The 72,089-nt window shown below is 36.1% G+C and overlaps 3 protein-coding genes across 3 annotated transcripts; all 3 read right to left on the bottom strand.

The window, feature by feature from the left end:
* Positions 1–12,173: 12,173 nt before the first annotated feature.
* LOC131149823 (F-box protein At2g27310-like) lies at positions 12,174–13,524 on the bottom strand. The gene has a single exon (XM_058100589.1). It carries the CDS (start codon positions 13,383–13,385, stop codon positions 12,363–12,365), a length of 1,023 nt encoding a protein of 340 aa, XP_057956572.1. The 5' UTR covers positions 13,386–13,524; the 3' UTR covers positions 12,174–12,362.
* Positions 13,525–28,718: 15,194 nt separating this feature from the next.
* LOC131149822 (uncharacterized) lies at positions 28,719–37,615 on the bottom strand. Its single transcript, XM_058100588.1, has 10 exons — positions 37,347–37,615; positions 37,195–37,266; positions 36,843–36,935; positions 33,095–33,176; positions 31,875–31,931; positions 30,509–30,573; positions 30,327–30,422; positions 30,085–30,171; positions 29,900–29,980; positions 28,719–29,810 (listed from the first exon to the last, which is right to left on the bottom strand). Exons 1-10 carry the CDS (start codon positions 37,443–37,445, stop codon positions 29,109–29,111), a joined length of 1,434 nt encoding a protein of 477 aa, XP_057956571.1. The 5' UTR covers positions 37,446–37,615; the 3' UTR covers positions 28,719–29,108.
* A 1,707-nt stretch (positions 37,616–39,322) lies between these two features.
* On the bottom strand, positions 39,323–68,451 carry LOC131149821 (ruvB-like protein 1). Its single transcript, XM_058100587.1, has 12 exons — positions 68,153–68,451; positions 56,359–56,547; positions 56,049–56,180; positions 55,759–55,908; positions 55,441–55,596; positions 49,861–49,995; positions 49,438–49,503; positions 49,080–49,186; positions 40,122–40,221; positions 39,916–40,007; positions 39,755–39,824; positions 39,323–39,640 (listed from the first exon to the last, which is right to left on the bottom strand). Exons 1-12 carry the CDS (start codon positions 68,231–68,233, stop codon positions 39,551–39,553), a joined length of 1,368 nt encoding a protein of 455 aa, XP_057956570.1. The 5' UTR covers positions 68,234–68,451; the 3' UTR covers positions 39,323–39,550.
* Positions 68,452–72,089: the final 3,638 nt, after the last annotated feature.

The raw sequence follows: 72,089 nt of genomic DNA, 5'->3' as shown, positions 1-72,089 counted from the left end.
ATCAAGCGTCACGTGGAGGCTAGTAGAGGAATATGGCTCCAACTAGGGTTTTTACTCTGACGCTGGGTGATGCTGAGACAGCCGGTGACATAGTGACAGGTACGATTAATATGTTTTCATTTAAATTTATTGCACTATTTGACTTAGGGGTCATACACTCATTCGCATCTGTGGAATGTGTTAAATTATATGAGGCAGAAACACAATTATTAGATATTGAATTATTAGTGATTACACCGACCGGGTCAGTGGTGAGGTGTAGTAGGATGCTCCGAGATTGTCCAGTTGATATTCAGGGGAGGATTTAATTGCTGATTTGGTAGTGCTGGACATGCATAGGTTTGATGTCATTTTTGGAATGGATTAGCTTGGAGCTAACTTTGCCAGCATAGATTGTCGTGCGAGGGAATTGATATTCAGACCTCCAGGGAGACCAGAATTCAGATTTACAAGGTCATGAGTGTAATATCTACCTCAAATGATCTCGGCTACCCAAGCGAGGAGACTCCTCCTAAGTGGTTGTCAAGGATTTGTAGCCTTCGTAAAGGAAACAACAGGGAATGAAGTAAAGCTCACCAGTACGCCAGTAGTAAAGGAGTTTACCGATGTGTTCCCAGATGAATTACTAAGTTTGCCACCTGATCGTGAGATAGATTTTCCTATTGATCTACTTTCAAGTATAGCGCCGATCTCTAAAGCCCCATATCGAATGGCACTGGCATAGTTGGCAGAATTGAAAGATCAGTTGCAAGATTTACTTGATAAAGGTTTTATACGACCTAGTGTATCTCCATGGGGAGCTCCAATACTATTTGTGAAGAATAAGGACGAGTCTATGAGGATGTGTATAGATTACAAGGAGATTAATAAAGTGACAATCAAGAACAAGTATCCCCTACCCCATATAGATGATTAGTTTGACCAGCTCTAGGGTACACGGGTGTATTCTAAGATCCTCAGGTCAGGCTACCATCAAGTAAAAGTAAGGGCAGAAGATGTATCGAAGATAGCCTTCAGGACCAGATATGGGCATTACGAGTTCCTTTTTATGCCGTTTGGTCTGACGAATGCTCCTACAATATTTATGGAATTGATGAATAGGATTGTTCACCCATATTTATATTAGTTTGTTGTTGTTTTTATTGATGATGTACTGGTCTATTCGAGGAGCTATAAGGAGCATGAAATACATTTGAGGCAAGTTTTGCACATGCTCAGGGAGAAGAAGTTGTATGCTAAGTTCAGTAAATGTGACTTCTAGCTCGAGAAAGTTGTGTTTTTGGGGCATGTTATTTCAGGAGACCGAATTTCTGTGAATCCCAGTAAGATTGATGCAGTAGTGAATTGTGCTAAATCGAGGAACATCCAGGAGATTCGGAGTTTCTTGGGGTTAGCTAGTTATTATAGTCGTTTTGTCAAGGGGTTCTCAGCTTTATCAAGGCCTCTGACATGACTGACTAAGAAGAATTCCAGATTTGAATGGGACGACAACTGTGAGTAGAGTTTTCAGGAATTGAAACAGAGACTAGTCACAGCACCAGTACTGATCATCCCGTCAGGGGGTGAGGGTTATGTCATTTACAGTGATACGTCCTTGAAGGGACTTGGCTATGTACCGATGCAGCATGGCAGGGTGGTGGCATATGCGTCCAGACAGTTGAAAGAATATGAGAAGAACTACCCTACCCATGATCTTGAATTGGCTGTAGTGGTACGCACATTGAAGATTTGGAGGCATTACCTATATGGCGAGCAATGTGAGATTTTCTCCGACCACAAGAGTTTAAAGTACTTCTTCACCCAGAAGGAATTGAATATGAGGCAGAGAAGGTGGTTAAAGTTAATTAAATATTTCGATTATACCATCAGTTATCACCCAGGGAAAGCAAATGTGGTAGCTGATGTACTGAGCAGGAAATATGGGGAATTAGTGTTGGCAGCTTTGGAGATTCAGTATCCAATTGTGATGGATCTGGAGAGACTCGGCATCGAATTGATCAAGAATGATCCTCCAATATGTATTGCCAGTTTATTAGTGCAACCTACTCTGCAGGAGAGGGTTAGAGCGGCTCAAAAGGAAGACCCAGAATTAGCAGAGGTATTAGTCAGAGTGCAGGATGGTTAGGGGGAGGAATTCTGTATTTCAGATGACGGACCTTTGCTGTTCCGTTCCAGGTTATGTGTTCCTGCCGATGCTGATATCAGGAAGACTATTTTGGAGGAGGCTCACATATCTTTGTATTTAGTTCATCTTGGCAGTACGAAAATATACAGGGATCTGCGAGAGTTTTACTGGTGGAGTGGTATGAAGAAGGAAATTATCGAGTATGTAGCACAGTGTCTGACGTGCCAGCAGGTAAAATCTGAGCGCCAGACGCTGGGAGGTTAGTTGCAGCCGTTGTTTATCCCATAGTGGAAGTGAGACCATATATCTATGGATTTTGTTTCAGGGCTGCCCTTGGCATCGCATGACCAGAATGCGATTTGGGTGATAGTTGATCGGTTGACTAAGACCGCCCATTTCCTCCCTATCAAGATCATCTATTCCCTTAACCGTTTAGCGGAGATCTATGTTCAGGAGATAGTTTGTTCTCATGGGGTGCCAGTATCTATTGTGTCAAATCGAGACCCGCGTTTCACATCATATTTGTGGAAAAGCTTGCAGGATGTTTTAGGGTCTTAGCAATCATTTAGCACGGCATTACATCCTCAGTTAGATGGGCAGACTGAGAGGACAATACAGATACTAGAAGATATGCTCTGAGCATACGTATTAGATTTTTAAGTTGTAAGGTTATGTAGACTCTAGGGCAGATTAATACCAGAGTATAGGTTTGAGTTAGGATGAGGATAGGAATGGGTAGATTAAGATATTAATAGGAATTCGACTTTTGTTTCGTAGTGTGGAGGCAAAAATTCCTTGACGGACTTCTGTGATTTTCTAAATCAATCAATGGTTTCAGAAAATCACGGTAAATCCATCAACGGTGATGTTTCCAAGTAGGGAGACTAAAACTTGGAGTTAGAACTCAAAGGGTAGGATGGTTGATTTATGGAGAAAAGCCTCTAAAAGAGAATTTTCGTAGAAACTCAAAGAATTATAGTAATTAAATAATAAAAGAAAGGAGAGAAACAAGAAAATTTGAAAAAGGGGACTTACAAGGTCTCGTCGACGAACGCAGGGCACTCGTCGACGAGCATCCTTCTTGGGTTCGTCGACAGGGACATTCGTCTCGTCGATGAGAAGTTACCGAGAGGGCCATTTTCAAGGCCTGAATCTCATCTACTAGGAGTAAGCGTTCGTCTACGAGACTACCTCTTGGATTCGTCGACGAGGAGACGTGGCTTGTTGACAAGGCCACGTGGACAGCACTCTATATATAGCCCTAAAACGGATTTTTAACAGAAAAAATTCATTTTTACAGTTTCTCTCTCTCTCTCTAACTCAATTCCTTTGACTTCTCTCTACAAATTTGGCTCCATCTCTCCCCGGTTAGATGATTAGAAGCTACCATGGTGCTCCTGGGGAGATTCTCTACAACATAGCCAGAGCGAAATGTTGATTTGAGAAGTTTGGGAATCATCCCAAAACCAGGGTAAGTGAATTATTTGAGTCTTTCTAGTATTACCAAGTTCATTTGAGCCTAGATTTTGTATTATATGAGAATATACTGGGGTTTTGTAAAGTAAAATCAGAATATTATATTTTCAGGAATAGGGTGTTTTAGGGACTCTGCTGGAGTGGGTTGAGGACCCCATTGGATATCTTTTCAAAAATCCAGGTAAATAATGAATAGTTTATAATTCCGAAGATGGAAAAATGAAGAATATTCTGGGTATTTGATTGATTAACATGATATATATGTATAATATTTTTAGGGTTATGGAATTATAAATGCTAGAAGTGTAATTTAGAACGTTAGTAGGGGAACCTAAATTATCAGGTAAGGGAAATATGCTATGCTAGGAATTTTAGTATGGTTATTAGCAAAAATTACATATTTTACTAGATTATTATTTTTCAGACCATAAAATATTTGTATAGTAGAAAACACAGATTTCAGAGCATGTGAATCTAATTATTTAAATTGTGTAGCATGAGCTCATAACAGTTTAGCACAATATTTATGCAGTTACAAATACCATGTTTTACAATATATTAGTAGAAAATATCATGAGATATATATGTTTTATAGAATGATGAATTTTCAGTATATATACAGATAGAAATTATACAATATATTCAGAAACATGATTTATAGTATATGTACAGAAACATATATTTTCAGTAATTTCAGAATATCATGATTTCAGAACCATAACACCCAAATACTCAGATATTCAATTATACAGATATTAAATATTTAGTCAGTTATTCATATTTTTAGATTTATTCAAATCAATTTTACAGTGTTATGATTATTTCAAAATTATGGTAAAAAAGTAATATAGAAATATCAGTTTTATATATATAGTATCAGACCCTGATGGACCAGATTCAGTCAACAGAGTACGGTGTCATAGCTATTTTCAATTCAGAGTGCAACCACATAACTCAGATAGTATGTGGATATTCAGCAGTCAATCGTGCATATGTTGTGGACAGGCTCCCCGTTAGTTAGGGTTGAGGAGGCCAATCTAACTTTCGGAGTTCAATTGACTTATCCTAGTCGGCCAACCAGTGATAGGTCCCGCCTGCGGGCTGTATAACCCTGTCATAAGGAGTTAAATCATGACTTTCAGTTATCCATCCAGGAAATTTTCTCAGTTATTATATATATCCAGATTTACAGAAACCGTAGACATACCTATGAATATTAGAAGTATTATGAATAGAAAATTCAGATAAACAATTTATGATAAGTAACATAGGTATAAGCTATATTGTACATTATCTATGCGTGTTTTCTCAGATTCAGTTATTTATGGTATTTCTAAATCAAATTTTACAAATATGTAAACTCACCTGCCACACACTAGCAATAGCATATTTCATCTTACTGAGCGTTGTCTTATCCCAATGATTTAACATTTTTCAGGTCATCCAGTTAGGCGAGCAGATCAGACTCGCAGATAGAATGGACTACAGTACTGCCCTGTCTGTAGGGTGAGTATTTTGGGCAGTCATTTTTTAGTAGTCCCTAGGTTCATATGAGGGTATTTTGAAAATGGTTATATATGTATATTTTGGGAAGAATTCTGACACTCTGGTATTGTATATATTGATATGGTTGTATGTATTATGCTTTCCGCTGCTTAGATAGTTTATTGGGTTCTAGATTCCACGGTCCCTATCTAGTCCGTGATGATGGTTTGGTTTTATTAAAAGGTATCAGAGTAGAGAATATTAACTATATATAAATCGCATGTAAAATCAGGTCATTACAATTTTGATAATTTAAGTGTTGTGATTTAATGATTGAGGTCAATTGGGTGTTTGATGTTTAAATTAAGAATTTAAATGTTAAACTAGTTTGTTGCTTTATAACTGTACCAGTTGTATTAAGATGTGGAAATTCTAAACTCGCCTCTGTCCTATCTTCATAATGGAGCCCAAAGGTAAAGACGTGGATGCTGGAGAGGATAATGATTTAAGCGCTTCTAGTGGGGATGAGATTGAATTCTCTAGACTGCTGCGAGGTTTAGCTCGGCAAGTCAGGGAAGAGATTAGATGGGACCTGAGGGATCGAGCTGCCCACCTATGAACTAGGGTTGTTCAATTGATCAATTCACTCGTCTGAAACCCTCTGCTTTTGTGGGTGGCACCGACCCAATCATAGCTGAAAGTTAGGTGCAGGAGATGGAGAAGATATTGACGGTGCTGGGTTGTACTAAGGAACAAAAGGTTCTTTTTGCCACTTTCAAGCTAACAGGAGAGGCCAAGCGATGGTGGCTAACAGTGAAGCTGTTGGAATAGCAGCGAGCGGTACCTACTGTTATGACATGGTGGCATTTCAAGTAGGTCTTCAATGACCGGCACTTCCCTGCCACCACCAGGGATGCGAAGGTGGAAAAATTTTTCAACCTGACTTAGGGACACCTCACCGTTCAGCAGTACACTACTAGGTTCGTGGAGTTTTCTTGTTTCGCTCGCTTCATGGTCTCAAATGAATACCAAAAGGCGAGGAGGTTTGAAAGAGGCCTGAAGCAGAGGATTCACGAGCATGTGGCAGTTTTGCAGATACAAGACTTCTTAGAACTGGTGGATAAAGTCACTGTTGCAGAGTCGAGCCTGCAGCGAGGTGCAGGGATGTCAGAGCAGAAGAAGAGACCCATGTCTCCCAGCTCCCATGCAAATGTCAGACAGGGTTTATGGAGGGGAGACAGATATATTGGGGGTCAAAGGTTAGATAGGGATGATCAAGACTATTGGGAGAATTCATCACGACCCCACTGTCCTAGAGAAGGCATTGGGGAGAATGTCGGGGGGAATATTGTGTGTTATCGGTGCGGCAAATATGACTATATCGCCCAGGGTTATCGGGGATCGCCGAACAATGCACCCGCTCCTGATCAGAATCGGAGGAACAATCAGGTGCCTTGCAGTGGACCGGTGCGTGTCTATACACTTGCCCCAGCTGAGACAAACACTGTTAAAGGCGCAAGTAACGTGTATATGTTTGAGATAAATAATAAGTTTCAATTGATTCTGGATGATCCAATTGTTCACATGCTAGAATAGATTAAAATGTGTGAAATGCGATTAGTTAACTTCTAAATTCATGAAAAATGATGGGTTAGCAAATTTCGAGGACAAAATTTTATAAGGATGGGAGAATGTAGTAACCCAAATCTAGAAAATAAAATAAAAATAAATAAAAGAAAAGAGAAATAAATAAAGGAAAGGAAAAATAAGAAAATGGTGAAGGGCAGGACAAAACCGTCGATGGTTTGGGGAACCCCAAACAAAATCGTCAATGATTTCCTCTAGAAACGCTCTCGGGATTCTCTAACTCAAGTTTTCCATTGATGATTTTAGGGTAGCCAGAAAAACCATCGACGGTTTTCTGCGGGGACGGCTCACTTATAAATAGATTTTAGGTCTTTTTTTTTTCAAAACCTCGTCCTCTCTCTCTCTCAGTGCTCCAAATCTCCCTCATCTCTCTCCCTCCTTTAAGCCTCTTAGTAGCTCCCGTGTGCTCCACGATTCCTTCTCCCTCTTCCCGGTGCGTAGGTCGTCAATCCTCAGCAGATTTGAGTGGCTAGGGTTTTGGTTTTTCCATTCATTTCGGGTCATTTTTGGAAAAACAAGTAAGGGGAATAAGTTATACCAGTTTTGCTAATTTTGAACCTGTTAAATTCGAGTATGTAAATCTATATATATGTATGTATGATTTTCTAAATGGTTTAGACAAATGAAAAATGGTGGTTTTTGAATATAAATCATATTTGGAAAAAAAAAAACTAATGTGGCATGAGATTAACTCTTCATAATTAACTGGTTGTGGATACTGTTTGAATGTGAATGCCGACTGGTTGTGAACACTATTGTAAATGCATTGATGTTTTTGGATGATTTGTTTTGTGTGGCTATTCGCGTATTTCACAATACAACATTAACAGGTCTGAGGAGTTCGTTATATTGCCCTGAGTATAAATAACGATATAATGTTGGCAGGCCTAAGGAGTTCGTTATATTATCATTTATATAAGCAGGGGTAAAACGTTGGCAGGTCTGAGGAGTTCGTTTTACTGATTTACTGTGGATAGGTCATAGTGAATGTGTAACCGTGGATGGTGGTTGGCAATGACTTGAGTAGTATCCTATGAGGATATGAATCATGTGTGGATGTGAATCCTGTGTGGATGTAAATCTTGTGTGGATGTGAATGGAATGTACTATATCCTGTGTGAATGTGTTGTGATGTATGTGTATACGAGGATCTCTGTGATATGATTAATGTTGGATATGTGTGGAACATGTGTGTGAATTAAATTGCATGTATATTTATGACAAAATAAAACTCTCTATCTAAGGGCTTACTGAGTAAGGTGAGTACCCTGATAAGTATTAGTTGTAGCAGCACCCAAATTAAAAGGATAAGGTTACAAACGGTATTAGGGTAAAGGGGCGTTATATGTATGGGTGTGTAATCTCCTCAATCCTTGGGAACTCTATAAATGTTGGTTATGTATGTGTGAGTATAGTCTGTATGCATCTTACTTGTTTCTATTGATTAATAAACGAATATATTTTGTATACACTAAAACTCATTTGTTACACAATGTTATAATTTATTCCATCCTTACTGAGAAGTGCCTCACTCCAGCAAATTATTAATTTTTCAAGTCTTTCAGGTGATTGAGCTTAGCAAGCTCCAGGCCAGGGATTAGTTTTTGGGTAATTATAAGTGGTTGTAAGATATGACGTATTTAAAAGTTATGTTTAAATTCCTTACTTAATTCCTGGTTATGTAATATAAAGTGAATGGATACGCGTTTTGGGATGTTTAGATAATACTTTGGTATTTTATTGGAGGTAGTTATTTATTATTTTTCACTGCGTTATTGGTGTTATGGTATTAGAGACGTATGCATGGAACACATAACACCCCAGGCCCCACCTAGCGGGTTTGGGGAGTTACATGGCCACTATTCAACTAGCGTTATTTAGTGCCCAAAAATTAGCTGGATTCTTAGTGGGAACAATAAAGCTTGATTAACTTAATTTTGATATGATGATAATGAAAATGCATTTTGAATTTACGGTATGCATTATTTAGAAAGATTTTTAGTGATTAGGTTGAATTTGGAAGAGATAAAAGCTTGAAGATACTTTATTTCCTATATACTTTGTTTTTATTTTATTTGTTTGTATTGGTGCCAAATTCCATACATGTTTATCATTTTATGGGATAAGAAATTAAAAAAAAAAAAAAAAAGCAAAGCTAACCATTTTAAGCCTTCTCAATAAGAAATCATCAAGTTCCTCGATCTCAAGAACCAGTCAACCAACTTTGGTAAAGTTCTAGGTGGTCAACCGATTCTTGTAAACTTACACTCAACTACATGAAGTTTACAAGTCATACAAAATAGGATGTATCTCCTGTAACAAGAACCTACCAAAGAATAATCTAATGCATCTATCTATACCTCAAGGGTTTCTTGATGTTCGGAAAAGTAAGTACTAGATCCCACATCAAAGGCTTCCTGGCACTTCTCTATCAACTTCGAGTTATTATCTTTCTTTTGTAGTTTTGTTAATGAGTTAATCCTCCTCAAGTATCCCTCCTCGAGCTTGCGATAGTTATTAATGAGTCTAAGAACAAAACATAACTCCTTGACTATTTTTGGAATCTTCCAACCTTGAATTGTTTTCACCTTCTTTATATCCATTCGAGTATGACCTTGTTCAACCATATGACCAAGGAATTTGATACTACTATAAATGAAAGGGAATTTCTCTCTCTTAGTATAAAGATTGTTCTCCTTCAACCTATCGAACACCTTCAACAAATGCTATTCATGATCCTCCAAATTGGAATAAAAACAACAACGTCATCTAGGGACACCACAACAAACTGGTCGAGGGAGTCATGAAACACCTGATTAATCATTGTGCATGCAAAAAGTCATTGGGGGTACTCATCAACTTAAAAGGCATCACCAAGAATTCATATACTCCAAATCATGTGCAAGTAGTCTTCGATTCATCACCATCTACTACTCGTACCTAGTAGTAGCGCGATCACAAGTCAAGTTTGGTGAGGTACTTGGCATATATTATAGCTAATTAAACAAGACAACAATTAGTGGCATCAGCGTGTGGTAGTCCACACATATCCACATGCTCCCATCATGTTTCCTTTGAAACAACATCAGTGCTTCGAAAGGTACTTTGGAAGGAAGTATATATCCCCTACTTCCAATAATTCATGAAGTTGTTTACTTACCTATGCTAACAGTAGAGTGACATCTGATATAACCCTTCAATAGGACACTTCACGCTTGATAACAAATTGATCTCATGTTCCACACCTTATCTAACAACACAAGTTGTACTCCAATCCTCTAGCACATACATTTTGATTGGTAGTATTAGAGGCATACAAAATTTACCGAAAAACTGAGAACCGAACCGAAACCGATCGTTTCAATCTTCGGTTTTTCAGTTTTGGTTTTGAATTTATAAAAAACAGATTTTCGGTTTCGGTTTTGGTTTCACTCAAAAACCGAACCGTAAAAACTGAAAACCGATTATAATTTTAAAATAATTATACCCTGTGGGAACTTTGATTACAAGTACATGTGGGAAAAATAATTATACCCTATGGTATATATTATTTTTTTTAATTTGAATTATTGTCTTGTACTTTCTCAGAGAGTGGGGAAGGATTTTATAAAGGAGGCATGAGAACCGAAGCTTCCCATTTTGGCCATGTGGGATGAGTGCTTTTGGGAAGAACCGAACCAATAGCATCCTGCTACTACCACAGCATGCATCATCTTCTCCATCTTTAGTATCAATCCTCTTGGCTCCTGGTCCTGGTCTTGGAATCCTTGTAACCTACCGAGTGCCGACTGCCATGCCCTCCGACGCTCACGCCCACACCAACGTCGAGTCGCCCAATCCTTCTTTCCTCGACTCCTCATAGCACCTCCCGCTTCCTCCCAACTAGTAGATGAGAGAGTGTGGTAGGGAGAGAAAAAATTGCAGACAACAGAGGCCAGGAAGAGGAGACCTATTGAGAGTAACAGGGAAGAGAGAGTTCCATTAGAAAGAGTAGACATAGGAGAGACCAAAACAGAGATTAGAATAGGAGAGAGAATTTTGAAGAGAGAGAAATATTTCAAAGAGAGAAAGAGAAGAAGGCGGTTGAAAAATAAAGAAGGAGACAAACTGAAGCTCCTATGAATCCCAAGTCCCACCCTATGTTGATACAACGACGTTCACGCCTATGCTAGTCGCCAACACCCACATCTCCATGCCGACGCAGTCACACACAGTAACGCAGCTCACGCCCACATTATCTCTAGTGCTCTGGCCGTCCCACATCGGTTGGAAATGGGAAGAAAAAAGTTTCCCCACCCTATTTATTGAAGTTGGATCTGCTCATCCTTGGTAAAATTGAATTAACCAAACTAAACCATAAAATAAACGGTTTGGTTTGGTTTTAAACTAACGGTATACGGTTCGGTTGCAGTTCAGTAGTTTTAAAAATCGAGAGGTTTGATTCGGTTCGGTTGACGGTTTTGACAATAACCGAACCGTGTACACCCCTAAGTAGTATGAACCACTTTTGTTGTACCTTTCTATCACCATAAACGAGGCAAGATATGTCTATTCAGCCGTCTTAATCCCTCCGTGAGTTGCATATTGCTTCTCATCATCCCTATTCTTAGCAACTACTTGCACTATACAAGGATGATCTCCCTACCAGACGAAAAGTAAAACTAGAAATAATAATAAAAATTTAAAATGAAAATCAACAATATGTTTGTTAATATTCTTCAAACTAAAACAAATCAAAACTTTGATAGGAAAAATGCTAGATTTTTGTCCTTGGATCAATTAATAATTTAAAAATATAATTAAAATAATATAAGTACAAAAAAATACCAAATATTAACATTATAATAAAAAGAAAGCATTATGATTATTTTACTTAATTATTATATTTTAAATGCTAGATTTTGTCCTTGGATCAATTAACAATTAAGAAATAAGATTAAAATAAGGAAAATACAAAAAAAATACCAAATATAAATATTATAATAAAAAGAAAACATTATGATTCTTTTACTTAATTATTATATTTTAAATGCTAGATTTTTTTGTCCTTGGATCAAGCAACAATCAAAAAATATGATTAAAATAATAAAAATACAAAAAATACCAAATATAAATACTCTTAATTATTATATTTTAAAACTCACTTTTTGATGCTAAAAAAAAAATACTATTATACATGACATGAAAAATAATGAAATATTTTTTAAATGAATTTGATTATTTTTAAAAATAAAAAATATTTTTTTTTGGATATTTTATTTTAATTCTATTTTGAATATGTATAATTGTTTTATTCTAATCGTAATTAAAAAATATACATATAATGAATGATTCAATTCATGAAAATTAACTTTAATATTAAATTATTCTTAAAATAAATTGTAAAAATAAATAAAAATTTTTATTTTTCTTTTAATAACTCAAGATCAGCAAATGAAAATTGACAGCACGAACAAATACATTATTAATCGTAACTCGCTTGTTCACTTACAGAAGTCAAAACTAAAATAAATACAAAAATGATAATAAACAAATCAAACATATTCTCCTCTCTATACCTATTTATCTTCATTTTAAATTAATATAGTACACACAAATTAACTATAATAACGGTAAATCCAACGTATTTTCATCCGAAACTGAACACCACGAACCACCAAAGAACAACAAAAAAGAAAAACCCAAAACCCATGCACGCCATATCCCACATCCTCTCTATCCTCTCCCCTCCCTCTCTTCTCTCTCTCCTCTTCTCCACGAACTCCTCATACCTCTCCCTTATCTCCCCCCTCAGCTTCCTCTTCCCCATCTCCATGGCCTCCCTCAAAATTACCATACTGTCCTTCCCCTTCAATACCCTCCCCTCCATGTCCTCCACCTGCACCCTCACCTCCCTCATGTGCGCCCCCCCTCCCTCCTTCCCCCCGCACGTGACCACCACCCCCAACTCCACCCACTCCGCCGGCGACCCCTTCCGACCGCCGCCCACAGCCGTCGCGTACCGCACCTCCACCTCCCCCGACCACAACAGCCGCTGCACAGAAACGGGCCTCCGGCTCGAGAGGTTCGCCGCCCGGTTGCGGGTCGGGTCCACCACGATCCAGCTCACGATCAAGTTCTCCTCCAGCTGCGACCGACACGTGTCGCCACCAGTCCCGAATTTTACCGGAATCGGAACGCGTTCCTCTTGTTTCAAGAGGTCGATTCTGAAGGGGAGGCACCGGAACCAGCCGGTACCGGTATCGGTCTCGACAACTCTGGAGAGGACGAGTTTGTCCTGGTAGTGAATATCGACGGCTGATATTAGTTGGGATGGGTGAGACGATGAATGGCGGGGATCTGTCGGCGGGGCTCCGTCGAGGTTGTGGTGGTGGAGGAGGGGGAAGGAGTCGTAAAAGAAGGAGCGGTGGCCGGAGGGGAAGGAGGAGATGAGGCGGCGCAGACGTGGGGAATCAACGGAGGGCCATGTGGCGCGACAGATGTGACGCCAGAGTTCGTCGTCGGCGGAGAGTGCGCGGAAAAGAGAGGAAGCGCAGGCCGTGGAGGCGAGAGTGGGGCCGTCGAGGCGGGTGAGGACGTGCGTCCGGAGGACTTCTGGATGGAGGGCGGCGATCGGGGCGCCGCCGCTTTGGTCGACGGTGGAGGATGTCATATTGGGGTGTAGACAAAGAAAGGGGCGGAGGATTTTGTCACAAAGAAAAGGGAGGAAGTGGCCGATGGCTTTATAGAGATCCGTGAAGTGGACGAGTCAACACTGGCATATGGAATAATGAAAAGACAAACTGAAATTTCCTCCCAAGCTGCATGCTTTTTTAGGAACTTAAATTTGAATTTTATAAATTTAAAAAGGATATAAAAATAATTTTATATTATTTTCCATTTAAATTTAAATATCAAAAATTATGTTTTCAAATACGTTTTTATTTTCATAATTTTATATTTAAATCATATTTACTCATGAAAGATTAATATTTTTTTATTTATAAATGTAAATTACAAGTTCAAGGGTCAAGTTGAATGATATAGCACCCAAATTGATTAATACAATTATATATGTATGTTTGGTTTTAAAGTCACCTTAAAGCTTCAAGGTATTGTTTTATTGGTGAATTTCACACAAGTGGTTATAAATCATTCTAATTAGGGTTCGCAAAATGGATCAAAACTTGACGGATGACCCGTGATCCGTCCGTTTAAATTAGGTTTATATTTAATACAAGTTGACTCGTTTATAAACGGGTCACCTTGGATCCAACCCGTTTATTAAACATGATAGGCATGTTCGAGTTATGTCACTTGTTGGGTGACCTGCTTAAAAATAAAATTTGAGTGTTTCTTTTAAAAAAAGAATATGTCATTTTAATTGAAATAGTTAAAATAATTTTAAATAAATAATTTATATTTTTTTAAGAAGATAACTCGTTTATTAAACGGACAGGTTTGGATTTACATAATAGTCATCCGTTAATAAACGGATCAATCCGAACCCGATCCCATTTAACCTCAACCCATTTATGACACACCGAACCTGACCCGTTAACCCATTTTATTACCCTAATCCTAACATATATAGGTGCTAAAAACTAGATGGAGGAGCATTTTATTATTTCTTATTGAGCATATGTTAGAAATAATTTAACCATATAAAAATGAAATAGATTCCAATCTTATCAAATATCTATTTCTAAAATAAAAATGTACAATTCAATGAGTTAATAGAATTAATATCTCAAAAAAATAAAAGGGTTTGAGTTTGATTTCGAAGTAAAATGTGAAACCTGTCACATTTTTTTTCTCAATTTGATGCGACTTAAAAGGGTTTAAAAAGTTTATTGAGATTAATATTTTCAATTATTCAAAGGTTGTGCTTGTGTAGTAAAAAATCAATCCCCATCTGGTTAGTATGATGTTTTAAAGTCAAATGCTTAGCAAGTAGTTCTAATCTGAAAATCATTTTAACATTAATTTCGTTGACTTTGGATTTGATTTTTTATTTTTATTTTCTTCGTGTGAGACCCACAGTTACATAATTCCTACAACTGGATGCTATGGATTGACATGGACGCATGGTGTGACAGTCAATTGATGGATTGGAATTAAACGCCAATTCTCAAATGGGTATGTAAAAAATGGGTTGAGATTTGTGTTTCAAAATAAAATTTGCTTACAATCACAAAGGTATTTGGGGACAAATGTGTGGCCTTCTCTCTTCTTTTCTTTCTTTTTTTTGATGACGTAGAAACTTCAGTCATCGATGAGCTCTTTGCACCCCCTGATATGGTACCAAACCTCCGAAACAGCGTTCGCCTCCCCCTAGGAATCGCTGTTCAGGTAAATTTCAGATGCGGTCACGACTTCCATCCGCCGGTTAGATGTTCTTCAAATTCGAGACCCAAGATATTGTTGAATTGTAAAGTCATTTTTAATATTCAAAGTCCAACAAAGGTGGTTGTACTATTCATTTGGTAGCTGCACAAGTCTACAAAGATAGCTGTACTATTCATTTAGTGGTTGCACGAGTCTACAAAGGTGGTTGCACTATTCATTTGACGGCTTTGAAAATGAGGCTTACAAAACCCCTATAAATAGGGAAGTGGTGGTGAAGCAAGATATCCATCCCATGCATCTCCAACTTCACTTTTAGAGAGAAAAATCAAGTACTCTCCTGCAAAGTGTCTCTGTTGTAGCCTGTGTTTCTAGTTTCTCCTAATTTGAGAGAAGTTGTATCATTATTTTTCATAGTAGATTTCTTCTACTCTTACCCATGGTTTTTCCCTCGATTTGTTTGAGGATTTTTCACGTAAATCTTGGTGTCAATTCCTATATTCTCATTTCTTATTTTAGTTGTGTGATACTGTTCCTACGCATTCAATTTCCTAACCGTGGTATCAGATCCTTGGGTTATGGCCTTTGGGTTGGGATTACTATTCACGGTTACTATTCACACGTATCACCGGATACTTTTACAATATTGTGAACGTATACGAGATTTGTTCAAATATACAGTTCCATTCATTTACGATACTGTTCACATATACGGTATTGATCATGGTGAAAAAGAGGGATTCGGTTTAGTGGAAGAGTAGATCTTATCTACTACAATGGCTATAAAGTACGAAATTGAGAAGTTGAATGGGGATAATTTCTCCCTTTGGAAATTGAAGATGAAGGCGGTCCTGAGAATGGACAATTGCTTAGCGGCAATTGGAGACAGACCAACAGGGATAACTAACGAAAAAGGGAATGAGATGGATGACAATGTTGTGGCTAATCTTCATCTAGCATTAACAGATTCGGTGTTATCAAGCATTGCAGAGAAGAAGTTAGCAAAAGAAATTTGGGATGCGCTGACAAAGCTCTATGAGGTAAAGTCACTTCACAATAACATCTTCTTAAAGAGGCGACTCTACACTCTTCGAATGAGTGAGTCCACACCGGTTACGAACCACATCAACAATCTTAATACGTTGTTCTCCCAACTAACAACGTTAGACCATAAGATTGAGCCAACCGAACGAGCGGAGCTTCTACTCCAAAGTATGCCAGATTTGTATGATCAACTCATCATCAACATAACAAATAATATTCAGTCAGATAATCTAGTCTTTGATAATGTTGCGGAAGCTATTCTGGAAGAGGAATCCAAGTGCAAAAACAAGGAAGACAAATCGTCTAGTTCTCAACAAGTTGAGGCACTACCGATGACGAGAGGAAGATCAACAGAACGTGGCTCTAGTGGGAGTCACAATCATAGTAGATCAAAGTCAAGGAGTAAGAAGAATTTTAAATGCTACAATTGTGGCAAGAGAGGGTACATCTCGAAGGATTATTGGCATAAGAAGAAGAATGCAGGGAAAGCTCCTGAGGAGAACACTTCTCAAGGATGCACTGCGAGTACTTCCAGTGATGGTGAAATCCTGTACAGCGAAGTGGAAACTATCTCTAAAGGTGGTAAGAAACTTACTGATGTATGGATTATGGATTCTAGAGCAACTTGGCACATGACCTCTCGCCGAGACTAGTTCCACTCTTATGAACTTGTTTCAGGTGGATCTGTATTCATGGGTAATGATCATGCCTTAGATATTGCTGGTGTCGGTAATATCAAATTGAAGATGCACGATGGTACGATTCGCACTATTCAAGGTGTACGACATGTGAAGGGCTTGAAGAAAAATTTACTGTCTCTTAGACAGTTAAATGACCTCAGCTGTAATACCCTTATTGAAAATGGGATCTTGAAGGTTGTCAAAGGCATGGTTGTATTGATGAAAGTAGAAAAGATCGTGGAAAATCTATACACATTGCTGGGAAATACTATACAACAGGGAGACGCATCAGTTGCATCAACCCAAGAAGAATCAACGATAATGTGGCATCGTAAACTTGGCCACATGTCTGAAAGTGGTCTGAAGATTCTTTCAGAATGTAATCTTCTTCCCAGACCCAAATCAGTAAATCTACCTTCCTGTGAGCATTGTGTTACAAGTAAGCAACATAGATTAAAATTTGAAAGATCTACTGCCAAAAGCAAACACATTCTAGACTTGATTCATTCTGATGTATAAGAATCACCAATTCCATCCCTAGGAGGAGCGCATTATTTTGTATCATTTATTGATGACTACTCCAAGAGATTATGGATGCATCCAATCAAGAAGAAGTCAGATGTGTTTCTAGTGTTCAAAGAATTCAAAACGCATGTGGAACTTGAATCTGGAAAAAGAATCAAGTGCTTAAGGACAGATAATGGAGGAGAATATAAAGACGGCAATTTTATTTCATTTTGCAAGCAAAAGGGTATTCAAATGCAGTTCACTATTGTGCATCCACCTCAACAAAATGGCGTAGCAGAGCGGATAATAGAACCATATTAGAAAGGACCAGAGCCATGTTGAAGACTGCAGATCTAGCCAAGTCATTCTAGGCTGAAGCAGTCAGAACCACTTGTTATGTGATAAATCAAGCACCGTCAATAGCAATTTGTTTGAAGACACCGATGGAGATGTGGATTGGTAAGTCAGCCTAATATTCTTCTCTTCACATATTTGGATGTCCTGCATATGTAATGTATAGTGCCAAGGAAAGAACTAAAGTGGACCCAAAGTCTAGGAAATGAATATTCTTGGGTTATGTTGACGGAGTCAAGAGGTATTGCCTGGGGATCCCACTACCCGCAAAGTCGTAGTCAATAGGGATGTGATATTTGTAGAAAATGAAATGCAAAATAAAGAAAACAACAGCACTTTGGAAACGACTATTGTTCAGATAGAAGAAAATAAAGATTCTTCTGAAGCCGCACCAGAGCATAAGGAACAAGAACCAAATGAGGCCAATGATACAGAAGTTCTACGTTCAGTACGTGAAACAAGGAAACCATCATGGCACTCAGATTATGTTGTGGCAAGCAATACTGCATATTGTCTTCTAATAGAAGATGGAGAGCCATCAACTTTCCATGAGGCTATTAGTAGCACTGATGTTTTTTTGTGGATGACAACAATTGAGGAAGAAATTGAAGCCTTGTACAGAAATAATACATGGGAGCTTGTTCCATTACCACATGGACGTAAAGCCATTGGAAATAAATGGGTCTACAACATCAAACGAGATGGTAACTATGAGGTCCTCAAAATTCATACCATTTATATATATATATATATATATATATATATATATCTGTGTATCTACATCCATACTTAAGCAACGGGAACATAAATCATACAACCATTCACATATATACTATACAATACCAAAATTCAGTGCATATTAACCATAGTCATACAAGACTAACCCCTCCAGCATCATCTACCCAAAAATATACACAACTCTGTCAAAAACTCATCCTATAACCAGGGTAATCAACACTTTCTCTATCCGCTAGCCTGATCTGCTCGCCTAACTGGCTCACCTGAAAAATGTTAAAGTAATGGGGTGAGTCAATGCTCAGTAAGTGGAAATATGCTATTACTAGTGTGTGGCAACTAAGTTAAGAGTACTTTTAAATAGTAATTGAACTGTAATGTAATAAATAATCTGTAAAGCATATCTTTCTTTCACAATTTAAAATATACTACATCGTCTGTATTTTCTACTTTTCATACTGATAATATCATACTATACTCATCATATACTGTAAAATTGTATACATATACATAACTGTGCTTTATCCCTGGGGCTCTGTACGTCATGATTTGACCCCTCATGTCAGGGTTGTGCGGCCTGTAGGTAGGATTTCATCTGGCCGGCCCTCCAGATAAGTCAATATACTCTACTCTACCTCAGCCCGGTCAAACTGCATCCACTCTTAGGCTCGGGACTGGCTACTACCTCATCAAACTAGCCCCCTCCACCCAGTGAACTGGGGAGCTGCAACCTCTCCAAGCATGGCTAACAATACCCACACACTATCTGAGATATGTGGTTGCACTCTATCTATATATAGCAACGATATCGTGCTCTGTAATCTATATCTGTACTGTATCTGTCTGTAATCTTTTCACGGGGATCTGATACTATATACATATATACTCTTTTACTGCTTTCATCATGTTTCCAAAATTACCATAACGCTATCTTTCTGTACTGTAAATACTATAATCTCTATATATTGTATTTGTAGCATCTTGATGCTACCTCTGTATATCTGTCTGCATCTCTGTCTATATACTATGCCTGTATACTCTGTATGTTATGGTAATAGGAAACATGGCATGCTATAACTCTGTATATACTGTTCTGTATAAACTGTAATATATATATATACTGATCTGAGTAAAACTGTATACATGTATATGTATGTATATATATATATATATATATATATATATATATATATATGTCTGTTTCATGAAACTATTCGTATAAAAGTTGTATATGCATGTAAATTTCTCTGTATAATCTCTGTGAATATGTATCTATATCTGTATATTCTGTATAACTCCATATACTAGGAAAAACTATATAAACTGTATATACTGTCTATATCTGTGTATTCAGTATAGTATGATACATTATTAAAACTATATAAATTTCTTCATCTCATGAAAATCTACTCAGGCCACACAAGCATTTAAACTCATATTCTATAAATATTGTATAATAAACTGGTATAAATATGTGTCTATGAAATCTCTGAAAGCATTATGAAAACTCCTAGTATAGCATATTTCTCTTACCTTAACTCTGAAAAGCCCCAATATAATTCTGGCTCTATACCCGCAGGGTTCCTAACTCAACATGCTGAAAACACAATCCCCCTGAACAAAATATCAGTATTTTCTTACCTACAACATTTCTTATAACTGAGGGAAAGACAAATACTGGATAAAATGTCTTACCCTGAGATTGGGACGAAATTCAACCCAACTTTTCCAACGATCAGCTCCGGCAAACTTGCAAAGAACTCCGCCAGGAGCTTTGTGGTAGCCTCAAATCTTCGATCCGGCAAAAAATAGGCCCGGAAACAAAAAGAGAAGTGAAAGAGGGACATAGAGAGAGAGAGAGAGAGAGAGAGAGAGAGAGAGAGAGAGAGGGAGGGAGAGGAATCTTGAAATTAGATAAAAATCTGAGTTTTTCACTATATATAGGGCCAGATTCGTCGACGAGACACATCACCTCATCAACGAGTTCTTCAATAATTTCGTCGACAAACTTCCACCCTCGTCGATGAATTTCAGGCTGCCCCAAAACCTCTCTCGGTATTTTCTCATCGACGAGACGTGACTTTATTGACGAAATCCTTTATGCGCTCGTCGACGAATCCCCTGTATTCGTCGACGAACCCTATGCAAAAATCTCGGGTTATTACAGTAACGATCAGGTGGAACGATATCGTGCAAGACTGGTAGTGAAAGGGTATGCTCAAAAAGAAGGTATTGATTTTAATGAGATATTTTCTCCCGTTGTTAGACTTACTACTATCAGAACTGTATTGACTATGTGTGTTGTGTTTGATTTATATCTAGAGCAGTTAGATGTGAAAACTGCTTTTCTTCATGGAGAACTTGAAGAAGAAACTTACATGCTCCAACTAGAAGGTTTTGAAGAAAAAGGAAAAAGAAAATCGGGTTTGCAGGTTAACTGTAGTGACCCGAAGAATAATAGTATTTTAATAATAAAGAGGGAGGAAAATGGAAACAAGAACAGAATGAGGCAGCCGACATTGCATTTTGGAGAATATAATTTCAAGGAATTTTCAGGCTTCGTTGACGAATACAGGGGTTTGTTGACGAAGGTTCTTCAGGACCTCGTCGACAAGAAAATACCGAGAGAAGAATTTGGGCTACTCTGAATTTCGTCGACGAAGGGTAAGGTTCGTTCATGAATTTTCTTAAGGATTCGTAGATGAGATGACATGGCTTGTCAACGAATCCCGCAGTATAAATAGCTCTAAACTAATTTTAACCGCAGAAATTTTAGCCGAAACCCACCCTCTCTCTCCTCTACGACTTCTCCCTCTTCTCTCTTTGATTCTGGGCCCGTCAGTCACCGGATTGATGATCTGAGGCCACCACGACGTTCTTGGTGGAGTTCTCTTCAAGTCTGTCGGAGCGGATCATTGGCGAAATGAAGTTGGAATTCATCCCAAATCCAGGGTAAGGTCTTTTATTCAGTTTTTTGGTTTTCTAACAGTTGTAGGAAATAATGTAAGCCAAGAAATATTGATGTTTTGTTATGGAATTTATGGTTTTCAAGGTGTTGAGTGGAGAACCCTGCAGGTGTTGGACCCGTTATAGTAAGGGATTTTTAGCAAGAAACAGGTAAGGGAAATATGTTATGCTAGGTTATTTGAGAATGCTTTCAGTATAAAATTATAAATGTTCCACCAAAGTATTGTTTATAGTAGAGATTTATACACTTTATCAAATATGATTAATATGCTTTAAAATTACAGTGTGGCTTGAGAATATGTATATAATATAGAAACATGCTTTACAGTATTTTTCAGAGATGTGTTTTACAGAATATACAGATAGTGAATGTATTTTACAGCAATTACAGAAATACCATGATTATACAGTTTTACAGTACCATGACATACAGATTTATAATTAATTATAGAAACACAGTTGATATAGATACAATTTTCCACAGCATCATGGTTTATACAGTTATTACAGAATCATGGTAAAACAGATAGTGTATATAGAGATGTATTATATAGTATCAGACCCTGTTGGACCATGCAGTTTATAGAGCACGGTACCGTAGCTACATACAGTTTATAGAGTGCAACCACCTATTTAGATAATACGTGGTATAAAGGTCGATTGCATAGAGCCCACGAGTGGACGGGCTCCCCATCAGATATGGGTTGAGGAGGGCTGATTAGACTATGGAGTATAGTGATTTATTCCTAGTTGGCCAGCCAAGGTAAATCCTGCTTACGGGCCGCACAACCCTGTCATAAGGGGTTAAATCATGGCACACAGTTATCCACAGGGAAGTTTACAGTTATTACTATGTTTATACAGGTTTACAAAAATAGAAAATATATATATATATATATATATATATATATTATCAGTATTTTGAATAGAAACCTAAAGTACAGAAATGTTAAGTAACAGGTAAAAGATGAAGATTATATTACTGGTATTGTGTTTTACAGATTCAATGATACATGACTATATGGTAATAGATTTTCACAGTATTGTAACTCATTTTCCACACACTAGTAATAGCATATTTCGTCTTACTGAGCTTTGGCTCATCCCAGTGTTGAATTATTTTTCAGGTGAGCCAGTTGAGCGAGCGGACCAGGCTCGCAGATAGAGGGGCCACAGTACTGCCCTGTCAGAGAGAGTGAGTATATTTTTTGGAGTATTTTTGTATAGCTCTCACCAGTTGAGGATATTTGGGGAACGGTTATATATGTATATTTTAGGAAACCTGTTAGTACTCTAGTATTGTATATAATTATATATGGATATGTTTATTTGATTTCCGCCTCTCGCTGCTTAGGTTGATGATGAGGTTCAATCCAGTGTGGTATCAGAGCATGTTAAATGTTATAGTATATTAAAAAAAAAAAAAAAACCCAGTTAAATAGTAGGTTGTTACATTAACCAAATCTCTTTATGGCTTAAAGCAGACGCCAAGATGTTGGTACAAGAGATTTGATTCCTTCATAATTAGCCTTAAATACAAGAGACTCGGTGCAGACCATTGTACGTACTACAAGAGGTTTGGTGTTAATGATTTCATTATTTTATTGTTGTACATGGATGATATGTTGTTTGTAGGCCCCAACAAAGAAAGAGTCCAAGAATTGAAGGCACAATTGGCTAGGGAGTTTGATATGAAGGATTTGGGACCAGCAAACAAGATTTAACCGAGATGGAAAAGACAAGAAGATTTGGCTTTCTCAAAAGAATTATTTGAAGAAAGTCTTACGACACTTCAACATGCAAGATTGTAAGCCAATTCTTACCCAATTTCCTGTCAATTATAAATTATCCTTAAGTATGTGTCCTCGCAATGACGCAGAGAGGATGGAATTGTCTTGGGTGCCGTATGCATCAGCAGTGGGAAGCCTGATGTACGCTATGATTTGTACAAGATCAGATATTGCTCAAGTAGTTGGTACTGTCATTCGGTTCATGGCGAATCCTGATAGAGAGCATTGGAATGCTGTTAAAAGGGTCCTAAAATACATCAAAGGGACCTCAAATGCTGCATTATGTTACGAAGGATCAGAAGTTATTGTCTGGGGATATGTTGATTCAGATTTTGCAGGTGATCTTGACAAAAGAAAATCCACAACAAGTTATGTGTTTACTTTCGTAGGAGAAGCAGTAAGCTGGGTATCAAAGTTGCAGACTGTTGTGGCATTGTCTACGACTAAAGCTGAATATATGGCAGCTATGCAGGCTTGCAATAAGGCAATATGGATTAAAAGACTATTAGAAGAACTCAAGCACAATCAAGAGAAAATTTCTCTATATTGTGACAGTCAGAGTACCTTACATATTGCAAGGAATCCGGCTTTTCATTCTAGGACAAAACACATCGGAGTACAATATTACTTAGTTCAAGAAGTTGTGGAAGAAGGAAGTGTGGACATGAAAAAGATTCACACCAAAGACAACCTAGCAGATGTTATGACAAAACCAATCAACACTAACAAGTTCATATGGTGTAGATCCTCTTATGGCCTAATAGAAATGTAAGTGGCATGGAACTGGCAAGACGAGAAAGGATGAAAGGAAAAAAAAGAAAAAGAAAAAAAGGGGGTTTGAAAATGACTTTAAGTGGGAGAATGTTGAATTGTAAAGTCATTTCTAGCATTCAAAGTCAAACAAAGGTGACTGCACTATTCATTTGGTGGCTGCACAGTCTACAAAGGTGGCTGCACTATTCATTTGGTGGTTGCACGAGTCTACAAAGTTGTCTGCACTATTCATTTGGAGGTTGCACAAGTCTACAAAGGTGGCTGCACTATTCATTTGATGGCTTTGAAAAGGAGGCTTACAAAACCCCTATAAATAGGGAAGTGGTGGTGAAGGAAGATATCCATCCCAAGCATCTCTAACTCCACCTTTAGAGAGAGAAATCAAGTACTCTCCTGTAAAGTGTCTCTGTTGTAGCCTATGTTTCTCCTAAATTGAGAGAAATTGTATCATTATTTTTCAAAGTGAATTCCTTCTACTCTTGCCCGTGATTTTTTCCTCAATTTGTTTGGGGTTTTTCCACGTAAATCTTGGTGTCAATTCATATTTTCTCATTTCTTATTTTAGTTGTGTGATACTGTTCCTACCCATTCAATTTCCTAACAGATATTTTATTAAATATAAGTAACTTGATCTAATCATGGAAAGCGGTTAAAATTAGGAAATAATAATTCTCCATTAATAGTTGTAAAATTAGGTTAAACGTTCAAAAATTACAAACTGCATCATCCTTATTATTGCGGTGCGTTTATTTTGACTACTTGGCTTAAGTAGGTTAGATTGGGATAAACATCCTCTTGATTTATTTTATATGTAAAATTGTAGTGAAACGTGCGGCAATTATTATAAATAGTATGAAAAAATAAAGAAATGGATAAAGTAATAAAAACACACGGATTTAACGTGATTCGACAGTATGCTTGCATCCATACGAGTGAGCGACAACTGAATTTCATTATTGTAAAAAATACGGTTACATCATATGTATTTATACTAACTCTAGTCATACAGAGGTATTAGAAAAATTCTTCAGATACCCCTATATTGTACCGCAGTGTTGCCTCCACACTTCCAACCCCATTAATCATCCCAACCAATAAAACAATAAAATATGTTTTCTCTGTACACATGTTCCACTCAATATGAGTCATATACTGCAACACAAACATAAAATGAAATCAAATGAAATTGGTGTTTATAATTTTATATGTTTACCACATAATCCACTCCATTCCTACATATCATATATTGGGTCGGCTATAATACATCAATATACAAGAATGAATAAACAATTTTGGAAATTAAAAAAATAAGAAAAAAATTACAGTTTCGTTTGTATTTTGTTATTTGCTATTTTTATCATGGGTATTTTAATTTTTTGAATCATTAGTCTATATTTTATAGATGGCAACCCAATTAGGAGATATGATAAGTATCATAGTCATTTTAGTCTAATTTTATTATATTTCATTAAACTTTATTCACTGAAACAAACACATTCTTAGAGCTTTTTTAAGTGATTTAACTAAGATTAGACTCTTCATAATTGTCAATCGCTACATAGTTTTAACATCCATTTTCCATAAGTTATGAATAATGTTAAATTTTTTGTGAGGTGGGAACTCTTCTTTTTGGTTCAACAGGTGGCTGTCATCAGGCCCGTTATCTGTGAGCACTGAGGATATTTTGAACAAGAAACTGTATATTAAGGATTACTGGCTAAATAATAATTAGAACTCTGATTTAGTACGGGAATTGGTTGGTACTAATAAAATAAGGGAAATTTTGCATTAGGTGCTAGCGAGTAAAAATGGGTAGGATATTTTTGTCTGGAAGCCTGCCTTGGACGGTAATTTTTCTAAAAAATGACTTGGGAGGCAGTGAGGAGCATAAGTGATAATTTTTTGTGGAATGACTGGTTTTGGTATTCTTTATTGCTTAGAAGAATCTCAATGTGTTTATGAAGAGTCTGGTTTAGATGCTTGGCTGTAGATGATATGATTCAGGCCAAAGGAATATCGATGGCTTTAGCTTGTGATTGCTGCATTCAGAGAAGCCAAGAAAACATGGATCATATTCTTTCTTTAGGTGAGGTGGCTTCAGAGGTTTGGCGTTGGGCTAGTGTGGCGTTGGGGATTCATTTCCAACAATCTCTTTTCTGGAAAAACAAAATGGCAAATTGGTTCCACTATGCTCAAAAATCTTCTATTAAAGGTATTTTAATTGGGCTAATTCGATGTTTGATTACGTGGTGCCTCTGGAATCAAAAATGTAAAGTAAGAATGGAAAGAGTTTATCAAAGTGCAGATCAGATGTGGAGAAGTATTCGATTCTGGGTTAGTTTTATTGCTGAGAGCACCAATTCTTTTCAAAATTTAAAGAAGTCGGACATTAAGATTTTGAACGAGTTTCAAATTAAGCATTAGGGAGTTTGCGATAGGCTTAGAAAAATTATTTTGTGGGTTAAACCTCCAGTAGGATAGATAAAACTTAATTGTGATAGGAGTTGTAGGGGCAATCCGGGTAATTCAAGAGGTGGAGGAATTATTCGGGATTGTCATGGCATGGTAAAAGCGGCTTTTGAAGTTATTTTGGCAGTGATACAAATAACAGTGCGGAATTAAAAGCAATAACGGAATGAATTCGTTTGTGCAAACGTTGGCATTATGTTAATGTAATTATTGAAAGTGACTCACAAATTGTAGTTGATTGGTTTCAGAAAGGTAGATATATTTTGTGGTATCTTTGGGAATTTTGGGAGGAGCTCATGGCAGAGTTAGAAGGAGTAAATGTCATGGTGATGCATCAATATAGGGAAGGCAATAGTGCGGCTGATTTTCTTACTAAAGAATGAGAAATGGGAAACAATGTAATCTATGAAGAATAAGACCTTCTACCACATTATCTGAAAGATATCCTTCGGATGGATAGGTGGGGTCTCATTTCCATTTGTCATTAATTCAACTCTAGGGTTTATGTTTTTATTTCCTTTGTTAGTTATGTTTACTTTTGTTTGTCCAAATTTAATTGGTTTGTTTTAACTTGTAATCACGGCATTCTTCCACCAAAAGTGAGGGTATATTAATAAATAAATAGAGATGCCGCTCTCTTTTAGTAAAAAAAAAAATTCATTAATAATTTTTTTAATTTTTTATAATTTTGTTCTTATTTCATCCTTCAATTGCGATCTCCTTTCATTTCTTGCATTTTCTCTATTTATTATATTCCCTTGTGTGTCCATTCTCTACCTATAGTCTAAATGTATGCCCTAATTGTACTCTTAAGCCTCACATCGCATAAATTTTCATTCTAAAATTTGTTTCATTTTTTTAGTTGAAACATCTTTTCACACACTCAATGCGACTATGATAGTACAAAGCACCAAAACCAAGAATAAGAATGACTTCCAATTATTAAATTGTCTTGGTTTGAAGAATAAGGACAAGAACAAGACCTCCTTGTTCTATAATTTTATATATTCTTTCCACAGCCAATGTATAAGGATAAAAGACGCTCATCTCCCCTCAGGTTTGACAAAAAGATAAAGCACCTCCTATGAACTTTTAAAAATACTACAAACCTTCCTTAAGATTTCAAGAATTCCATAAACATTTCCTGAGTTTGTCAAAAGAGACGTAAATCTTTCCTAAAAACACTTATCTTTTTACAAAATATAAAAGGAAGGTTTGTATCTTTTAATAAATCTCAGGGGAGGTCTATGGAATTCTTGAAATATTAGGAGAGATCCTTAGAATTTTTAAAATCTTAGAAGAAGTCATTGTCTTTATACCAAACGTCAGGGGAGGTTAATGATTTTTTTCCTAAAATTAATTATTTAATTCCTCAATTTTCATTTTTTATTCCTATAATTAATTACTTTTTTATTATTTTAATATGTTATTTTTATTTTTATTTTTGTTCGAGCCCAAAATCATTTCCTATCTTCTCTTTTTTCCAAACGGGCATATTTACTATGTTCATATATTAAAACTAATTAATGATAGTACTTCAATTTATAAAGACGACTTGTCCAAAAAAAATATTAATCATTTGTATCCATATATATTACAATAATCCATTAGATTAAATTATTCTTTGTTAACCGAAGCGACTCTTTGCAACTATGACAATGGTTATTCTTTGTTAACCAAAGCGGCTCTTTGCAACTATGACAATGGTTTGGAGGGTGTAAATATCATTTTTAGAAATTTATAATATTTTTAGTAGATGATATAGTTTAAGGGATGTAAGAGTATTTTTCTTTAAAATAAAATTAAAATGCAATAATTTAATGTATAAAAATTTAATTTTACATAACACTAATATTTGATTTTTCTTGAACCTGAGCTTTCCTTTTGTGGTCCATCTAACAGTTCCTAAAAAGAGGAATTTGGGGTTTTTATTAGTTCCAGGAGAAGATTTGGGGTTAACAATGTGTTAAATTAAAATTTGTTTTATTGATTCTGTATATTTAACATTTTCTTTGTCACTTTCTTAACAACCAAACATGAAAAAATAAATTTATTTATTTGTTTGTTTGATTCCACCTAGATCTCATTTGAAACATGAAAATTACTATAAAAATGGTGAGTAAAAGAAAGAAATATAAAAAAGAAGATCCACTTTTTCATGTTTGGGTTTCAAGAAAAGTAAAAAAAGAAATTCAATAACAAAATGATGAAGGAAAATTTCATCTTACACATCATTAAAAAATAAGTTTTTGCTTATAATATTATTTAATATAAAAAATAAATTCACTTTTTAAAAAATAAGTTTTTGCTTATAATATTATTTAATATAAAAATACAATAAAAAATAAATTCACTTTTCTTTTCCATTTTTTCTAAACTAAAATTCTTAATCCAAACATCACATAACACTAGTGCTTAACCAGACAGCTCCCAAGTTATCATCGTATAATATGAGACCACCTGCTTACAACTATCCCACCACCATGTTAACTAAAACCTTAACCAAACAGCTCCTAACGTATCATCATATAAATATAAGACCACCTGCTGACAACTATTTCCCACCACGTTAAGAAGCAGTTTTTAGAGGCCTTGGACTTCAGTATTTGACCGACTACAGCAAAACTTTACCTGGGATGATGCAAGGCACAGAAGAGACAGTGCAAGGGCTGATTACATGAATCATGCCATGCTACGCAGCCCACGCCATTAACTTCCACAGAAGAATTACTAATCATCCCATGTTGATGGTCCACCCAGTCCAACTTCAGCTGATGTGAAGAACTGGAGTTCAGGACCCTTTCCCTGCCTCTTACTCTTCTTCCTCTTGGCTGGGATGCTCACTAAGCCACCAATGGAGTTCATGTCTTTACCATCTTTCTTTTCCCCACCATATTGGGGATCTTCAACACTCTCAGAAGCAAAGAGTTCCACAAATGGGGTTTCTCCATCGTCAATCACATTGATTTCTTCTGCTTCCACCTTCAATTTTTTCTGTGCCTGTTTTTCAACCATGGTACTATCTTCTTTGTGAACATTCTTCTTCAAGAGTTTGTCATCCATTTCCTCGCCCATTTTCGGCCTTTTCTGCTTCAACCCCTTCCCGTAAGATTCCCGATTAACCATGGCACCATCTTCTTTATGGATAGAAACCGTCCTCTTGGAGGATTCATCATTTGTTTTCTGCTTTTTCTGCTTCAACCCCTTCACATTAATTTCCCCAACTTCATCAACATGATTGTCTTGGCTAAGACTCACCACAGATTGATTGGAGATCTTGCCCTGCTTGCTTTCCTTTAGAGCATTTAGCTCATTATAAGTGTCAAGCAAAGAATCATCTGCCCTATCAATTCTGTCCCTCTTCTCACACTTGTTGCTTTTATCTATGGGTTTAGCATTGAAAATCTGCAGGTTCGGCACTAATTTTTTTACCTGAATTAGATGTTCCGAGAGTAAATATTATGAGAAGTCAAAGCAGGAATTAAATAGAGATTAAAAGGTATGATGCTGAAAGCTATTACCTTATTTGTTAATTTTACTTTGTCTGCAACCGGATTTCCATGTAGATTTAGGTTTTTCAGGTTTAGTAAGGAATGAAGTGCCTGAGATTTCAGCATACAACCAAATACATAACAAGAAATATTCTTCACTGAGCAAAGGCAAAATCAGAGAAGATTACAGAGAAATTCACAGCCAAAAGGCTAACCTTCAGATCAGACCAGCTTGTAATCAAGTTGTTTCCCAAGTCCAGAATCTGGAGTTTTGTATTATGAGCCAACTCAGCTGGAAGGGTCTTAAGAATTAAGCAGCAAGCAGAGAGAGAGGGTCAGTAATTTAATGAGAAAATTTATACCTGAAAGGAAACATGACTTAAAAAAAAAATCAAACAAAATAACTAAAAAATGTGAAATTAAGTAATCAGTAAAAAGGAAAAAGTAGAAAACACACTTTGATATCGTTGTGAGCAAGTCGGAGCTCTTTCAAATCAGTACATGACTTGAGTGATGACCCAATGGCTTGAAGTTGGCATTTAGAGAGAGAAAGCTGAAATCAAGAAAAAACCAAATTTCAAAATCTATTTCAAGTGAGATTCCACAAAAGATAACTGTTTGATAAGAAAAACTGCCTACCTTTGTGATTGTTTTAACCTTCACCAGGGACTCACCAATTTCACGAACTGGATTTCTAGAAAGAACTGCAGAGAGATCCCAAAATCCCACAAGCATGATTCAGATTGAAGTATAATCATAAGCAAAATATCTATTCAAAAATGAACTTAAAATAAAATTATCTGTGTACTTCTTGGAAAAGCCAAAAAGCATAACCATGACATCAACATATAGACACATGCATATGCACACAAGGTTGTGAGGGTGCGTCAGATTTTCACATGCATTAGTTTAGAAATTTTCATGCTTCTCACTGATGCTATCAATGACTCGAGCAAGATAAGGCAGCAAGAAAAAAAGGCACGTAACTGTCAGCTTAAGGATGCTTCATGCCATCCAAAAAAAAATTGATAAAAGAGGTTTATTTATCCCCAAAGAAAAAAAAAAATTGAATACAATGTTAAGTGTGGGGAAAGGCTAATATAAAGACTACTGATGCTTTATTCCGAAACAACACAAACACCCATAAACATCTTCAAAATTAATGCTGTACTGATTAGTGACAGAAACAAGCAAAATACTTTATTATAACTCCTTCTATATTAAGAGGAGTAAATAGGAAATCCTGATTTCTACAGTGACAGCACAATTTAGTAATTTTTTTTTGTCTTGTTAGTGGGGAAAGAGTACAATGCATGCACAAAATGAAGAAAAAACTACAAGCATAATATGCATACAATTTCCAACAATGATCAGCAATATATCGGATCCAAATAAGCTTTCTTAATCAGAATCCTCATTCTGCTAGTATTTTTCCTACACTTTTTTTAGGGTAGTATATTGATCGCTCGATGAACAAGATAATACTGTCTTAAAATGAGCTTATTTTTAGTTGCTGGTTGCAGTAAGAAAGACTTGTACAATAGGGGAAAGAATGTCCCAAAAATGCAAGTTCTAAGTCTTTTCAATTCTTGCCATAGGTCTATTTCATAATAAATTGAATCAACTTGCTACAAAATGCTTTATCAAATGACGACTTTCTGAATGTCCACAACTTTTCACCTTAAGTTGGAGGATCACTTTAATTTTTGTCCACATTGTTTTTATTTTTTTGAAAACACTATTCGTTTGCTGATTTGCTCAACTTTAACTTTAACATTATATTGGAGGTGGTTTCCTGTCTAAACAGTATATCTAGGCTCAATAGGACATGTGAAACGTCAAACTCGACAACTTTTCCAATTTTTCTCCTATTATGGAATATGGAATAGTATATACTTCCTGTGATATATAACATATCAGAACTGTGAAATGAGTCACTCTATAAATATAAAATACAATAAATTTAAAATACACAAGACAAACAGGAAACATCAGGAAATCATACCAAGAGTATTCAAGTCCTTCATTTGATCAAGCTTACAAATAGAAACAATCTCATTGTCTGGAAAAAGCACAAAAAACAAAAGCTGTCATCAAGGGTTTTTATTTTTTGGTGGGGGTTCAGGGAAGCTCCAGAAAAGGAACTTACAACTATCTGGTTCAATTCAAACAATCATCAAAAAAGAAATGCCGTGTGGCAGAAAAAGCCATCAAACCAATTGGATCTTATTTAAAAGAGCAGAGGAGACAAATCAGTCAGAGCCATTTAGAGTGAGACGAGAAATTTTCCCCCCCCCCCCGCCAATACCTTCTGTATTAACTACAACCCTACCTAGGTTTGGGCACTCGCTTCAGTAGTTAGAAAGATAGAAGCAGAATGACATGAAAGTTCAGAAAAAGTTGGAGAAAATGGAACTAGCTAAAAGATATAAAGAATAATCCTGGGAAAATGAGAGAAATCAAAAGAAAATTATAACTATCCAGAACCCGACAGGAGAACACATTTGATGTCATCAATTTCCAATGACCTAAAATAAAGTGCAAAAAGAAAGCATGATTGCTTGGGAACACCTCTGTTCTGCAGCTGTATTTGCAAAGCATCTAGGATAACATCAAGGACTATATCCATCCCAGATGTACACATCTTTGAGAAAAAATAATCAAACACGAAGACCTCTAACTTAAATTCAAGTTGAATAAGTGCAAATCTCAAAAACCTCAAAACTCCAACCCTGTGAAAAACTAGAACATTCAAAACAGTAGACTGGATAGATCTTATTTTTTCCCCTTTTCTTCCATAGTAACCTAGATTGCAATGTCGAGATGATGTGCAGAGTAGAAAGCACTAAGATAAGATTACAAAGATTTCTCGCTGTTTGCTTCCAGAGATGTGGTGTCTTCGAGTATGCTCATTTAACTTCTCATCTTTTCCCCCATCGTGAACGAGAAACATGTGCCAAAACTGGTGGGAGTTTTCTCCCACAGCTTACCACATAATCTGCCCAGTCAGCTTATTTAAGGGGAGTTGCATGACCCATGCATTAACAGCCCACACACTCTTCTCGGCTGAATAAAGGTGACACTACAGCAGATTTAAATGTTGGAGGACCAAATTGAAAGCAATAAAATATTAGGCTCAGCTGATAATGGTCTAAAGTTCAAGGGCTTTTTCTGCCATTTGGCCAACAAAGGGAAGGCTGATGCAATTGCATACATCGTGCTCACCATTCAAAATTAATGCACGCAACCCTACAAGAGACCTGACTTCATTCATCGATCTAATATTATTTCTGCTAGCATTCAACACCTGATTTACAAAAAAGAGAAGGAACTTTGAAAACAAGATTTAAGTCATCAAGGCATGAATAGAGCAAGGCCTACATTTACAAATATAGAAATTTCAATGGACACGTCAATGTCTATGTCTTGAAGATGCAGAAACAATAATGAACTATACTGTCAAAAAATTGTATATAGAATATAACCACAGGAATATAACATATGAGACCGATTTTTTTTTCTTTTGAGCTTTAAGGAAGAAAATATGCATTTGTAAGAAAATTCAACCCATTAACTAATTTTTAAGGAAGTAAGAGAATGCCAAAAAAGCACTAAGAGGGCGCCATCAGACAACATAAACCAATAAAATCTATTTTGCAAATACAGTGACAAGAAGCACATCCATGTTCAGCAATAATCTTTACTACTAATAGTAAAATCTAAGTCTATGCTCAACAAGAGTTTATTGAACAGATAAATAATATAGGGCATCCCCAAGCCATAAGGCTCCCCGCTTCGCAAGGGTCAGGGGAAGGTCATCACAATGTACACAGTCTTACCCCTACCTTTATGTAGAGAGGCTGTTTCCTTAGACTCGAACCCATGACCAACCGCTCATAAAGGAGCAACCTTACCGTTAATCCAAGGTCCGCCCTCAAAATTTTACTGTAATAATAGTTTATCAAAATAAAACTATGTATATTCTTTGCAATATTTCATTGTTTCATACAGATGCATGTTTAAAACAATAATCTGACTGAAATTTCTAGAAATAGATATATTTCTATTACAAAGGAAAACACATAAAAAAAAAAAAAGCAACAAACGCAACAACCAGTGCGCATGGTTCTTGCACCATCTGGAATTTGGTAAAGGCAAGATATACAGAGTCTTACCTCCATGCTTATAGGGCTGCAAATGTGCCGAACTGAGCCAATCCAAGCTGTGGCAAGCTAAAGCTCGGCTCATTTATTTATAAGCAAGCTCAAGCTTAAAGTCTTTTGTTCGAACTCGGCTTGTTTAGCATGTATGTAACTCAAGCTCGGCTCAAGCTTAACTCAATTAAAGCTCATTTCACATAAAAACGAGTGGAGCTCGAGCTTGAGCTCAAACTCGACTCGATTGAAGATCGTTTCAAACTTATAAATGAATCAATCCACTAAGCTAATTAAATTAATTGAAATTAAGAAATATGATTTGACAAAAACATATTTTAAAGTAAAAAATTTAAAATTAAATATTTAATGTGATTAGTTTTGAGTTTGTTCACGAGCCTAATATCAAGTTGGTTCACGAGTTACTAACAAACTAGCAAGCCGAGTATGAATCAACTCAAGCTTGGCTCATTTATTTGATGAGCTTGAAAATTGAGCTCAGGCTCAGTTCGCTTAACTTAATAAATGAGTTTGAACAAGCCATTATCGAGTCGAGCACCGAGTAGCTCATGACTGGCTCGACACATTTGCAGCCCTACATGCTTGGAGAGACTATTTCTGCAATTGAAGGGCCATAAAAACAGAACTACTTCAATAAGAAAGAGTTGGACCAATTGCCCCTTGGCTTTTGCGCTACAGCCTTTTGCTTCCCCTGATCAGGATAGATTTGGTTGTATCATCATTTGGGTAAGGAAGTCTATTGTTTAAAGCTTACACTCTGGAAGATAGAAAAGAGAGGTCACTACCGACTCTTGCGGATTTATGTGCATTAATTTAAAACAGCCAGCTTTATAGTGTACCTAGTTTTTTTTTACCCAATGGCACTGACATCCTTGCTTTTTTCTAATGTTGGAATTATGAACGGTGAGCATCATGATGAACCAATTGCACCAATCTTTTGTTGTTTCTTCTTCTAATCTTTCTCACTGAAGTTAATTAGCAGGGGAAAAAAAATGATTTCTTTCTTTTGTTCATTCAATAAGTAGCCACTACTTCCTCTTTTCACAACACAAGTTGTTTCCTAGTGTGTATTAGTAGAAAGTTTTGCAGAGTTACACATGAAAGTTATGTCCCATGACTATTTGTTGATTCTCTATTCTTTTTCTAATACTTGATTTTTTTCCATTTTTTTCTAAAAGCAACTTGTGCAAATTTTCTTCAGCAACACAATTACTTTTTTCCTGCAGAAAATTGGTCAGAAATATCAAATGACCCTTAACATCTTTCATGACAAATGGCCACAAACACACACAAAACCATTTTTATACACTGCTGACACACACAAGGCTACTATTTCTTCGTTCATTTTTTTCCCCTTTTTTTTTCTTTTTCTTTTTTTTTTTGGACAAGGACTGTAGTGAGGGATCAGTCACACAATAGAATCCAAAATATACATGTTATACAGAAATTTCTTGAAGTTTTCCCTTCCTCTCATTAGACTTCTGATATTTTATATGTATCCAAATGCATATTTTACTTTTCAGTCACAAATTGCCAACTCTGCTGAACACAAAATTTTCAACTTATTTTTAATTATTTCTCCAACAAGCATAAATTTTTGAATTAAAGTCGTAAGGCATATATTTTTTTCATCCAAAATAATTTAAAAAATAAAAATATAGAAAATTTATCTACTTTTTTATTTGTAAGAAAATTTTTCCAATTTTCTTAGCAAAATCTTACTCCAAATCAGCTATAGCGGCCTTCCAAACCCAACTTTGGCAAACCAGTCATGAAAAGCTGACAGATTTGGGTTAGATGGATAAAATTGAGGAAATTTCCCTTTTGAAAAATTCTAATTGTGTAATCAAAAATTGTAGAGAAAAAATTAAGAAACTTTATGACTTGTTTCGTAATATTTTTTATCACTCAGCTACATACTAGCTGAAGATTATTTTAATGGAATTTAGTTAAGTTCAACTAGATGTTTTCTAAGAATTTGAACGTTTCAACTTATTCACAATCTGCCACAAACACAATAATTTTTATTTTTATTTTTTGCGAGAGTGCCTCTCGCGAGGTCAAGTGTTCAAACCCTCCCGGGTTTGTTTCCGTCCCTGAATTCCTGGAATTTACCTCCCTTTGGAGTTGTGGGGTCGGCTTCAAGGGGCGCAGGATTAGTCACGTGAACCGTAAAACGGACATGTGGAAACCCGGTGCATAATCCAAAAAATAATAATTTAAAAAAAAAAAAGAAAAAAGAAGGCAACACATTAAGAAACATTCATTAATCCAAAAACTGAAAACAAATGCTAAGAAATTCAAGATAGTTTCCAATTTTCTCTAAGTAAATTTCATCTTTAAACAGAAGAAGCCCCATTAATATTATTTGGAAGTGTTGTTGTAACAAGATTATTCTAAACTACCTATATATAACTAGATGGAAAGTTTCAAACAAATACTGGAAAGTATAAACGCCCAATATATATGTCAGGAGACATCATTTAAAATACCCAGTGCACGCAGGTTTTATTTTATAAAACTGGTTCAGGGCACAAAACAATAAAAGCTTTTTCCAAAGCTGCTACATTTACAGGAAAAAATCCCGCATGACAGTTGAAGCTAATGAAACAAAGCAAAATATAGTTTAGAGGATTAAACTCATAATCCTACAAATTGTACTATCGTGAATTCAAAATTCCCTTAGGAGTAATGGTTCAAATGCAAAAAGCCAAAGTAAAACTTTAATATATTGTCATGCTCAATGGCAATAATCAACCAAAAACAGTACAAGGAAACCTTCACTTGTTGCTACTTACAGTAAGCTTATAAAGTCCTTCGATTCCTTTTAAGCTTTGGAGTTTGTTTTGTACAACTGATAACCACTTCAAATTAAGGCACGCCTTCAAACCCTGTCGTGAGATTAAAAAATGAAACTCAAACATGACCACTTCAAAGCCGTGGATTGAAAAAAGTGATGAAATGAAACTCAAACATAAGTTACATGGCCACTTCACATACTACCTCTCAAGTTTTTATAACTGATGAAGTGATGAAATTGAACATACGGCGACAATAAAAAAGTAATATTTAATATTATCAATCATTCTTTTTTCGTGGATAAAAACAAAAAACAAAAAGAAGAAAATGAACAATAGGAAGGAGGAGCACCTCGAGAGAAGAAAGATTATTGAAGCCAAGATCAAGTTTCTCCAAGTTCTTGAAGTCACTCAAGCATGCCACCTGAACGATACAATATAGGTTTTTTAGAGAGAGAGAGAAAGAGGGAAAATGGGAACAAGTGATGAAGAAATGCAATGTACATCGGAGAGAGCCTTGTGATTGAGTGCAAGATCTGAGATGGTGGTGGGGTCACGGTTCTGATGCTCCTTCAAGACCTGGTCGGAGTTCAAGCGAGTCATGGTTGTCTGACTTGTCTCTACAAAACCCTAGCTCGTCTCAGACTGCGAGCTCCCCGGTGATGGGAGAGCCCCGGGAAATCAGATGCGCGTACCTGGGCCGGACTGTTGTCGGGTAAACAGCTGTGGGTGGGTTAAGCCTCGGGCAACCCGATCCAACACAATTTTTTCCTAAAGACGGCTGTTACAGATTTCCATTTAAGGTGGTGTTTCGTACGGACGATTTAACTTAAAATTTTATGATTTTAAAAATAAAAAACTATTATAATTTTATATTATATTTCATTTCAAGTTTACACAAATTTGTAGAGTATTTTACGAAAATATTTAAAAAAATAAAAACATAAATATAGAAAAAATAAGGAAAAAATATAAAAATGTACTCAATCGTCTTTTGAAAAGTCGATTGGGGTTTTAGAAAACAAAAAATAAAATAAAATAATGCGGGATATGATGACGCACGCCCATTAGCACACGAGGAGAGAGGAGATGTGATGCTTGTCAGTATTTAAAAAAAAAAAAATAGAGGATGGGACGGCGAGCTATGCTCTCTATGCTATGCTCTCTATTCTCTCCTCTCTACTCTCTCCCCCTGCACTGACGACCATGCTCCGTCCCAGATCAAATTTTTTTTTTAACCCAAACCGACTTTTTTACATTTTTGTATATTTTCCCCCCTTTCCTCTATATTTATGTTTTTTATTTTATTTTTTAAAAAAAACTCCAAATTTATATGCTACTAAATAAATATAGGGTAAATTAAATAGATACACAACTTTGTCATGTCTGCAAAAGTACATGGATGTAACTCATTGTGGGATTTCAAACTTGTCTTATTAAGTTGTAAAAAAATATCTTAAATAAATAGTCAATTTATCATTTGATTATCTTTTGTGTAAATTAGGTGTGTAGATAATTGTCACTTTTATTCTCTACCCTTAATCTATTCTTGAATAACATAATGATTGTATGAATTTTCAAAATATCATATGTATCGGACTACTATTTTCTATTATTGTATTGAATAACACTATCTTTATGTGGAGAAGTATTAAATTTAAATTTGGATAAAATGTAATCTAAAATTGTATTAAAATGTGTTCAAATTCATCGAAATTTAAATTCAAAATCTAAACTCTATATTCCCAAAAGCAAGATATTATAATTTGGTAAATTCTTAATACGAAGATTCCAAGAATACATGTACTAAACTACACAATTCAATTCAAGACTGACTGAAATTTAAACCTAGGTAAGTTTATTCATGACAGCATTAGGAGGATTTCCCAAGCAAAAAATGAACCGCTCCATTCCAATAAAAGAAGAAAGGAATCTGAAGACAAGAAGCAGTCCTCTGATAGATGTTTCTTATGAAGTTGCAATCAAAGAACAAATAGATTCTACTTCTCATGCATTAATGACAAAGCAGATAGGAACCAATCCCAACTAACCTTATCCCAATTCATTGCATTACCTACACTAGAACCAATCAAAAATAATTATTCATATTTTTAGTTGATTCAAGTTATCTTATTTTAACTTTAAAATACCCAATTCAAAAGAGTTATAAAATTAGTGTCTTTTACTCAAATTTAAAAAAAAGAATTTAGTACCTCTAGGTAAATGTCTTTTGCTCTTTAAAGTAAATGATGAAAATTTAACTCAATTTATTTGAGAAACCTAAGACTACAATAAAATCTTTTGTTGATGGTTCATTTTGTTCAACTCTCGTTAAAACATAATGAAATTTTCAAATATGTTTTTGAAGATGTATTTCAAATTATTTGTGCCCTTCACTCTCCCACAACTTGATCGTCACTTATTTTAAGCCAACCCGAGTTGTTACTGCAATTTCAATTAACCAGTTTGGACACGGGCACTAACATCTTAAATACCAGATATATGTGAAAAATCCATTAGGATTAAATATACAATGGAAACAATGCACCTCCTTCCCAGCTAAATCCTCCAGCATTAGTTCACCCGAGGCGGTGCCTAATTCAACAAAATCCTCTCCCTCCAATCAAGCCAACAATGCTGAATCAGCTAGCAAACAAAATTCGGACTAGGGTTTCTTTCGGGAACATTACGAGGGTAAAGCAGAACCGTCATGAGATGTATCTTTCCTGCTGCTCTTGAAGAAGCCTTGCCGACGACTTTGCATCCAGGTAAAGAGCACCCACTTCTTCAAGATCCGCCTGCAGATTGTACAAATTCATAAGAAATAAACTACTTCAGAAAGAATCGACCATACTGGGTCTATCGATTAACCCAAGGGAGGGATGAATGGAACTCATTCATTGTGCAAGTACCTTGCAAATGTTCTCTCTACCATTCATTTTGGCCACAATGCTCGCAGGTGATAATAGCTGAACTGCATGCCTATGGAAAAAGAGATTTTGCAATTTTAGTATGATGAAGAAAGAAGTATAATCTGGTGGGATACAGAAATTTTAAAAAAAGAAAAGCAAACCTTAATGATGCACGTTGTCCAATCTCTCCAAGGTAAGCTAAACTTTCTTCATCTACAACCAGCTCCTCCACCTGTGCACGGATTGCTAAAATCTGGCCGAACAACAGCGAACAGATGCATCAGTAGGTAGGCATTTGATATTATGAGTAGGAGCTAAAATCAGGGCTTGCAGGCAAAAGAAAATGCACTTAAACTCTGGTCTGAACCTGTATCATTTCGGCTGGACCATAAGTTTCTGTCCGTATAATCACAACACGATCCAGAAGGTCAACTGGTATGCCATGCGGACTACTCATATCGGTCCCTCTGCAAAAATACCTTGTCCTTGTCAGAATTTCAGACCTCATTTCAAACCGAGGGCAACAGTTGGGCCATGACTGGCCCAAGTGACAAGAAAAAAGGTGAACTACATTTTTACCTCCACGATATTTTACATTAAAAAATTGATGAATGTCAGACAATTAATAAAAGCTCTCAAAATTGTGAGCTGCTTTAAGTGTTTGGGCAACTCACATACTCAAATAAGAGGGGGAAAAATAACAAACACAAAATAAACTGAACAATTAAGAAAAAACACAAGTAAACAAAAAAAAACAAAGCTTTGTATGCAAACCTCATATCCAAGGTTTATTATCAAAGATGCCAACTAAACGTAATTTAGTGCAACTTCTCACTTATGAGTACAATAGTGACGGGTATTTCAAAGAATATTACACATTTACGATCACTTTTTTATTTATTTGCATTCCACCAGAAATATCAATTGAATGTAAATTTCAAAAAAAAAAAAAAGTAATGGCGCTACTTATTGGACCCAGCTACAATAGACATTTCATTAAATGGATGAAAATCTTCCAACTACACAGATTCTTGGCCTAAATAATTTCACTCGTAGGAATCATCTGGTTAGGGGTCCGCACGACTACACAATCATGTCACACCCAACTGAATATTTTAGAGTGACATGACTAAACAAAAACAGAGGCAGTCACCTAGACAGAAACTGCTTCGCACCAAGGGCTTCCCAAAGCTCCGCTTAACCAAAAATAGGATACCAATTACCATTGCAGGCTATATAAGGCATCCAAGTTGATCCACCTACATTAAACGCTTAATTTTTGCAGTCTAGGTAGCTAAGATTCATGCCTATGGTGCAAAACTACAAATTCCAATTGGCTAAAAGGCTGACTAGAATAGCTTCAAAACAAGTATAACCAAGATTGAAACAACATGCAGGTATAGACCCCTCAAAAAACAATAAAAGGAAGCTCCTTCTAAATTAGGAAATACTTGCTCATGGGCATCTCCCTAATTGAAAACATTCTTAAATAACAATGAGCATCTTACTGCAACTTAACATGAGCATGTCCTTCAGGGACCAAATATGACAAGGATTCAACGCATTAAGAGGGAAATTATAACTGAAAGCTTCTTCTTCATGGGCATCTCCCTAATTGAAAACATTCTTAAATAACAATGAGCATCTCACTGCGACTTAAGACGAGCATGTCGTTCAGGGACCAAATAAGACAAGGATTCAACACATTAAGAGGGAAATTATAACTGAAAGGTTCTTCCAGTTATTAGCATCATCTACCTTACTGCACATATCGGTAGTCCAGTACTAAACCTGTTGATGAACCGTGTGTCTGAAACATCATATAGAAGAACCTTCTTAGTTCAAATGGGCACTAGCATCCCCTCAATCAATGGTTTGAGCATACCAACAGTCCCCCTAAAATGTCAAGAGAATATAGGAAAAAGATAATCAACAATGAACAAGTTCTTCTCTTGCATTGCAGCTGAGAAGGATGGATAATAACTGTCAAGTGCCAACAACATTCTTATTCTTCTTCTTATTCTTCTTCTTCTTCTTCTTCTTCTTCTTTTCTCTTGAAAGGGGGTGGGGGGTTTGGTGTTGGGGGATTACTGAAAGCTTAAAAGAGGAAATCAAATAAACGAATATGATGCTTCATAATTTCAGCTATTTCAAAGTAAGAAAAAGGAGGGGTCCTAATTCATCAAAATTCGAAAGAGAAAAAAAAAGGGTAGAGAGATTCTAATTCATCAAAATTCGAAAGAAAAAAAAAAGGATGGCATTTAGCAGAAGGCTAGATGAGCCCATATTTCATAATAGCTAGGTCAGGGAAGCAAATCAAGAAATTTCTGGACCAAGTGTGCACATTCTCGCAGAACTTTTCATGCGGATGTAAATATGTAATAAGCCTCACAGTCCAACTTTGATCCCTCCTTTCATTCATGACAAAAGTCATTAGCTGAATCAGTTAAATAACATTTGCAAGTGTCATACAAAATTTTGTATTACCCACAACCATGGAATAGGATAGGAATAGACGAATGTCTATCCCATGGTGAATTTGGGAATATGGGCCCAACATACATCACATCTCATGGTTGGTTCAAATACTTGTTACTTTTTTTATTCAAGATTGTTACTTTTTTTATTCAAGAATGACACAAGTGTTTCTAGGTTGTTTACTATATTTAAATTTTCTGTGCTGAATTCATATTCAATTTGGTGTTAAAATTCAAGCCTTAGTATCTGATAATGCCCTGGAACATTTTTCTGTCCCTATTAGTAATTTTATGGAAGCTCAAAAGAATTATTATTACTCTTCGTCTGTTTACTCTCCACAACAAAATGGAGTAGCTGAAAAGAAGAACCAACATTTACAGGCTGTTGCTTGTTATACTATGTTTCAAATGTTCTTCCAAAAGTACAATGGGATAATGTCATTCTCACAACATGTTATCGAATCAATCAGCAACTTTCTTCAATTTCTACCAAAAAATAAACAAATAAATAACACACAATGATAGATTCATTCCTACAAAATCTAACTCCTTTGCCATGTTGTTTCCATCTCAAATACCCTTCTCTCTCAAGTTGCATATATTTGGTTGTATTTATTATGTCCATCATCCTACTCTGGTTTAGATACACTTGATCCTCAGCCTTTTAATTGTAAACTTTAAAGTAATTTCCTTATACTCAAAAGATATATCATTGTTTTCATCCACCCCTCTGGTGGCCAATTTATAAGTTAGGATACCATCTTTTTTGCATCATCTCCATATTTTCCTATGCACCCTTCTTGTCTTCATCCATTCCTCTTCCCCATCATTCTTTTATAAGGAACAAGATAGCCCTTCAAGTCCCAATTCAAAGAAGCATTCAACTTGCTTGATCAAAGGGCTTCTGAGGGAGGGATATTAGAAAACAGGTGCATTTTAGCAGTCATCACTCAATAGATTCCTTCTAAAGATCAAGAGTTTTCATGTGAGTACCCCCTAATATAGGAGAAATGCCAGTTGGGTTCCATGATGTTGTGCCCAATGATTACCGAGTAAGCTACCACAGATACGAGACATTCAGCAAGCCATAGAGATCTCATTCTAGGTTCACAATTTCCTAATTGTCACATTATGAAATGAACCCTAAAGAGCGTGCAGAATTGAATAGGCCGGTAAGAGAACTCCTTGACAAGGGCTTTGTGAGAGAAAACCTTAGTCCTTGTGCAGTACCAGCTCTTTTAACTCCGAAAAATGATGGATCTTGGAGGATGTGTGTGGACGGTGGAGCCATCAACAAAACCACCATCAAGTATAGGTCCCTATCCCTAGGCTTGAGGATATGCTTGACATGCTAGTTGGCTCTAATTGGTACTCCAAGATTGACCTATGCAATGGGTATCACCAAATTAGAATTAGACCAAGAGATGGGTGGAAAATGGCTTTTAAGACCAAGGATGGTTTATTTAAGTGGTTGGTTATGCCCTTTGGACTATCCAATGCTCCCAACACTTTTATGAGGGTTATGACACATGTTCTACAGCCATTCATAGGAAAGTTCCTAGTGGTCTACTTCACTATTATACTGGTCTATAATAAAAGTAGGGAGCTGCACTTGATACATCTTCATAAGATCTTTGTTACCTTGATGGAAGTGAAGTTGTATGCTAACCTCAAGAAGTGCAGCTTCTTATAGTCTAGTGTGCTCTTTCTTGGTTTTGTGATCTCCGCACAGGGAATAGCCACTGATCCATTAAAGGTTAAAGCCATTAGAGAGTGGCTTGAGCCTAGGACTGTTACTGTAGTTCGTAGTTTTTATGGCCTTGCTACTTTCTATAAGTGATTCATAGGGCATTTTCTAGCACCATCATGGCTTCTATCACTGAGTGTTTAAAGGAAGGAGAGTATCATTCCCATCAGCTACTAGAGCTTTTAGAGAGGTCAAACAAAAAGATGAATCAAGCATATGTATTTAGGCATCCAAACTTTAGTAGAGTACTTGAGGTGGTTTGTGATGCCTCTAGAGTTGGTATAGGCAGGGTCTAAAGTCAGGAGAGGCACCCTATAGCATTTTTCAATAAACTCTCATATGCTAGATAGAGATACAAAGATATAGCATATAGCACATACAATAAAAAATTTTATGCTATAGTGAGACCCCTCCAACATTGGAGATCTACTTGTTACCCCGAGAGTTTGTACTCTTTTCCAACCACCTTGCTTTGCAATATCTGAGCTCACAAATGAAGTTGAGTGTGAAGCATGTTGGTTGGGTAGAGCTCCTTAACAAGTATGCCTATGTTCTTAAGCATCATTCTGGTATTGAGAATAAAGTGGACGATGGCCTTAGTAGGTAGTAGCTATTCTCCATAGCTTGCAACCCAAGGTAACTAGATTTGACCATCTAAAGGACGGTATGCTACTTGTCCTACTTTTGGGCTTATCTTTCAGGAGGTGAGTGAGTGAGGGCCATCATAAAGATTTTGTAGATTTCATCATCCATGAAGGATACATGTGTAAAGGTAATAGGTTATGCATTCCTTGCACTTCCTTTTTAAAGATCTTTTTGTTTGGGAATTTCATGCCAGAGGGTTACCTGGTCACCTAGAGAAGGATAAAACCATTGCCTTAGTTGAGGATATGTTTTATTGGCCTTCCTTAAAGAAGGATGTTGCTAGGATAGTGCCTCAGTGTTGCACCTATTAATTAGCGAAATCTAAGAGGCACAACACTGGCATCTATACCCCCTCTACCATTGCCACACATACCTTGAGAAACCTAAGTATGGATTTTCTTCTTGGACTCCCCAAAACAGCCCAAGGACATGATTCCATATTTGTTGTTGTTGATAAATTCCATGAGATAGCACATTTCATCCCATGTAATAAGACTTCTGATGCATCTCATGTCGCTACATTGTTCTTTAGAGAGTTCATCAAATTGCATAGGGTTGCCTACCTCCATAGTGTCTAATAGGGATATTAAGTTCTCTAGCTACTTTTGGAAGACACCTTGGAAAATGTGTGGGACTCACTATTTTTTTCCTCTTGCAACCCCCAAACTAATGGTCGACTGAGGTTGTGAATCATAGTCTTGGTGACCTACTTAGGTGTATTGTGAAAGACAAACAAGGCAATTGGGACTTGTTGCTACCTGCTATTAAGTTTTCTTATAATAATTCTATGAACAAATCCATAGGCAAGAGTCCTTCTAAGTCGATATTCAATTACAAACCCCATGTACCTATTGATCATGTTCCTTTGCCACCAAATGCTCGTATTCTTTTAGCCTACTGAGCCTTTTGTTCATCACGTTCATGAGTTGCATGAAGGTCAGGCAAAAACTTGCTATGAGTAATATGGATTATAAACTTGCCGCAAAAGTGCATCATAGAGCTAGAGAGTTTAATGTAGGTGATAGTGTCATGGTCCATATACGACTTGAACACAACCTAGAGATTCATTTAAAAAGCACCATGCTCGTGCCATATTGGCCCTTTCCTCATCCTAAAGAAACTTGGACCTAATGCATCTTTACTTGATTTGCCTACTCATATGACCACTATACCAGTTTTTAATGTGGAGGATTTGACACCTTACAGAGGTACTTTTGAGCCACTTGGTTTGCCATCTGCTGCTCATGCAATTTCAATAGATCCTCAACCTCCCTTTATTTCTCTCCCACAAGAAACAGTGGATTCTATCTAGGATGATGAGTTCATGAGGAACTAAGGACCATCTACATCCTATAGACCGCCTATTCACATAAATATTTTAGGCATAGGTTCTCTTAAGAAGGTTTAGGAAATAGCATTTGCATGAGGACCTCTTTGTATTATTAGTGACTTCCTTTACTATTTTGTATTTATGTGTTTAGTGTTGGTATTACCGTATTAATGTCGGATGTATCAAATTAAAAAAAATAGATTTGTTTAATAAACATTATATAACAGTCATCGGCTTTTTATTTTAATTAAATATATGTAAATTTAACATATTAGTTTTAGCGTTTTTAGAATATTAACTACTATTTTAACGGTCTCATATTTATGATGTTGGAAGTTATACTTAATTTTACCTATATAAACTGTAATCCAGCTTCATTTCAAAATACGTTTTCTTCTTCAAAATAATTTTATCTTCTACTTTTTCTTGAGATTTATATTTTGTTGGGTAACTAAATGACACACTACATCTCCTACAATTCTAGGGTTTGTAAATGTTCACAAAACTAAACCAGCTGAGAAACCCTGGAGGTCATGCGTGCAGTGACTATATGCATTGAGAAATGTTCTCTGTAAGCACAAAATAAGCTTTAAGGACAGTGGTCCTTCCACACCTCAACTTCTGATAAATATTTGTATTTTTATTTCATATTAATTTTATTAGTAAATATTTTTCCTTCTATTATATTTCCAACATTCAGTTGTGTTATTTTGTAAATATGTGTTAGTAGTAAGAGTGGTTTAAGTGCTGGACATGCAAGTTGATGTACTGTTAATCAATTTGAATCAGATTTCTGCAGTTTCCCCCTCTCTGTTCTCTCTCTTCCTGCGGGTTCCTGCTTCCTTGCTTCTTCTTCCTTCTTCTCTCATCTCTCTTCTATCTCTGACATTCTATTCTTCTGCTGCTGCTGCTGCTTCTCCTCTTCTTATTCTTTCTCCTTTCCTACTATTCTTCTCCCCTTCTCTTCTTCTAGTTCTCTCACTAGTTCTCTCTAATATGTAAATTATATTACTTGTCCTACATCACCTTGATCTTCGAGGGAACTTTGGCCTTCCAAATAATTCTATGAAGTGGAAAGGAAATATTAGCATTAATCAACTAGCCACAAAAAGATTTGCAAGAATAAGCCCCAAAAGTGTATAAATACCAAGAGTGCCTATCCACCTCAAAGGAAGCACAAGAAGTCCCCAATAAGACCAAGAACGTCTATCCACCCCAAAGGAAGGACAGGAAGTCCCCAATAACATCAACGAGGAAGAAAACTCCTCTACCTCTTTATTATTTAGAGTTCTAAGGAAATGGAAGTCCCAAGAAAATGAATGACCTTCAGAAATCAAAAACAAGGAAATAACATAATTATGACCTGAACTCAAATGATAAAGATGAGGAAAAGAATACAATAAAGTAGCATTACCCACCCGGAAGTCCTCCCAAAATGAATACAAGAACCAGTACCCAAGACAAGCTTGGTGTGAGGAACAAAGAGGGGTAAGACTTGAGAAATACACCACCACAGGCTGTTCGTCTGAGATTCTCAGGCAGAGAAATCCACTCTCCCCTCTATTGTTCATTTTACTTATGGAGGTTTTAAGCACAATGGCAAGTAGGGATGATGAGGCAGCACTTCTGGAGGGCTTTGAGTTGGGAAGAGGGAGAGATAAACTTTGATCTTAACTTGCTGTTTGCTGATGATACTGCCTCATTTTGAGGTGCTGATTCTAAATCAAATTCTGAATCTTAGATGTATCATTTTTTGTTTTGAAGCTGTCACAGGTTTGGAAGTCAGCCTAAATATGAGCAAGCTGATTCCTCTGGGGATGGAGTGCAGAGAAGCTGCCTGGCAAATATTCTGTATTGCAGGTCGGGTTCCCTTCAGCTGGTGTGCTTGCAGATGAAGCTATTACGGACAAATTGTTGAAAAGTTTGAAAAAAAAACTTTCTGGATAGAAAAGGAATTATCTCTGGGGATACTTACTCTTAAGAAGAGCACTCTCTTGAATCTGCCATCCTAATTCATGCCCCTCCTTCTGCTACTTTGCTCAATTGCAAGGAGATTGGAAAATGCATGAAAGGTTCCTTTGAGCCAATATGGGATAGAGTTCAAAACTTAATATATCACAAAATTAAGTAGAATATAGTGAAACAGCCTCAAAATCAAAGGAGTTCAGTAATCAAATCCCGCATTTGTTTTAAAAGACATTTTTTGGCAAGTAGATGTGACATTTTATGGTTGAGATTACTTGAGAAGAACCACCTTTTGGAGGAAAACTATTATTGAAAAATACAGGCAGCAATGAAATGGGTGGATTACCAGAGAGGGAAGAGATAGCTACAGAATGGGGCTTTAAGGTTTAGAGAAGACTTCTTCTAAATTGTGTTGCTTTTATTTGTATTTTTTTTTTTTTTTTTTTTTAAAATAGGGTGTGCCGGTGTGGGGGAGGTGGGGGATTGATTTCAGCAGCCCATGGAGTTTGTGGGTGGCAATGGAGAGTAGGTTTTATTTTGAGGCTTGGATGGGATTCAGGAATAAGACTCCAGAAAAGAGGAAATTTTTTAATTTCTTCCCTTTGGACCTGCTGGAGGGAAAAAAAGAAGAGCATTTGAAGGAGAGGAAGCGTCTATCATGGTAATTATAGATAGATGGCTGAAATTTGCACACTTTTGGTACATCAAGCATATGTTGTTGATGTGCAGTCCCTTGTGGAGTTCATTGATTTTTCATTTTTTGTCATATAAACGATTTGTACGAACTCCCGGTGCCCCTTAATGATAACTTCTACTTCTTCACTAATTTTATTTTTTTTTGAAAAAAAAAAATGAAGCTAGTAAAGAATAGACAAGCTAAAAGAAAAGAGAAAAAAACAGACGCACACAACACACACTAGTACAGGGCATAACTTAACGACAAGCAACAGCATAAGCATTTGTAAAGTTAATGGCATATTGCTAATCACAGGGCAGATACAATGACTAAAACCCTTACTACATTTCTGTGTGTACGTAATTTTAGAATCAGATTGAGACCCCTAATGGAGCTCATAGAATATAATGATTCAAAAATTACACAGATTTGTTCCTCACCTTATTCTAAGTTTTACAATATTTGAGACAAGGAGAGTATCATACCTTACATTACATATTCCTCTATTTGTAGCAAAAATTACTATAGGAGACAGTGAGCTCTCTAAAGCACGATTCAAGTACGAAAAACACTCAATATCCAGCATGTGCACCTGCAAGCAGTGGCTTGTAAGTTTTATATATATTAAAAGAAGAATTGGTTAAGAAGAAGATAGAAGAAGCATAAGAAACATGTGCTACAAAGAGAAACAAATGTGAAAAGGGATTCAAAGAGAAAAGAGTCTCATCAATAAAAAAAGACACCAGGGACAAGGGAATCAAACATAAAAGTGAAAAGGAATTAAATGAACATAAAAGTAATAGCTACAAACAAATGTGTAAAGGGATTCAAAGGGAAAAGAACCTCATCAATAAATAAGACACCAGGAACAAGCTCTGCGACACCTTCATCAATATAACGATTAACAACCTGTAATTAACAATTTGCTGTTATAAAATGCATCACCTCCATGGTTAGAGTTTCAGATTCAGGAAATGTTGCGGACAGAACCATCATTAAATGAATGTGCGTGTGAAGGAAATGCAAATTAACTAGATTTTTTCCCTTTAAAGAATAAGTTTTAGTCATGGAATTATTCAAAAGTAATTCAGGGATTCTTAAGTAATTGTTTACAATTCTTGTGAACAATTCTAAAATGATTCTATCAGACATACCATGAGGCTATATTAAAATAATTAAAGAAATCTTTTGAAAAGGGTTATCTAACTCATGGACCCTGTTTTACATGTTGATACTTGATATGTCCTTGCATTTATAACCTCGTACCTTATTTATTTCTTGTCGTAACTTATCAGTAATTTCTGTTTTCCTTGGCTTCATCATCTGACCCATAAGAGATAATATGTCTTGCCCACCTTGAGGCCGTGCATTTGCAGCATCCAGATCATGTAGTGTCACATCCTTAAAAAGAATACAAACAAGCCAACAGGAAAAGAAAAATATTAGCATGACCACACAGGAGACTAATAATATGTCAAATACATTATTCTGCCTCTTGAAAATGACAACTTTAGTGACAGACAAGGTGAATAAATAAAATAGCATAACCCTGTCAACTGGAAACCACCATACATAGACAATGGGAAGCAGACAGTTTCATATATATAGAAGACAGAGAAAAACAAAAAACAAAAAAGTTGGCAGGAACTGGACAACCCAAAATTTGATTAAGTGTCCACTGTATTTATAATATAACTCATATTCGTAAAAGGTCAATAATACCGCACTAACACACAGTTATACTGCAACACTCCCTCTCAAGGTGGAGCATGTATATTGTATCCTCCATTCCTCCTAGCTTGTTACAAATGAACTTAACCCAAGCACCCTCCAAGTATTTGGTAAACAAATCAGCCAAATGATACTCAGATTTCATGCAAGGGGTTTGATAAGCTTCATGAAAGAGAATTCATTATATGGAGAGAAAGAAATGCTAGAGCTCATGAACTTCTACTTCTCCACAATCCTCAAAGATAGATGGTTGTCGACACTTTCCTCCTGGTTTAGTGGGCAATACTAGCTGGACACTAACCTTACCCTTGATCTCTTGATATAATGTCACACTGTTAATTGTTCTCTTTTGTCCTCTCCTGTCCTACTTGCAAATGGGTGGCACACCCTTGGTGCCTCTTGAATGAATTCTCTTTTTCCCAATCATAAAAAACTAATTCAATATGTTTTTCCTCTCATAGAGAGAGAGAGAGAGAGAGAGAGAGAGAGAGAGAGAGAGAGAGAAAAAAAAACATTAGATTTGAAGCAATACAAACTGCTGTTTGATTATCACACATCCACTCTATAGGTTGAGAATGTTCAAACTCTTGTTCTTTCAACTTTTAAAAAACAAATCCTTTCACAAGTCGTATGATCCATGGCCTTGTCCTCAGAAATTACATTTGTTTCTTGCTCTTCCAAGACACCAAGTTTCCATCAGCAAATACAAAGTACTCATTTGTCGTCCGTCAAAAGGAGACCATGTCCACTTGCATACATGCATCCATGAACAAGAATATGACAATGATCCTGGTACAGAAAACCTGTACCAGGCACACCTTTGAGATATCTCAAAATGCAGAGAACAGCATCCCAGTGACCACGGCATTCTATTGACAAGATAAAGCTTGCTTACTACATCAGCCCAAAACACTTCAAGCATATTCATCAGAAATAACAGGGTAAGAGTGACATTGAAAATATGCCTATTGTTACTTTCAAAATCTCCATTTTATTAAGTGTGAGCACACGATGGCTATTTGAGTATTCCTGACCATATAGGTAGTGAATTGGGTTCTGAAATATTCTTCAGCATTGCCAATACAAAGAATGCAGACGGGTACATAACAATCTATAACAAAATGCACCAAAATGAAGTGAATAACTCTGAATGATATTTCGTTAAGCAAAGCCAAGTAATCCTTGAACAATTGTCCACAAAGGTAACAAAGTAAAAAAGACTTAATTTAGAGAGAGATTCAGAGAACATAACCAAGATCCCAAACATCTTAATGGACTTTAAAAAAAAGAGGATTTACAGCCTATTTATTGACTCAGAAACCAAAAGGGACATGATGGTCTTTTCCCAACTGACAAGACTCATTCTAGATTAGACTCCTGACTCAAACTAGGAACCAGCTTTTCATGTGTTCCGTCACTCATCATTGTCATTTCAAATCCTGAATAAGAACAGAATCAGGGAAAAAGGTAATCAAACAATTCGAAGGTTCTATAAGATCATAACCCTCCATTATTAAAAAATGCACAAACAAACAATTCAAGGGTTTTGTAGGTTTATTAATAGACGTAAGGTTTAAAAAAAATTGGGAACATAAAAAAAAACAGGGCATTGGAAAATAGACAAAGTCAATTTTACTGTCCCCATACCACGAGATGTAGGCCTATTAGCAAGAAAGACACCAAGCATTCCATTAGAATACTGGAGTTTGGAAAAGAGACTAGTATACTTCGCCGCTAAATGCCTAGATCTCTAATCCAAGGTCTAAAAGAAGGGGCCAAAGGATGTGTAAAACAAGCTGGAGGCTTACCTAACCCAGGAAGAGATGCATGCTGAGAAACCTCAATTTGTAGAATCTAAGATTATTCATCCTTTGGTACATGTAGTGTCCTATATCCTCTAACTATTGAAGAGATAGGACCAGAATCAGCAGTTGTGTACTCTGTGATGTTTACGACACAAGCCCAACACTAATCAATGGTGTGGCCTAAAGAATTCCAAAATAAGTGCAGTTTTGTAATGTACCTCTACCACACCCTTGACCCTTCTCTATCATCATAGTTTCCTGACCACAATAGGAACCTGTACTACCACCAGACGATGTATCCATATCACTTTGTCTAGTAAAGGCAAAATAATTTTTGCTGAAGCTAGAAGTCCCAGAAGAATTAGAGCCAGAAGAGGGACAAAGTACACAAGAATAAATGTCAGACAGTGGTTCAACAATTCAGAGGGTTCAATTTCAGGCTTCAAACTAGCCAAAACTCAAACAATTGTCATCGGCTCTCTTTGATTCCACATCTCACAGACATGGGAAGCAATGAGTTGCACAGCATTCAACTCCTCATGAATGCACTTCATCTCAGCAAAATACTCAGTAACACTCTTATCCATGGTTTTAAACAGAGGTAGTGTGCAGCATAAAGACAACAGATATAGTGGAAGCAGGTGTAGCAGATATTAATGCCGTGACTTTTTCCAAAGCGCACGCAACCTTATGTATACTTGTATATTAGCACATTTTAAGCTCTTAACCCCCACTAAAAAGATATCAGGGGTAATAAAGTTTACATTGGTTCTAAACAAATAACAGCAGGGGTAAAAATCAATTTTTCATTTCATTACTCGTATCTACAGACTACAATAAATTAAATAATGAAACAAAATACATTATACACTCTATTGTTCTATTAGACACAAAACATACAATAAATTAAACAAGTTCTGTTATTTTATCATTTAAAGTAATAAAAGCCAAACAGATTTAGACCAAAAAGTTATATCAGGCAACCTAAGCTTTAAAATTACAATATTAAAATAATGAAATTTATCATTAAAAAATAAAATAATAACAACTTGAACACAACAAAAACTAGAAAAGAAAGGAAGGCTGAAGACTAGTAGTTGAACGATATAGAAAAAAAAAATATCAAAATAAATATGTTTTAACAAAATAGTATTCATATCAAATTGTTAATTAATGCATATCTCGTGAACATTACAATAAATAAATAAATAATTTTGTATCATTATCATTATAATATTCTCTTCCCTCTCTTCACACAGCTTATCAAGATTGAATTACGAAAGAGAAAGTGAGAAAAAACATGAAGGTACAAATATATTTATAAAAAAACAAACAAAAAAACAAAACAAAACAAAAACAACGACTACAATTTTTGTCATAATGATGCTGTAGCAGTTTGATAAAATCCCTAGCAACTGGTACATAACATTAGTGGTCTATAACAGAAACTGTCTGTGATTTTAATCCCCATGGAATTAGGAGTATGTAATGGTATCCAAAACACAAAAACTAGTTACATGGTTACATAATGGTCAAGGACGCTACCAAAACCATGCTCTTATCCCCCAATTGCATTGAAATATTCTGACAAAAGATCATACATGACAGTAAGATTACTAAAATATAAGAGTTTGACATAATCCTAGATCTCCTTACAAGTATCAAAAAGCATGCAGATCATATCAATCTAAGGTTCCACGGAATTCCATAGCAATGCGACAATTGACCAAGGCATCTTCCTAAGCCATATTTTCTTTCTCTTGGCATCAAGAAGACCTGAGTTATATGTTCAAACTTACTTCGGCCGACTGAATAGATCTTAACGGCCTTGATTACTACAGTTCAACTTCGTTGCTATAACTTGTGGCATAATAGAACAAACTAAGTTCTTGGGATTCATGGCTTCTATCACCAAAAACTATAAATGTCAACAGCTGAATAATGGCATCACAAAAACACCACTGCACCTGGTTTCTCTGAACAGGAACCTACAGCAAAAACTCGTGAAAGCAAACATGATGATCTAATAACTGACCCTATAACATGACTCATTGAATAAATCCATGCATATAAGGAAGAATGGTGCTAAAAATAAATAAATAAATAACTTCACAGAATTTCACGTGCTGTTGTGTAGCATAGGATCCGACGAACAGCAATCTCAACACGTAGGCCAGTGTACGTGATGAGCATCTGGGTCCAGCTAATTAGCAAATTCTGGGTGGTTTATGGTGTCAATTTTCATAAAAGAGACTAGAGAAGATCGGATCGGACTGGCAGGTACCATGAATTATCTTCCAGCAAGGATTCAAGTATGTAGAAACTCAGAGCCCACAGTTGGAGCTTAGTGTTTCGTGATAGTGCTCAAATATCATATGGGTTACGGACTCTTGGGTATGATTTGGCAAAGACTTAGTGGTGATGACCCATAAGGTTTTAAGTCTTAGATTGATGCCTTGATGCCATGGTTGAGGGAGAAAATAGAATAAACAGAACGAAGTTTCTAGGAACTGGAGAACCTACAAGTGATAAGGTACTGCATTGTAATTATAATATACCTCATAAAGGAAAAATAACCAAAACAATTATTCATTTAAAAACCTAGTCAAGAATGGTCACCTTCACAATAGAAAAAATAAAGTATTGAGGATACATTGGGTGAAAGGGAAAGGGATAAAATTATTAAAACTTATATATAAATTTTATTATCATTTTTGTGCATATTAGCTCTTATATTTTTACATAAATGAATATAATTAAAAGGTTACCTCACTAACTATTTTTCTCTATCGGTTTGTGTCCTATATTTTTACAATCAGCATTGTCCACATGTCCAAATTGCCCTATCTCATGTCTGTCTATGCTTCATTGCATGTCCATCCCAATTCATATGAAACTCAACTGAACCAGCCTGCAGATGCCATGTTTGACCAACCTATAGTGCATCTGTAAAGCTTCTGCATGTTTCGGCAGAAATTTCAACCAAAATCTTCAAAATAAAAACTTCAAGAGTCATATTTTCGGATGACAAATTGCAATATGCTTCTCATACTGATGATAGTTCTCACCAAAAGTCAGGCCACAACAGTGCTATCAGAAGTTCAGAACCCAGAATCTAGTCATTATCAACTTGAAGCAACGCCATGTAGATAACAATCAGACAATTAAGAAAGAAAAAATATACATATTTAAATTGATTTAAAAGCATAGCAGAAAAGTTATGTCAGTGATTATAACCATCAACTATCACATCAGATATGGCATTATAAATAACATGCGTAAACATGCCCGAAGTCATTAAAAAACAAACCTGAACTATCTCTTTTTTTTTGTGAACCTCCCCTTTAGGAAGTGGAACATACTCTTCTGCCTCAAGGTCAAACTCTGTAGCAAAAGCATCACTTCTCCCCACCCTTTTTACTGCTCCACTATTCGCTTCAATGTATATGACATCACCAACAGCTACCTACAGTTGCCTCAACCAGAAAACATTAGCTTGCATTTTATAAGTCTGCTGGTGCCCCAGGGGGGAAAAGATTACATCTAAAAACTCAATAGCACATTATGAACCTTAACAACCCATAATCATGGAAATTTTGCTGTGTTAGAGAACGAAAAACAAGCTTGCCTTTTCCTTAATTAATGCATCATAAATGGTCGGGTCTAACTTCAGCTGCTTGGTTCCTTTAACAGTTTTCAATCCAATAATTACATGGCTAATGCTTTTACCATAGCCACCCGTCACACTCTCAGTTTCTTCTGGTGAAAGTTCAGTCACCTAAAACAATAGCAGTAGCAAGACATCAGGAAAAGAGGCCAGATAAAAGACAATAAAATACGACAGCAACATAAGAACATAATGACGCTATCAGACTAAACCAAGTAATTGGTCAAGGAACATGATAAAGTGTAACTTGCCTCTCCTTCATAGACCTCCTTATTTTCCTTTATACGCAGCCCAATCGCCCGTCGGAAATTTTCCATCAAAACCTCAGTTTTCTTGACTTCTGAAGAGTACACTTCTGATCCAACCATTGGGCAGAATGGAACCTACAGATTTAACTATTCATATGCTTGTAGACTAAAGCATCAAACATACAGAACCTAAATTGAAAATACATCAAAAAGAAACTGAGCACATTCATTAAACTTATCCAGAAACCAAAAGTCATCAATGACATTTTTTAACAAAATAAATAAGGAATCTATGAATACGTGAGAGAGGTACCTTGCTTCCAAGCTCCTGGGATATTCCCAGGGCGAGGGCTGTCTTTCCAGTACCAGGCGGTCCAGCCAGTAAAAGTGCACGGCCAGCCATTTTTTTATAACGTATCATATCAACTATAAGACCAGCTGCTTCTCTTGCACCCACCTGACCCACAAAGCCAGCAGCCAAATGTATTGCTCTTCCATTGACCTAGAATAGGACAGGACCAAGAGCCACAAAAACAGCAAAAGTCAACCATATGAAGACTGATCCACAGAAACCAACTAACTATTAGATGAATATAAAAACGTTGACAAGCACGTTTAAATGCAAACAGAGAGAGGGGAGAAAAAGTAATGAAAATATAAATGTCACCATTAGTGTCTTACCCTCAAAGCTCAAAACTCCTATTGACCTAAAAGTTGGTAAATATAAAGCATTAACCCAGGGCTGGCTCAACATTTAGGCAACTGAGGTGCTTGCCTAGGGCCCAAAAAATTTTGGGGCCCCCAATTTTTTTTTTTAATATAATAAAGTTAATATTATTTATGGAATTCTGTTTGGTGAAATTAATTTTAAATAAAAATAAAAATTAAATAAAATATTAAGGACTTTTAATTAAATCATTGTGTCTGGTGAAATTAATTTTAAATAAAAATAAAAATTAAACAAAATATTAAGGATCTCTAATTAAATTATTCGCCTAGGGCCCCACATTATGAAGAGCCGCTCCTGATTAACCTTAACCATCATGAAAAAACCTAAATATGAATTTTTATCCTTTGTAAAATAAAATAAAATTAAACTATTGGCTTAAACCTTATAATTTAATATTAAGGAGAGAAGGACAAAATCTCACAATCAAAGAGGCCCTATTCTATGTAGCCCGAACTGTAATGTCACTTGTAATGTGGCACATTTTGTCTTGTGGTACAGGTGTACGAATGGGGTATACCACTTAGCTTGCTTAGTAAATGGTACAAGTGGATTGAATTTAGTTGGTTCATCATCTCAATCATGGTGCATTTTGAACTAATTAAGATTCCTTGCTAAATATTTAAGGTGAGATAGGAAAGACTTCTCTACAAAAATATAATCGAGTCGCTTACTTTGTTTGTTTCATGTTTATGACTATTTTGCATGGTCTTAAATTTCCACGAAATTGTTGAAATTTCCGGTTTCTATCACCCACAAAATCAAAATGGCAGTTGATTTCCGTCTTGTATAATTTCCGTCTAAATCTCAACGAATCATCCAAAATTTATCAAAATCTCAAAAGTTTAGCAAAACTAGTCAAAATTTGAACTATGCAATGAAATTTCCTCGGAATTCAAATAAAAGATTTAGGAGTAAAGTGAAATTTCTCTCAAAATTTATTTTATTTATTCAAAACAAAAGATTATTACAAGTGCTTTTGAAATTATATGAAAAAAATAAACTTACAACAACATTTTATTTAACCATTTGTATCTAAACTATCATTAGTTGTATAATAAATAATATTTAAATGATTTATGAATTTCATTTGTATTAACTGATTCACTAAATATGTTTGGTGCACATATTATATTACAACTTCTCCACTTCATTCACAGCATAGATGTATTTACTTGTAATATATGAGTCCTAAAACTTACATCATTATGTTTATTAATCATTCCTAAAGCTTAATAAAAGAATTCCATGTTTTACTACTGATTTCAATTATTTTTTCAAATTGAAATCAAAATTGACATTGAAATTGAAATTTCGGTAGAAATTTCTGTGCTTATGGAGCTTTGAAATTTGAGCCAAAATCGAAATTTAAGACCTTGCTATTTTGATATCTTCAATTTTTCTTCTATTTCTCTCTTCTTCTTTTTTTTCCTTCATTGTTCTAATTGAATAGTTTCGATTGGCTCTGTACTTCTACCATAAGATCTAGAAGATGAGAAGTAATGTGATTTTGAAATGCATTTCTTGGATGGTGGTTAAAAGGTGAGTATAAAGATTCCCAGTACCTATGGCTTAGATATATCTAAAAGAGAGTCTTGTGCCTATATGATGTCTGTAGTAGACACCAAACCTCCTTGGGGGTTGGGCCTCAGACACTCCTCTAATACATTATAAATGTATAGAATTTTAAAATACATTTTTAATGTCAAACATTTCTATAACACTCCTTATATACATTTTAATATGCTATAAACGTATTATGAGGAAACTAAAATCCTCCAAGCCATTGGATATTGCAATGAAGACAAAGCACCATGGCCAAATGGGTTCTCCTTATCATTCTTCCAATCAAATTGGGGCGAGCTTAAGCAAGATTTAATTAACATTTTTGAGGAATTCTTTAGACTAGGCAGATTTGAGAGCAGCATCAATGCCACTTTCCTTACCCTAATCCTAAAGAAACCCAAGGCAACCAACATTTAGGAGCTTGGTGGGAAGTATCTATAAGATCCTTGCTGAAGTCCTTGCTACGAGGCGTAAAAAAGCTACTCCAAATGTCATTGGGCAATATCAACATGCCTTTGGGGCAAGAAGATAAATCATGGTTGCAGCCCTAGTAGTTAACGAGGTAGAGTGGATACTTACCAGAGGGAAAAGAAAAATGAGGTGGTGTGTAAACTTGACGAGAAAGCTTTCGATCACATCAACTGGAACTTCCTTCTCTTTACTCTCAGGAAAATGGATTTTGGGAAGCGTTGGTATAGTTGGATCACCCATAGCATCAACACACCAAGCTTCTCAATGTAAATCAACGGACACCCTACTAATTTCTTCTACTCCTCTAGGGGTCTAAGACAAGGGGACCCTCTATCCCCCTTTTCATTCATCGTGGTGATGGAGGTGTTGAGCCTTATGTTGATAAAAGCTACATGACAAGGGCTGCTCAAAGGCCTTAGAGTTGGCAGGCACGATAGGTCTATAGAGTTCACTGATCTCCTATTCGTTTGTGACATAACCAATTTTTGGGAGGACGACCCTCCCCACATTCTAAATCTAAGTTGTATCTTGGCAAGGTTTGAGGTGGTTTCGAGTTTGAAAATTAACCTTGGAAAAAGTGAAATCATTTTGGTTGGAATAAATGTAGATGGGCCTCTCCTTGCTAGTATTCAAGGTTGTAAAATGGGTACTTACCCTATTAACTACCTTGGGCTACCTCTCGACGCCAAATTCAAAGATAAAGGAGCGTGGGATCCCATCATTGGAAATTTTGAAAAAAGGTTGGCTAGATGGAAAAGGAATTTTTTATCAAAAGGTGGCAAACTCACTTTAATCAAAAGCGCCTTGACAAATCTCCCTGTTTACTTCATGTCTCTCGTTCCCCTACCAACTTTAGCCGCCAAGAGACTTGAATGAATTCAAAAGAGATTGATTTGGGGGAACTTTGGGGGGAAATTCAAATTTCACCTTGTCAAATGGGGCATGGTGAAACAACCCTTTCATTTAGGAGGCTTGGGTTTGAAGTCCCTCCACATTTTCAATAAATCCCTATTAGGGAAATGGTTATGGAGATTCATGATTGAGAAAGACAACCTTTGATGGGGACTGGGGAATCATTGCTGTGAAATATGGGCTTGAACATAACGATTGAATCTGCCAGGCTAACAAAGGACCACACGGTGTAAGGGTGTAGAATTTCATCGGGAAAGGCTGGAATGGTTTTGCTTCTTGTATCAGGTTTCAAGTGGGGAGGGGGGCAACATTTATTTTTGGCATGACTTGTGGTGTGATCAAGAAGCTCTTACCCCCCGTTTGGTTTGCAAAACGAAAAGACATAGGAATTGAATGACAGTGAGAATGGAATCAGGACTAAAATGTTATCAACATAAAAATTCCATTACTGCGCTTGGATACTCACACAAAATAGAGATAGGAATGGAATAAAGAATAAGATTTTTCCAAAAATACCCTTTCAAGTTTTAAAATCAAAATTTTGATTTTGGTTTTACTTTTTGCTTCTAAACTTCTTCACAGTAATCTGTTTGAGAAAGCTGTTGTTCCGACCATGGCTGCCAGCTGCAGATCTTGACTGACAGTTTCGATCACAGCTGAGGATTGAAGGTTTGTAATAGGGAGGGGGAAGGGAGTCCTGATGGGTAAGGGTATTTGGAAGCAACATCACTGAAGATGTCGTTGCTGTTTTGGTTACTCACCGGAAAAAATGGGGACAATCGGAGAGGAAGCTGGCCCTAGAGCCAGCCATGATGTGCAAGAGATGGAACGCAAGCAACGCCACAATCATCTTGCTGCTGCAAAGATGTTCTTTTCAACAACAATGGTGGAAGAGGGCTTACCACGACTAGGGCTCACAACGGCGGCAACAACTCATAACAGCAGCGAGGACTTACAGTGGCTTGGGCTCATGGTGGTGCCAAAGGCTCATGGCAGCGGCGAAGGCTCAAGCCAGACGTGGGCTTAATACTGTGGCAACGGTGAGCTAGGAAGAAGAAGAAATGGGGATGGGAGGGTATTATGGGAAATGGGTTGATTCCATGGAATGAGAAATGATTCCAGTCCATTTGGACAGGAATCACAATTCCCCCAAGTCATGGAATTAGTATTCCAGGCAGAATACGATTCAGACCCTGACTCCGCAAACCAAACGCAAGAATGTGATTACATTCCTGAACTTTGATTTCATTCCTGCTCTGATTCCGCAAACCAAACAAGGGGTTAGTGTCTTATTTCCAGCCATCTATAACTCGGCATGTGATAAAGATGCCTGCATCAGTCAACACCTTCAAATGTCAGATTAGGGACTCTTTTGGTACATCCCCTTCCTTAGAAATGTGGAAGATTGGGAACTCAACCAGCTCACGGACTTCTACAGCTTTCAACAGCATAATAGCATTGATCGTCCTATTTGAGCCTTAGATGAGAAGGGGGCCTTCACTGTTAGATCCTTCTAGAGGAAGCTCTTCCCTTTGGAGTCAAACAACTATAATTTCCCTTGGACTCAGATTTGGAAGACAGCAACCCCCACAAAGTTGCCTTCCTTGCATGGGAGGCAACCCATGGTAAGATTTTGACTATGGATAATTTGCAAAGAAGGGGTCTGTCAGTATCCAAAAGATGTCCCCTTTGCATGGCTGATGCAGAATCTGTTGAGCACATCCTCCTTCACTGCACTTGGACAAGGAATCTCTGGAATATGGTGCTGACTCTGATCAGACAAAGTTGGGTTATCACTAACTCTGTGGGAGGGGAACCTCTGGGCTTGGAAAGGGATTCAGACAACAAAGAAGAAGAAAAAAGCTTTGCCCCTCATTCCCCCTGCAATATTTTTGGTGCATTTGGAGAGAGAGGAATAGGTGAGTGCTCAAAATTCAACCTCAACAATCCAAAACAGCAAAGAATGCTGGTTTACTGCAGTCAATAGCTGGCATATGGGATTGTTATGAATGATTATGATGTAGTCTTTGATTTGTGACACCCTTCAGGGTGCTTGATTTTTACTATACCATGGGCTGGCAACCCCTTGATGCCTCTTCAATAGAGTTTCCTTATCAAAAAAATTCTTTTTTTAATAAGAAAACTATATATTGAAAGAGAACAATCAAACTATATATTGAAAGAGAACAGTCAAAAATACAATGAGAGCAAAACAAGATGTCATCCAAAAAACAAAAATAAAAAATAGAATAAAACTGCCCTCCAATCCGTAGAAGGTTAGACAGTGTCATCCCCAAAACACACCCAAATGAGAGGGCCCAAAATGAAGCCAAAAACACAACTCTATCCCACAACAAACAATGAGAGATTATCCGATCCTTGAAGATTCTCACATTCCCCTCAATGCAAAGGGTCCACAAAATAGAAAAAACTGAAAAACCACAAAACTTTATAAAGCTCTTCCCTTTCTACCCTTCCAAAGCTTCAATGTCTCACTAGCAAGAAGTCACTCACAACCTGAGGTGCCACTCACGCTGCACCAAAACAAGAAAAGGAGCACTCCATACTCCAGAGATGGTTCACCACCTGACAATGAAGAAAAGGTGCGCCTTAATTTCATTAGACTCACAGCACATCATGCACATATCAGGATTGAGAGCCTTGCAGGGTCTTCTAACCTGCAACAAATCATGAGTATTAATCAAAGCCGTAGCCCAAATGGAGGTCTGAATCTTGAAGGGAACCTTTGCCTTCCAAATGATGCGGCTCTAAAGAAAATGACTGGGGCAAGGAGTTTTTAAGAGCTGAAGACAAAAATATTTAGAAGAAAAAAAACAAAGAAAAAAAAAAACAAACCTAAAGAGTCTCCTGCCCAGGCTCTCTCATCGCTCCTACTAAAAGGAACAAAATGATTCAAAAAGCAAGGTAGAAAGATTGTCAACCTCTCTTTCATTGAGATTTCTAAACAAATGTAAATCACAAGAGAGAGAACCTCCTCGAAAAGAAAGAGTTGATAGGTGCATTGTAAGAGAAGAAAGCTTAAGAGACAAGGCACCATCACTTTCAATGAGATCTCGCCCAGCCAAACATCCTCCCAAAACCAAACCCTACTGCCATTACCCACTCTGAGATGGGAGAGAGGAAAGAACAAACATGCAACCTGGGAAAACTTTCAGGGATTTGCATGAGAAACAATACCACTTCCTCTGATACTCCGCCATTCCAATGAATCTGATACTTACTTTTAATCACCGCACCATACAGAATTAACTTCAAGAGGGAACCTCGAGAACCATTTTCCAATCATAGACATGTTTTTAGATACCACATTGCCAAGCCGCAATTCCCCTTCAGATTTAGGTCTTCTAACCACCACCTAGAAAAGAATATAGTCCCTCATATCCTCCTCAACACCAAACTAAAGAACATCAAGCATCAACTTCATTAGTATCCTAGCACGCTCATGAGAACTCTAAAAAGAGATAAGAAATAAATGGGCATGTTGGATAGGGAAGCACTAATGAGTGTAACACATCCCCCAAGAGATTAAGTACACCTTCTTCCACCCCTCCAACCTCCTGCCCACCCTCTCTATCAGAGTGCCCAAACAGCCATGGAAGTAGGATGGCCTCCAAAAGGAAAACTAAATAGGACATCAGCCAATCTGAAGAAACGCAGCCTCCCAAAGCCTTAAACCCTTCCAAATCACTACCATGCAAATTAATGCCAGTCGCCCCACTCTTGGACAAGTTGATTTTAATCCTAAAATACTTCCCAAAAAAAATTCAACAAAATGATTATCAATCCCACAACATTTTTAATTCATATAATATAGAAGAAGAATAACTACAATCTTTGTTTCTTTAATAAATTTGTCCATGCTTTAATAAAAATGACAAGAGAAGATGCATATGTATTTATTTTGGATTTATATAATGTTATTGAAATGTTAAAAACTTATATTTAGTTTAACAGTGCATCCATATTGTACTGTGTCCTATATTTTAGGATTTTTTCATGTTCATGTGTCCATGTCATGTTGTACCCATGTCCTCCACCTGCGCCTCTGCTTTATAGCCCCTATATGTGTGTTATCTATAATAGAAAGAAGAGATTTGAGAGCAGTCTAAATACTGAATCAAGTTAGAACTGAACAATTAAGCAATTAGCAATTGCCCAGAATTTGTATAAGGTACAAAGCAACCTCCATTTCTGGTTGATTAAAAATTCAGAAACAATAGTCAATCCACCAAAATGACCTATGATCTGAAAATCAAAACTACGCCTTGTCCATTCACAAGCAAATATCGTCGATGATAAAGATGCATGCAGGGCAAGTCTTTCTGCAACAAAACTTCAATCAGTGATCTATAAAGGTGGTTTTAATTTACAGCAGAAACATGGAAAATCCTTCCCATGAGCATCAAAACTTGTAATTAACAGAGCAAAGTTATTCAATTGAGCAAGGAGAAGAGTGTAACAATGATAATTTTGACATTTCATTTGAAATACACGTGCCCAAAAAGGAGATTAATTTCACCATTTTGAAAAGGTAAGTACTGGTATAAGTCTGCTATGCCATCACAAGCCTTAGATGAGAATTAACAATGGATAAGTGTATTCTGGTAGCACGTGCCTTTCTATTGAAGATATTTGTCCAATTTAGTCATATACACCAATGTAGCACCCAAGCATGAGGAATGACTCAATTCAAAGAGCTTCCATCCATTGTCTGACCCAGCCAAGACAGAATTTAGCAACAATATTATGAAGTTCTTTAAAAAATCAACAACAAGAGACCTTATTCTTTTCTTGTGTTTTATTTCCTAATCTTCTACCACTCCATCCCAACCATTCTAGAATCAAAAAAAATAAGCAAACCACTGTATCACTGGGGCATTACTACTAACAGAATGGTTTGAATTGTCCTCTATTTTGAGAAGGTCTTTCATTATATAGGCAAGATTGCTTGTTATACAAGGAAACTTAAATATGTACATGTTAATTACACAGAGTGATCTTAAGAAGCTATATATGGTAAGCCAACTAAGTTACATAGAGTGATTTTAGGAAGCTATACATGAAGCTATACATGGTAAGCTAAATCTCCTCTCCTATTTATGAAAGTATATACAGTCTAGATTAATAGCCACAAAGAAGGCATAATTTATGGCCTTCTATTGACATCCCCCCTCAAATTGATGCGGGTTATCCATAAGCATCAATTTGTTAGTAAAAAAATTATGCCGTTGCCGTGTGAGAGTTCGAAGACAAAGACGACGACAAAGACAAAGAAGATGACAATTGTGATGAAGACGACAAAGATCTGTTGAAGAATACGAAGACGACGGCTGCAAGAGTTCGAAGACGAAGACGAAGACAACAACTGTGGCAGCTGCAAGAGTCTCGAACAATGGTGTGATTATGACTCGATCAGAATCAAAGTGGCTCCATAGAACCAAGAATCTAGGACATGATTTGATTATCTTTGGCATCCCAAGCTGCCTTGTCGACAACAGACCTTTCCGCAATAGAACCCCCTTTGCTGCTGCCATCTATATGTCCCCACAGCTATTTACCCTTGAGAAAGATCTTCAATTGAAACTCCCAAGCAGCATAATTTTTGCTAGTGAATCTGACACAAACATTATCTGACTTCTCCATAAGTACTGAGGCTATGACTGAGAAAACTAGGACTGAGATTTCTTAGAGAATGGTTCTAATACCATAACAGAATGGTTCGAATTGTCCTCTCTTTTAAGAAGGTATTTTATTATATAGGTAAGACTGCCAATTATACAAGGAAACCTAAATCTGTACATGTTAATTACACAGAGTGATCTTAGGAAACTAAATATGGTAAGCCAGCTAATTTACATAGAGTGATTTTAGGAAGCTATACATGAAGCTATACATGGTATGCTAAATCTCCTCTCCTATTTATGAAAGTATATACAACCTAGATTAATAGCTATTAGCAAGGCATAATTTATGGCCTTCTATTGACAACTACTTGATAATAGCAAGAAACTACAAAATCAACAACTATGTGATCAAATTTCATTTCAATATGCCTATCAATTCATTTATAAGCAATGCAAAATATTAGGGGGCATTTGTGCCCAAACCTTGATGCAAGCCTATTATATTTACAAATTCACTCAGCTCACCAATAATTTTCAGATAGCTTAAACCCAACATGCATTTAGTCAGGAGGCATTTGTTTGATTTGAATAACCTTTGAAATGAATTGGTTCACTTATTAGTGAACCGGTTAGACATTAGAACGTTTGGTGGCAGCTCTGAACTTTCCTAAAATTCCTTTGATAGAATCAAACATGGAAACATGTCTGATTTAGATTCAGAGGTCTATTTTCCAATTGTATCCCTTATAAAAAATGAAAATGTAAAAAAAAACTCAATACCCAAGTGATTAAAATTAAAATGATAGATTTGATTTTTGTACAATAATAAATTATATTATTTTTATTTATAATTATTAATTAAATATATTACAAGAAAATATTAATATGTTAAATTAAAAACTTTAACTTACGTAATTGTTCATTAATATCAAACATTTATATTCTTAAGCATTGATAAGGTTAAAATTGAAAAACAACACATATTCATATACTAGATACTAAACAGTTAAAATAATTCAAATTTTAGATTCAGTGGCTAGTTCAAGTTCAATTCATAATTGGTTCACAAAATCATATTTGAATTAAGTGTTTAGTACTTAACACTTAATTTTACCAAATGCCCCCTTAATCAGCAAAGATAACTATTGATACTCTTCTCTCTTTTCTAGACTAGACAATGTTATCTTTCTAAGGTGTCCTATGACATTATTCCTCTAAATATTGCCAAGTGATATCCTTCAATTTCTCTTTAAACACATTCCCATTTGACCATCTAAGAAATGGCATTGATAAGCCATTAGCCTTCGGATCTAGCCAAGAAAAATTTCTGATTTCCAATTTCATATCTAAATAATAACAACCATCACATAAGATTTCAGCATCCATAAAATGGTTTAGATACATTGGACATGAACCCTATATCCCAAAGCCAATTTTACAAATAGAAAGGAAACTAAATATGGAAACCATCATTTGAAGAGAAAACTAGTTAAGGAAGAGGCTTGTTAAAGTTGAACTCAACAATCCAAAAAATTCAAAAGAAAGGGCCTGCTGACTAAAAACACCCGACACTGACCAGATTTATTATTTTGCCCCAGTTTCAATTTTTGTGATTCGAACCCTAAACTCACAATGTACAGCATCTGTCAATGTCCCATGAATCTCGTCTATTAGTTTAGTCAGTGACATGAGGTCAAGCTGTAGGAATGTGGCAGAGAACTAATTGCAAGCCTAATTTTCAATACCATTTCATTTCCTTTTGAGAGTTGTATCAACAGAAACTAAGGAATAAGGAAGCCACAAAGTCTTCCTCCACTACAACCCTACAACTTGACCCAAGCAGCAGCTTACGACACTACTTTAGATCACGTGCCTGATGCAAGTACTAGAAATTACCCGACCATTGAGAGAGGTCCGACATTGCAACAAATAAATAAATCTTGAAATCAAATTCCGACAATTGAAACTCCAGGAAAAAATTGAAAATCCAGCAAAATGGGATTTTTTTTCTTTAAGCCTAAACTTCAAAAAAATAAATAAATAAATAACCTTAGGTCTTTTGATAGATATGATAACCACCCTGAGGGACATCCAGGGTACAGTGATGCAAATAATAGCCAGGAACAACCCCAGGGCACAATTGATGCACATAATAGCAACGAACAATGACAGTGTGCTAGGAACACACACCAACACATTGACTAAACGATAGGTAGGAGGTAACATGCAAAGCACTCGCTTTTGCCACATGAAGCAACAGCCTAGAAAATAATCAGAGAGCTAATTTTTAAGACAATAAATTATAAGGCATGTAGTGCATGATACGGGTGAAAAAATAGCAAGCAACAAATAAATCCATGTGGCAAAGAGCCTAAACAATTACGAAAATATATTAAAAGCGCATTAACTGAAATATAAAAATAACAACAGAAGGAATGGGGAAGAGCCAAAGACTGAAACCAAGAAAGGGTGGAGTAAAAGGGATCATCCTTTCTATTTAAAAAAAAAAATGCCATTGAATAACCACTGAAACCACAACAGAAATATAAATACCATGTAATATGTAAATGGATTCCCTACTGAACCAAGTATTTGTACTAAAGCTAGTATGCGCAATTTTACGTCTTGTACAGCTCCAGTTGATCCCTTTTCCCTACACTTTTCCGGCAATAAATCGCAAATATATAGGATTTGCAAAAGCAGTAACATAAAGAACAAACGCCCTCATAAATTCTAGGGCGGAAGACTAATGAAGAGTAGAAAACAAGCAGAGAGAGAGAGAGAACCTCAAGACCAAGGCCTTTAATGTGGGTGTGAGTAGCTATTCTCTGCTTCTTCGTGGTAGACTGAACCTCCTCTATCTTCATCCTCTCGGGCTCTCTCTCTCTCTCTCTCTCTCTCTCTCTCTCTCTCTGTTGTTCGGGTGCGGAGGCTACCAGCAGGAAGAAGAGAAACTGGGGAGCTGTGCTGGTTCTCAACCTTAAAGCCCGATCGTGTGTGCCCTGGGTCTACCTTTTCCTGTGCAGCCTCAGTCTAACTGAGCCGCATGACGGCGTGAGAAGGGGTGAGATAGGGAGAAGAAGATTTATTAAATTTTAATTCGGCTCTACTCAGTTATAAATTAATATAACAATAGTATAAAATATATAATATATAATATATAATATTAAATATATTTATAAAATATATTAGATATGACTTATTTGACATAAAAATAATAAAATTACAAGAACTCGATTAAAATCAATTAAGCTTGCGAGGAGAATTATAAAACTTGAACTCGACTCATTAAGTTACTCAAGTGGCTTAAGCTTGACTCAAACTCGAGTGGAATCGAGTTGAGTCGAGTAATAGAGCGAGTTGAACCTGAGTAAGTTGCGAGTAAATTTGATTCATTTACACCTCTAAATTTAAAATATTAGGGGCTAAAATCTCATATAGTCCTCTTTATTGCTTTCAAGTTTTGTATTTTATATTTTTAGTTAAAAAAGAAAAAAATTGTAAGTTTGCTTTTAACTTTTAAGATATTCCTTTTTAGCACTACTAAAAAATGATTATTTGATAACGTCAATTAACAACATCATAAGTTGAAATTGTAAAAAATATGACTTTTAGTGACGTCAAGGCGTTGACGTCACCAAAAGTCCAATTTCTCTGAAATTACACTTCTGCCTCCCTAATAGTTCCCTCTTATCCCAAAAATAAATCCCTAACCCTGCAAGGCCTCCCAACCCCCAATAGTTCCCAACCCATCGCGCAACAACTACCCATCGTACCAAGGCGAGCTTGCTCTCCTTATTGACAGTGCTCTTGACAGCTCTCTAGATGTACGCTCTCTCTCTCTCTCTCTCTCTCTCTCTTACACACACACACACCATACCAAGGCGAGCTTGCCCTCCTTATTGGCGGTGCTCTTGACAACTCTCTCTCTCTCTCTCTATTAATCAATCTCTCATTCTAAGTTGTTACTTGTCCTGTCTTAGATCCATGAAGCCATTGAAGATCAAGATTTCCTCAAATTGCTTTTAGGTACGCACTGAGCACTTGCACACGCCCACACATGCATCAGGAGTCCTTGTAAATTATAGCATTATTTAAACTTAAAATACATTTGAAAATATCCAGTTCTAAATTCAATTCAAATTCAGTTGATTATAAGTTATTTAATTTGAATTTAACATACTAAAATAATATCACTAATATAATGTATGTATAATATTGAAATTAAATATGAAATATATATTATATGACTTATAAAATAATGAAAATAAAAGGCCAAATAAATTCATTAGGTTCATAACTTATATTCATAAATACAAATTTAACTTATTAAAATTCAAGTCCAATAATTACTAGGATGGTGCTAGTTAGTAGTGTGTCAGATTTTATGTTTTGAATGTAAATTTTAGTGTTTAAAGAAACACTTGTAACTATAGTTATTTAACACTATGGTATAAAATATTCGAGATTTCAATTACTTTCGCTGCTTTTTATGCATTGCGCCATTTATAAAATATTTATGGAAAGTCACACCTCATACCTCATCGAGCTCAAGGCATTACAATTCTAGCCCATGAGCTTATGCATAACTACCATCTAAACAATGGTCCTCTAAAATGACTTTGAAGGTTTTCAACACCATGCTCGGGTGGTCTGTTTGGTTGCCAACTAGTTTGGTAACCATTTTTAAAATAAGCGAAATATAGATACCAAAGCATTAATTATCCAACCCACCATTTTATTTTAAAAAATAGAGTCGCCACTTTATTTTAATTTTTGAAAAGGCAAAATAAAGGGATTTTTTTTTTTCAAAAAATTGTAGGTTTGGGAATACAAATGCAAATACAAAAGATAACTATTTAATTATCTTTAAATGGAATTAAAATGAAACACCCCAACCCTCTAAGTGGGTCCGGAGTGCTACAAATCCATTTATTTACTTGCTAATCAACATTCTAATGTCATTTATGCGGCGGAAAATATAAATATAATCATTCAACAATATAATGCCAGAGTTTTCTACTTCTATCTATATACCAAACTCAACTTTTCATCCACCTGTATTCACATATTTACATATCTCCAATAATTAGTATTCGCAACCATCAATCTCTCAGAAGACTTAAAACATAAAACATAAATCATAAAACATAAACTTTATACGTCTCAAAATATCATTAACATTATACTATTTATTTCTATAACTCAAAAATGTTATAATAACCTCAAGCTCTCTAAGCTTGGTTTCGTGGAGGTCCTGAAAAAGATAAATTTGTATTCGGGTGAGACACATCTCAGTAAGGGAAGAAATAATATATTAAATTAACGTGTGGTCAACATGAGATTATAATCAACATAATATTCAACATTTGCAGATCTTTAATATAATTTCTGAAATCATTTTCTGAACCTAATAAATCACATGCAAGGTATTTTACCCACGAGAAAAATCTAAGGATAGGGGTGATTACTCGTCCATACAAGTAGCACCCCTCTACTCTGATACTTTAGGCAACCCAAATGTCACAATTGAAGCATATTAGGACACTCACCTTTCTCAGTAAGCCCTCAGGTGAAGAAGTAATTATGTATTCACACGGTTCATCTAAAGGTTTACCAGCGAAGGCTCCCAAGAATATGAAAATCTACCCGCCCATACAAGTAATTTCCCTCTGACCTAGTACGTTATGCAACCTACTCTTACACTTGATGCTAACCAGGGCACTCGCCTTTTTCAGCAAGCCCTCAGGCAAAGAGTTTGCCCCGCACAAATGTAACATGTTCTACAAGCATAAATAATGATACTATCATAATACATTATCTTGTCTGTCATTATTCTGTAATTCTCATCTGTTTATGTTTTTAACTTTGACATTTCATAACATTTCACTTTACGTGACTCTTTCCCATCTCACATCGTTTACATTTCACATTTCATTTATATTTCACTCATTTCCATTTCATTATTATTTTCATTTCATTTCATAATATACCCAACATCTTTTAGTTGTTTTTGTGTTAGTCCCAGCATTTTTCAGTTGTTTTTGTGTTAGTCTACACAAAAATGTGCTAATATGCTACCCAACATTTTTCAGTACTCACATGCAACATATTTCATATATCGTCTTCATGCTCAATTCATTTTCTGTATATTCTGTATCTCACACATATAACATAATTCCACACAAAATTCTTTTTTACTCATGCCACACTATTTAGCAGTCAAATTCATATATATATTTCCTGTAAAATAAGTCAACCTACATTTAATATTTACATACTGAAAATATAACTTTATTTTTTACATAATTATCCTGAAAATATCATTTACTTACATCAGTTCATTTTTACATATACGTATCTAAATATATAGCCCTAGGCTTAGAAAACGCAATTTAAACGGTTGGCATTTTAAACGCATACAAAAACATATGTATATTCATAACATATTTCATTTTTCAATTAATTCATAAAAATCTGGTTTAATATATATTCTCCCTTACCTGATTTCTTGAACTATGTCAACAGGGACCCCGAAAAGATACCTGCGACGCTCACCCAAATCTTGAATAAAAAATTATAGTTCCATTAAATCAATCATAAATAAAATACTATTTTAACATTTCCTAAACTCATAAATTCCAAATAAATAATTATACTCTCAAATATAACCAATTTACTTATTTCCTCAAATCTCACTCTCGCTTTAGAGTGGTACCTAAG

The sequence above is a fragment of the Malania oleifera genome, chromosome 2 (assembly GCF_029873635.1).
Source record: "Malania oleifera isolate guangnan ecotype guangnan chromosome 2, ASM2987363v1, whole genome shotgun sequence".
Taxonomy (NCBI): Eukaryota; Viridiplantae; Streptophyta; class Magnoliopsida; order Santalales; family Ximeniaceae; genus Malania; species Malania oleifera.
This window is presented reverse-complemented; position numbering and strand designations above follow the sequence as displayed.

What these genes read in the sequence shown, in the direction of transcription:
- LOC131149821 (XM_058100587.1), bottom strand. Translation starts at nt 68,233, where the DNA reads ATGAAGATAGAGGAGGTTCAGTCTACCACGAAGAAGCAGAGAATAGCT. An exon ending in TTAAAGGCCTTGGTCTTGAG is followed by an intron (nt 56,548 to 68,152) that starts GTTCTCTCTCTC and finishes GTCCTATTCTAG; the next exon opens with GTCAATGGAAGAGCAATACA. An exon ending in TACGACAAGAAATAAATAAG is followed by an intron (nt 49,504 to 49,860) that starts GTACGAGGTTAT and finishes TGTTAATTACAG; the next exon opens with GTTGTTAATCGTTATATTGA.
- LOC131149822 (XM_058100588.1), bottom strand. Translation starts at nt 37,445, where the DNA reads ATGACTCGCTTGAACTCCGACCAGGTCTTGAAGGAGCATCAGAACCGT. An exon ending in ATCACAAGGCTCTCTCCGAT is followed by an intron (nt 37,267 to 37,346) that starts GTACATTGCATT and finishes TGTATCGTTCAG; the next exon opens with GTGGCATGCTTGAGTGACTT. An exon ending in AGGTTAAAACAATCACAAAG is followed by an intron (nt 30,423 to 30,508) that starts GTAGGCAGTTTT and finishes TCTTGATTTCAG; the next exon opens with CTTTCTCTCTCTAAATGCCA.
- LOC131149823 (XM_058100589.1), bottom strand. Translation starts at nt 13,385, where the DNA reads ATGACATCCTCCACCGTCGACCAAAGCGGCGGCGCCCCGATCGCCGCC.